The 72,089-nt window shown below is 38.3% G+C and overlaps 1 protein-coding gene across 2 annotated transcripts; it reads left to right on the top strand.

Moving 5' to 3' along the window:
- The first annotated feature begins 2,038 nt into the window (after positions 1 to 2,038).
- Positions 2,039 to 48,789, top strand: LOC104610987 (DEA(D/H)-box RNA helicase family protein). 2 transcript variants are annotated; one of them, XM_010277874.3, is made up of 15 exons: positions 2,039 to 2,167; positions 2,551 to 2,678; positions 6,114 to 6,259; positions 6,595 to 6,718; positions 6,882 to 6,951; positions 17,148 to 17,210; positions 29,941 to 30,015; positions 33,533 to 33,652; positions 42,803 to 42,844; positions 42,987 to 43,061; positions 43,569 to 43,715; positions 43,816 to 43,953; positions 47,522 to 47,633; positions 47,725 to 47,813; positions 48,499 to 48,789. In XM_010277874.3, the coding sequence occupies exons 3-15, from the start codon at positions 6,124 to 6,126 to the stop codon at positions 48,607 to 48,609; spliced, it is 1,302 nt and encodes a 433-aa protein (XP_010276176.1). In that variant the 5' UTR covers positions 2,039 to 2,167; positions 2,551 to 2,678; positions 6,114 to 6,123; the 3' UTR covers positions 48,610 to 48,789. The 2 variants fall into 2 exon arrangements, with proteins under 2 accessions (XP_010276176.1, XP_010276177.1); XM_010277875.3 differs by having other exon boundaries at positions 2,063 to 2,167; positions 2,591 to 2,678.
- The last annotated feature ends 23,300 nt before the right edge of the window (positions 48,790 to 72,089 follow it).

Below are 72,089 nucleotides of genomic sequence, written 5' to 3' on the forward strand. Positions count from 1 at the left end.
TTTAGGGGAGGTATTTTGGTATTTATTACAATGAAACTATAAGAGAGATTTTTATGATTGTAAGAAACATTGGGCGAGCTTTTTGTATTTTACCCAAAAGAAAAGTTAAAAACCAAAATAAAAAATTTTCTTCCCGGCCCTTTTGCACTTATCTATATTTTTAAACATCTCAATCGTTATATTTAAATATTAATATAATTTTTACATGTTTTCTTCAATTTTATATATTTTATTGTCTTATTTAATAAAATTTCTGTATAAGTTCACCATATTTTGATTAATTAATTAATTACTTGGTTGTCGAATAAATGAATCATGTTTGGGTTAATCCAAACTCATACTAAACCCGATCCATTTAACATCCCCACTCAAAATTTAAGCTCCCAATCAAAACATAAAATATGTTTGGAAGCATTTTTTTTTGTGACTGTTATAACATTGAATTAATTTCATTAAAATAAATTTTTGTTCTTTATTCTGCTTGTTGATGTATTAAATATGTTTGTGACTATAATCTCCAATGATTGTTTGCTAAATATTCAGTGACATTATGAACGATTGACGATAGAAATTGCAATATGTGATTCACCTTAATTGCTAAATTACTAATTAGCAAATGATGGTAAGGTACTAAGCTTTGTTCCCAAAAAAATTCATTGATGTAGCAATAATTATAGAGAAAATGAGCAACAATTAGGAAATCTTTGTTGCCAATTCATTTGATTTAACAACAACTCTAATCAAATGTTGTTAAAATTTATATTTTGGTCACGTCCATGTGCAACTTTTACTAAGTGTTTGTTGGCAAAGGTCAATTTTCTTGTAGTGTTACAATTGGCAATTTTGTGTGGTTCTTTCATGTAGGGGGTGTTCATATTAAATGTCAAATCGATCAAACCAACTTGACCCAATCTGAGTTGGTCGGGTTTTCAAAATCACTGGTTGGTTTCAATTTATATGAAAAAATAAACCAATAGCTTGGTTCGGTATATGAAAACGAAACTAAACCGAACTGAACCGATCCTATATTTTTAAGTAATTTTCAATTAGTTCCTACCCTATATGTTAAATGTTGATATATTTTATTTGTGTTTTGTTTGAGCTTTAAAAAAAATTGGTTATTTATGATAAAAACTAAAAATGTAAAACGTAAACCGTAAAACCAATACAAATATAATACAATGGTACAATGTTTAATTCAGTTTTGTATAAATTTAAGGGGTTTTTATAGTTCAATCCATCCCTAGGGTGGAGTAAAGATTTCTAGGGGTAGATTGAATCTTGCCCGTGGATTGATGCCAAATTCATTGGCAAGATGTAGTTTATAGGGGGGGGGGGGCTACTAGTAGACTATGAGGGGGCTACAATTTCAGATTTCTGAGATGGATTGTAGTCCACTTATCCCTAAATTTAAATATACATTGACAAAAAAAATCAGTTTTGCATAAAAAATTAATCGATTTAAATATACCTTTTGGTTTTGCATAAAAACCGACTAAACCGATAAATCAACCCAAATCGACCTTTCTTGTTTGGGTTGGTTTTGCTTTAGGGTCATTCAGTTGCGGTTTAGTCAATGAGTAAACCAACTAGGTCAGGTCAGTTGAAAAAATGACTCAAATCAACCCAACCCGACCCATGAACACCCCTACTTTTATGTTACTAAGGGCAAATTTCTTTTCTTTGTTTACATATTGTCTTATAGAGTATCCTAATTATCTTGACAATTGTCAAAAACTTCCTTGCCATTAACGTTCATTTAATGGAAAGATAAAAAAATTATTTTACCCATTACTCTCCTTCAAAAAATTATTCCTTTTCATTAACGTTTATTTTTTGAGAAAATTTCCGATAGATACCCTATAGTTTAGACTGAGTACCAATTTAATACCCGAACTTTAAAAAATAACAATCTAATACCCGAACTTTCATTTTGTGAATTTAATACCCGGCGTAACTCACCGTCAATCAGTCCAGGGGCCTAATTGGCCTTTAATTAATTCGAGGGTAAAATTGCCTTTTTCGAATAGTTTGTCAGAGCCGTTAATCCATACCGAAAACCCTCGATCTTCTATTCTTCTTCCTATTTTCTTTCGAACCTAAGTCCAGTCACCAGCCCACCACCGAAGCCTCCATCTCCGCCGACTGCAAGTACCGTCTACGCCAGGTAGTCTCTCCCCTCCTCCTCTTTCTTCTTCCTCCCGCCGGTGGACTCTGTTCACAGCGTCCCTCCAACGCCGCCGACCAGTGTTCTCTGCTTTTTTTTTTTCTTCTTCTTCATCACTTTGGCGGCTGTGGCGGTGCTCTGTTCACCGCGCGATAGGCTCTCGCCCTCTCCTGGTCTTCTTCCCTCTTTCCTTCTCCTCCTCCTCCCACCACCTGAACCCTGAAAAATGTGAATCGACTAAATCACTAAATTCTTTCTACATTATGCAACATTTACATTAATTCTTTGCGGTTTATTTTATTAAAATTTTTAACATTTAATTTTTTTAATTAATGAACTTGAAATTAATTAATAATTCATAGTTTTGTAACTTCTGTTTACAGGTTTGCTCAAATTGAAATTCCAATTTGATATTTGCTTCAGGCTTGGAATTTGATCTTTGCTTAAAGCTTTCAGTCCACCAAATTCGGCCAAGATACAATACAGTCCACATAGTTGTTCAGTCTTGCAGGTTAGCTTAAGTCCTCTTGAAAGCTTGAAATAGAAATTTAAATTTTAAACTTGAATAAATTGATTTCATATCTTGAATTTAGGTGATATTGATACTCAAATAGCTGAAAATTGGAATTGAATTTAGAACAGTGATAGTGATAGTGATAGTGTGATACTAAAATAGCTGAAAATTGAAATCAATTTTAGTAAAATCAATTGAAAATTGCATTATAATATTTGAATTGATATTCTTGAAATGCCTTTGTGATGGTAATTTCAGTTAGATTTTGAAATAAAATAAAATTTGTCAACTTTTTTAAATTAAAAATTTAAAATTGTAGGAAAATGGAACATATTGTATTAAACATTGAAAGTTTGAAGTGTTATTTCTATTTTGGATTAGTTTTCTTTTTTTGATGAATAATTTTGGATTCGTTTTCCCTCATATTTGGTATTTTTTTTGAATTTTATTTATTATTATATATATTTCTATTTATTACATCAGCACAGTTTGACCTCCAATTCAACCCCGGTTGGACCTCTGACCCGTGAACCTCTGCCTTTACCAGGTCGATGGCCGGTCTGGTTCTCTGAACATTGGAACTGACTCTAACCCAATCTGAGCCAACAAATTTATTATATTCGGGTCCATCGGGTTAGACCCGATGGACCCAAGAACTAATGGTTCAATTATGGATCTAAAAGTACAAATCCTATAGACCCAATGGACCCAAGAACTATCGGTTCCATTATGGATCTAAAATTACAAATCCCATAGGGTCTGATTCGGTTCTGGGACTTTGACATTTCTTGTTGGTTTGGACCAATTCTACCCTGTCTTGACCCATTGATAGCCCCATGAATTGAAATCCCATTCCTGTTGGGATCAAACCCCCTCAAACCCTTCTCTTTACCTGATTCCTACTTTCCAATCCTCTCTCTCCCTTTTCTCTCATCATTCCCTCCTTGGATGGCTAAAGTTTGAGAACCAAACTAAACTGAAACTCCAATGAGGTAAGTCACGCCAGTTATCAAAGCAACGGTATCAAACTCGAGCAGAGGTATGGGAAGCACTTATAAGTTTAAGAAGGGTGGAAACACTGGACATGAAAGAAGAGGAAGTTGAAGGAGATTCAAGAACAATTATTGGGTAGATAAGTGGCAAACAAGAGGTAGCTTGGAACTACAGACATGTTATAAGAGAGCTACAAAGTATAATAGAGGAGCTACAAGCAAAAATGAAATGGGTTTTACAGGCTGCAAATGGACTGGCAGACAAATTATCAAAGCAACGGTATCAAGGGATCAATTATATCGGGGCCAAGTTGGTTAAGGTCTGATGTATTTTCTTTGTATGGAGGTTAGCTGATGCTAACCTTCCTATACAGGTCTTTTTTATTTTTTCGTCAATAACTGCAGATTCATTAAATTAGAAAATTATGTGTACAAAGTAAAATACAAAGATTGAGAGATAAACTCTCTTATCTCTGCCCAAATGTTAAATTTATACAATTGCACTCAAAACAAATTTTCTCTTCCCACCCCTTGCTTTGCCAACACATCTACAAAAGAGTTTGCATTTCTCTTAACCCATTATGCTCTTACTTCCATATCCTTGATCAACCAATTGAACTTTTTCTTCTCACTGTTGGAGTTCCACAGCTTCATTTCTCCACTTGTTAACCACCCCACTACTAGCTTTTGCGTGTTAAAGAATAAATAATACCTATTCAGGGACCTCTTCTAATAGCTTAAGCTTTTAGGCTAATAGTTCCTTGATATGGTATCTGAGCCTATTTGACCAAGTGGTCTAGTGTTCGATCATTGTTGCCTCCATTATAATTAAGGGCCTGTTTGGTTCACATTTGGAATCGGAACCAGAAACAGAATGGGAATCCTTCGGAGTTGGAATCGGAGTGGTCTATTCCCATAGTCCGTTTGGTTCAGACAAGAATGGGAATGAGAATTCGAATAAGCAGGAATAGGATTTCATTCCCAAGGGAGGGGTAGGGAATGACCATTCCCTCAAATGGGGGAATGCCATTCCAGTTGGAATGGGAATGGGATTCCAATTCCGCCCAACCAAAAAGTTGGAATCGAATAGCCCTTCCAATTCCGTTTCCAGACCCCTATTCCCCGTGAACCAAACGGGTCCTAATTAAATTTCAGCACAAGGTATGGGTGGGCCTGTGCTTGTTCACGCTTCAAGTCTAGTGGACTTATGTGTTAGGGGGTGTATTAAAGAATAAATAATTCACATTCAGGGACCTCTCCTAACAGCTTAAGATTTTTGGTTGAGCAGTTCCTTGGGATTGAGTTGTTGTACTCACTATTATATATTATTAATAAAATACAATACTGTTAGTCATAAAAAGGGACATCATTCAATCTATTTCCCTCTTTCAAGTCATTGACTGGAAGTAATGTTTTTGAACTCGGTCTGTATTCATCTTTCTAAAATCTCACCCTAATGCCAACTTCCAATGCTATTTACCTAATAATGCTTTGTTAAAACCCAATATTCTTCTTAATTCTTATTGGTCTACACACTTTATCCCACTTAATCAAGCAATTGTTCTCTTTGCTACCTCCATTCATAAGAATTTACACTTTCCAGTTGTTCCACAACAACTGACAAAGGTTAGGACCGTACCTAGTCTACCCCTCCCAAGACCCCAGACAGCTGGGAGCAACATTGGTTAATGGCCTTTTAGAAAGGAGATGTTGAAATGTAAAGTATTGAATAAATAGATTCATGATTCAGTCTCCAATCTCCATTGAATGAAGAATTGTCAAAATGAAAATTGGAGACTTTGCAGCAAAGCATGGATACTTGGTTGCACTCTTGACTGTAGAATAAGGTGGAGTTGCTCTATGTTCTTACATACACTAGTTGAGTGGCACGTGCAAGAGGAGAGAGAGCAGAAAGGAAGAGAAAGAGAGAGAGATGAGTCGGGTGTGGAGGGAGGGAAATTAATGGAGAAAGAGAATGGGAATAGGAAAACAGATGGATTAGATTTTTCCCATGCTGTCTGGAGTCTGGACATGAAGCCAAGGCAAGTATCAGCTTTATATGGTCAAGATGAATGAACAGGGTCAGAAATAGGGCATAGAGGAGGAGGAGGGAGAGATTAATAGGGTCAGATAGATGAAAATAAAGAGGGGGGGATCTAAATGGATTAGATTTTTCCCATGGTGGTGAGGCAAAGCCATGGCTGTTATTTTATTTTATTTATTTATTTTTTGATAAGCAAAGCCATGGTAAGTATTGCCTTATATAGTAAAGATCAGTGAAAAGGGCCTGAAATGGGTGTTCACCCTCTCTCTCTTTTGTACCTTCTCAAGGTTTGTTGCTTCTATAAACTTTGTTCTTGAAAAGGTTCTAATTTTGTCCCTAATAGGCTAATACTTCTATATTCTGCTAATCTTGGTTCCACTTTTTATTTGGTTTCAGTAATTCTGAAATGGAGGAAAGCAACGAAGAAGTAAAGACATTCAAGGGTCTGGGTGTATGTGATGAACTGGTGGAGGCCTGTGAAAAATTGGGTTGGAGAACCCCTTCAAAGATCCAGGCTGAGGCAATTCCTCATGCTCTTGAAGGTTTGTCAAATGATTTTGGTTTTCTGCCCTCGTTATTTATTTGTATACATTTTTATCTTATTTTTTGCATTTTCCATGGGTTATGTAGCTGTTAAATTTTTTCTTCCTTTTTTTAACAAGTTTCCTTTCTGTTCTTTTGATGGGTTTTGGTTAGTATATTAAATTGGTATTAATGCATTGAATGGAAAGAAAGTGCATTGTGTTTGAATTCTTGTGTGAATAGCCAATTTAACTTTGTAGGCTTTTTTATATCATTCAACAATCAACCCATCTAATGTGTTTGTTAATTTTATTCTAATTTGTGAATTCTGTGTTTGATTGGTTCTGTGTATTAGGAAAAGACTTGATTGGGCTTGCACAAACAGGTTCTGGTAAAACTGGAGCTTTTGCTCTCCCCATTGTCCAAGCCTTACTACAGGCTCCACAAGCATTCTTTGCCTGTGTGCTCTCCCCAACAAGGTTTGTTCTGCAGTCAGCTTTGATTCCTCATAGAAATCTTGTCCCTTTGAGTTTGGTGTTTTTGATTAACAAATAGTCTTGTTTTTTTTTTTTTTTTTTGATAATTACAACAAATAGCCTTGTTGTTATCTTAATTTGAATTTTCCTCTTCTTTTTACTCCAGGGAACTTGCAATTCAGATTGCTGAACAGTTTGAAGCTTTGGGATCTGGCATAGGTCTAAAGTGTGCAGTGGTTAGTCTTGTTTTCTTTCTTTTGTGCATGAACTTTGAAGTGATGAGCTTGACTCTTACATTATTCATTGCAGTTCAAACTACAGAGCATATGATTTTGGTTCCTCAACTTTTAGACTCATTTATTTAATTAATTATATTGTTACCTATTATGTTTTAGCTTTAACATGGTAGGAATGTGGCTTTACAAGCCTTTACTTATCAATGACAAGGACTTAAGGATATTGGCTAGGGTGTGGGTGGTTGGGACCATGGTTTGAAGTTTCAATTTTGTTAGGAATTTAAGCATATGCAATAGTTAAATTCTAGTTTCACTTAGATACCCCTCATAATTTCAAGAGTCAAATTGATGAGAATCTTGCAGTAATATCCCAGCAAATAGTTACATATTTAATATGCAATCATATAAAAGAAAACAGAACAAAAAGAACTTGGAATGGTAAACAGTTTATGCAGTGAAGTGGTGGAAGTTGGCGAGACAGACAGAGAAGCTTGGTGAGAGACTGAAGGTTCTAAATGCGAGTCTGCTTGGAAGATTCATTGGCCTGGATTTGGATGAAGAGAAGGTGGAAGCTTGGGTGGGATTTGAATTGGGGAAGGAAAGGGTTGTGGGTGCTAAAAAACTGAATGGAGGCTTGTTTTTGTTTATTCCATGACAGAAATCATGCAGAGTATATGCTGGAGACAGAAGAGAGAAAGAACAGGGACTGCGATTTAAGATGAAGTTGGTGGTTTCCAGCAGCAGGGATGATTCAAAAAGGGAGAAGGAAAGCGATGTGGATTGGGTATTCCACTCCATGTGTGGTGTACCTTGACTTTTAAAGCAATCAGCGATTTGTGCAGTAAGTTCTTGAGCTTTGATGATGGAAACAGGAAGTGGGAAAAAATGACGTGGCAAGAATACTTGTGGAGATAGAACACATTTCAGATCTCCCAGTTTCTGTGGTGCTTTACTACGCAGGTGAAGAATACAAGCTGGGGATTTTTGCGGAAGGTGAAGAATATGCGTTCTTTAGGGCCGGAAAAGGAGGCAATAGGTGAGGTGAAGATTGGGATGTGGAAGAGAAAGGGAAGAGGGGAATAGAGCTCCAGGATCAAAGGCTTAAGATGAAGGGGAAGGTGAAAGGTCAGTCGGAGGTTGAAGACGATGGAGAAGGAAGACAAAAGGGTAGGGAAGTAATTTCGGGAGGGTTGTGCTTTAGTGGGACACATGGAAGCTGGAGGCAAGAAACAATTGAATTCAGGGGTTTCTAAGGTGGGAAGGCCAGACGTGAGTGGCAATGGTTGGTCTTCGGCCTCCTTAGCAAGTGGATTTGGAGGTTCTCGGCTGAAAGGGAGGCCTGGTGGAGATCCCTCATAGCAGATAAGTATGGGGTGGAGTGGGGTAACTGGAGAGCTAGGGATCCTCCCCTAAGTTGGGGTAGTTCCCCTTGGAAAGCTATCATGAAAAATTTTTCTGTGTTCATGGAAGGGATTTCTGTCAAGATTGGTAAAGGGGATAGAACAAAATTCTGGAAGGACCCCTGGTGTTTGGATGGGACTCTAGCTGAGCCTTTTCCTCTACTTTTTCAGTGTGCTTCTAACCAAGAAGCTTCTGTGGCTGAGTACTGCTGTTCGACTGGTGGGTCTCTTACTTGGACTCTTTAGGAGGGATCTATTTGATTGGGAATTAAGAGAGATTGTGGATCTGATGGCTCTTCTTCAGAAGCAGAAGATTGATCTGCAGTTGGAAGACAAATGGTGTTGGAAATGGAATTCGGATGGTGAATTTACTGTCAAATCCCTTGCCTCTAAAATTTGCTATTTGGGTCTCACTGGTTTTCCTGCTTCACAGATCTGGAATCCTATAAGTCCATCAAAAGCCAACTTTCTGATTTGGACGATGGCCCTTGACAAATGTCTTTCCAGAGTTAATCTGGTGAGGCGGGGCATCCAGATTATGGATCTTTCCTGTATTCTTTGTGGGCACCATGCTGATCAACAGATCATTTGTGTATTCATTGTCCATTTTCCTCTCAGATTTGGGGACACTTTCTCAAAGCCTTGGATTTCAGTTGGGTAATGCCTAGATCGGTTAAGGAGCTTCTCTGTTGTTGGAATGTGAAAGGCCTTAGCAAGAAAGAGAGCCTGGTGTGGAGGACTATTCCTGCTGCTGTCTTATGGTCCATTTGGGCTGAAAGGAATAGTAGAATTTTCTGTAATAAAGCTAAAAGTCCTGAAGATATCATTCAGAGAGCTGTGGGCAAGCTGATTTCTTGGGTGTTTGTATCTGAGGAATTCAAAAGTCTGAAATTGTCTTCTTTTCCTTGCTCTAGTTCCTGGTGGAGAATGTAACTGCTGTGGTTTTCAGGCTGCCCTTTTGGGTCTGAACCCAGCTTGTATGTGCTTTTGATTTGAATAAAATTACCTTACCTTTTCCAAAAAAAATGCTAAGTTCAAAGTTAGAGATGCTCGAAGGAAAAATTTAAGAACTTTAAAAAGAAAAAGTTTTAAGTTTTCAAAGTTTGGAAGAAGGGCCTGTTTCAAAGATCGAAGAAGGAAAACTGAGGAGTGGGTTTGGAAAAATGTTAGAGATGACTGCAGAGAAGGAAAATGTGCTTTCGATGCCAGAGATCTCTCGAAGCTACAAATTTGAGCATTGAAGCTTTGTTGGCTGTGAGTTGCCGCACGTGGCTGGTGATTCAAGTCCGACAGTGTGGGTTTTTCTATGGCAGACAAGGAGGAGGGTGACCTGACCAGCAGTTAGGTACGTCTATAAACTTAAGTTTTGGCTCTATTTGGGTTGTGCTTCAAGGAGCGTTTCAGGGAGGGGAGGGAATTGGGATTCAGTAACTCTGTTGGCTGTAGGTTTAGAAGGGAGGAAAAAGGAAAATAGGACAGATTTGGTAGGAAAAGTGTAGGGAGATGTAAGGGGAGAAGGGACTGATAAAGAGGGAGTTGGGGAGATAGGTGAGAGGTTTGAGAAAGTTCGGACGGAAGTAAGTTGTGACCCTAAGGATGTTGGTAAGGAAGGAGAGAATGGTGCAGTAAGAGGCTGTGAGGACTTTTCAAGAGCTGAAGTGGTTGTAGGAGGTTGGGAGTTGATTTGGATCGGAAAAAGGAGTTTCGAAAATTCAGATGTTCTTGGGGAGAGTTGGAGGTGGTACCCTTGAGTTGCAAATAAATTTCATTCCAGTGCCATTCTTTTGCCGGTATCTCGCTTGGGGTAAGTTGGTCAACCGGGTAATTGACCGACTTTCCTATGTTCTCGCGTCGCTATAATGGGTTCCTTGGAAAGCGAATTTTTCAGAGAGTATCGGTTACTTGGGTAACTAATACTCTCTTGGAGGGTGGGTAAGCTTACCCACCTGCCAAAAATGTTAATCCTCTCTCCTCTCTTTGCTCTGGTAAGTGAAAGCGTGTGAGAACATTGACACCAATGTTACCCGGTGTTGGCTTGATGACTTTTAGGAGGTGCAAATTTTTTTCTCAATGATATCAAACTCCTCTAGGGCTGCAAGTCAGGCCAGGTTAGGTCGGGTTGAGGCCAACCCTAGCCCAACCCTAAGTTCTAAACCCCCAACCCTAACCCTAACCCTAACCCAACCTGACCTACCCAACCCTAACCCTAACCCTAACCCTAACTAAATTCCTTCAACCCTAATCCAACCCAACCTTCTTCCCGTCCCTTATAATCTCATAGAGCTTCTTAACCTCAGATCTTAACTCAACTTTCACTACATATATTAATCCTATGTTTTATTAGTATTTGTTTGTTGATATTTTTATTGGTTCTTCAAGTACAAAATTCAGAAAAAAAGTGTTTGAAAAGACCATAGTTTATTATGAGTTATGACTTCATCTTTTATGGGTAGCAAGCTATGGGTGGCAAACAACAGAGAGGAGATAAAGAATAAAATATTCAAAAAACATAAAATATGTTATTAAGGTTTTAGTATTTCCAATTAGGATTAACCGAAGTGATTATCTTAAAGGAAATAAATGATAGTATGTGGTAGGGGTTATACAACTATCATGCATCTAAACAAATCAATGTATGATATATCATATATATAATATTTATATATGACATGTACTAGAGTTGGGTTCAGGTTGTGTTGGGTTGCCCGAGGGGTCAACCCTAACCCAACCTGAAGTAAAGTCGGGTTCATAAATTTCAACCCTAACCCTAACCTGAGCATCGACCCGATCCAACCCAACCCAGCCCCAAGTTGCAGCCTTACACTCCTCTGTGTTGGCTCGATGACTTTGAGGTGGAGTTTGGTAGAGGATGGTAGACAAAGGGCACTGATTTGACTTAGGGGGAGTTGAAGAGTCAAGGGAGTGATTCTGTGGAGGTTGAAGATTGGGGATTTTTTGGGAATGAAGAGAAATTGTGGTGATAAGCTGGTTGGGTTTTCTAATGCTTGTTTAAGGAGGGGGGCTAAAAGAAAGGAATGGTCTGTCAAGAGTTGATTATGGGGGTAAGTCTCTACAGTACAAAACCAATGTAGGGGGGGAGTCAAGAGGTTGGGAGGGGGAGGCTTGAAAAAGGAAAGCAAGGGGTGATTGTGGAATTGAGGAGGAATGGTGTTTGTGTGGGGCCCATTTTCCCAAGAAGTCAAGGTTGAAAGATGGGTGGGGTGAGTTAAAGGTTTTTAAGAGGGATTATTTTGGGAATTTCAACTTGGGTCTCAAAAGGTTGGGCATTTCAATTTTTTTTTTTGGGTGGGGGAGGTTTTGTCAAAAGGCAAAGTCTGTTAAGGGGGAGTGGGTTTGGGTTGTTACGGGGTTTGAGGGTGGAGAAATTCCAAACTTGAGTTTGAAGCATGTTGAGTTGGTGGAAGGTGGTTGTCTTGAGCAGTTGTCAGAGAATTGTGCTTCAGGAGCTTTTGCAGGTGAAGATGTTGGAGAAGGCTCAAATGAAGTCTCATGTGAGGTCATCTGGCATGGTCTGGGTGGTGCTGTTTAGACTAGAGATTGATCTTCGGTTGATTCTTTGGGCCATTCTTAGGTTCTTGAGTTCTCGGGGCTTGATTTTAATTCAGTTTCTTCTCAAGCTGCGGTTCCACAACATTGTGAAGTCTCATGAGGGGATCTTGAGCCTAATCCTGCTGGTACAGAGGAGATTAACTTGCCATCTCATTGGAGTTCAAATAATGTTGAAGTTGAAGAAGTGATTATAGGAAAGGTTGTAGTTGATTTGGGTAGAAAGAAGGATTTGTCGACTTCAGAGGTCCAAGGTGAAGGATTGGTGGTTGTGAAGAAACCCAGAGGTCCAAGTAAATTGCATCGGGTGCCGTGAAGGTCTTCTCGCATTTGAAAGTGGGGTGGTTGGGGCTGGTCCTAGCAATAAATACAAAAGAGTTTATAAGAGGAGAGGCGCAAGCATGAAAGTCAGTAATCGGAAGGTTCTTGGTGGGGTTACTGATGATAGCCTGAGGGTTGCTGTGGTGCATTTGCATGAAGAGGAGGTGGAGAGTTTGGGATTTTTTAAAAGAAATGAAAAAGAAAAGGATATTGAATGTGAAGATATTAGGAAAGATGATCAGATGAATGAATTGCTGGAAGGAGAATGGGAAGGATGTCTGGATGTGAAGAATCTTGTGGATAGGGATGTGAAGATTGGTAAGGCTTTGGGTTTATTTTCTTGGGTGGAGAGGTGTTCACTAGAAATGTTTTTGAAGAACCTGAGAAAAGTAGGGAGGAGAGGCATAAGAAGAACAATTTGAGGGAAGGGGGAGAGGCGTGGGATGAAGCAGGAAGAGGATCTTGTCGGGAAGGAATGATCGAATCTTTGGGGGCTTTGTTGGAGTTGTTTTTTCTGTTTTTGAGATGTTAAGAGTTGTCATGTATTGCTGTTTTTGTGAGGTTTTGATGCTTGGGGTCCTTTTAGGTTAAGTGGGTTGTTTTTGGTTGGCTGGGTTTGTTCTTTCTTCTGTTGGTTTATTGCTTATCACCTTCCTATTGTACTTCCATTTTTGCTATTAATGAATTTTCTTTTTATTACCAAATAAATTTTACTTGTAGTTTCCTCCCTTCATCTGGCTTCAATATCCTCAAGCCATCAGTCTGAAATACTCTTCAAGAAAGAGGGATGAGATAACATATTTAGCTCAAGTGGGGCTGTTTTGGAAATTGATCCAGGTATATGTAGAGAAGATGGGTCGAATGGCCCATAGCCCACAGTTGTTACTTATCTTTATATTTCCGTTCTATTTTTGTTAATGGGCTTTCTCTTATGGGCCTGTTAAACTCTTTTTTTTTTTATTTTGTTTAATTAGCTGGCCGCCCAATTAAGGGCCTACTTGTAATTTCAGAAATTAGTGATTAATTCTTAATGAAAGGTTAGGGAAAGGAGGGGCAGTACGAACAACTCTTCTTCTCAGCCTTCTCACAACCAAACTCTTCTTCTCCTTCTTGTCTTCTCCTTCTTGCTGCTGCTATCTCCTTTGATTTCTTCCTTCTTTTAATCAGTTTTCTTTTTCTTTGGGACTGTTTTTCTTCTGTATACCCTGTGTACTGACAATGGGGTGCAAATAAGGCTTGAGAGTTGGGAATTAATAAACAAATTGAATTTCCTCATGCTAGTAGAGATTGATTGGTTGGGGTTGGTTGTCTCATGTGTGAATCTAATAACTTTAAAATCCCCTCCCACCACCCATGGCTCATCCCACAAACCTTTAATGGCATACAATGTCTCCCAAATTTCTTCACTTCCTCTTTAAGTGTTTGGTCCATAGACATTTATGAGGATCCGTTCAAGACTCTCTTCCCCTTTGAGTTTCACTAAATACCTCCTAATCAATTCTTCAACACCTTTAAACACCTTATTATAATACAGTGTAATTATTCTCCCCGATGCACCCCATGATGGTGCTATAATCCAGTTTATATTTCTTATTGAGTTATTGTCTAAATTCTCCAAACCCACCTAATGTCTTGGACAGTCACTTCTGATTCCTGAAGTTGGAAGAGTTCTGAGGGGAAGTTGGAAGCAGACGGTGGAGGATTAAATACTGTAAGAAGATTCAAAACTCAGAAGATTAAGAGAAGTCAACAACAGATACCAGTTCAAAGGTTTTCGCAAGAATAAAAGGAGGTTTGTTTGGCCTTGTACCTAACAAGAAAGTAAGGAAAAACAAAAGCAGTCAGAAGAAACCAGGAAGATTGTAGTAAAAAAACTAACAATTAGTTTGGAATCCATTATGGGTCTGGTTTGTAGCTATGGGTCTTGGGCGGGGGTTCTGTTTTGTTTTGGGTGCTGTATAGTTTTCTTGTCTGGGTTTCTTTGCCATGTCATGTTGGTGCTTTTTGCTTGTTTTGGGGTTAGGTTGTCGGGGTGATTGGATTTTTGGGGGATTGGCATACAAAGGTGTTAAGCTTTAGTTGGTTGTACTTTGGGTTTTTCATTTCTGTCAGGTGACTGCTTATCACCTTTCCTTGTATCCTGTTTTTTCCTGTTTTAATAAACTTTTATTTATCTTAAAAAAAAGTCACTTCAGATTCCTGAATTCATTGTAATGCATGGTTTTTGCCTCTTGAGGGACTCCTTTATTGATCTTCCCTTATTTTCACTGCCCAATCCTCTAAAGTTCCAATTGATTATCTTCACTCTGCCTCTTCAGTAAACCCAAAACTTAGCTGCACTTTGTTCACCTGCCCCTTTGCCCAAGGTCTCCTCCTCGTACATACTCACTGAAGGTTCTTTACTTCATTTCTTTTCCTTTTTCTACTTTTGTTTCTCTAGACTTCTCTTCCAATTGGTCCTTAGATTGTTCTAATTCTAGACCCATATTCATCATCCAAGCCTTGTCCCAACTATAAGGGTACTGTTAGAAACAATTAAAATAAGAGTGACCCATTGGGCATTAAGTGAAAACTTTGCCCTTGTTTGAAGATTTCACTATCGATGAAATTGTAAGGGAATGGAGGTGTATTGCTAATATGTTCACCTCAAGGTTCTTTATTTTCACTTTTTCTTTCCCTTCCCTTTCCTTTCCTTTTTTTCATTTTTTTTTTCTTTCTGCCTTTTCTATATGAGGCGTGCATGAGTGCATATGCCACTAGCATGCCTCATGCAAAAGGCATATGAGGCGTGTGTCTCATGGACCTAACATGTACGCCTTAGGGGCATCAGTGTCTCTCACATATGCCTTAGGCATTTTATGCTTCCTTAACGGGAGGGGAATGAGGATGAATAAGGAGGAGGAGGAAGAAGGAGAGGAAAGAGGACCTCTCTCTCTCTCTTTATTCAATGTCTTGTTTTAAGAAGAATGAAGATGCATAACACCATCTGAAAGGGGGGGGGGGGGTGGGGGACTGGAGGGAGTTCCCAACCAAGGGGGTCCAGGGTCTCCAGCCCCGCCCAAGCTTTCTTTGCTTTCTCTTTCCTCTTGATCACTTTCCCTGTTTTTTCTTTATTTCATTTTCTTTCTTTCTTTCTTTTTTTCCCTTCCCTTTCCTTCCTTTTTTTCTTTTTTTTTTTTTCTTTCTGCCTTTTCTATATTAGGTGTGCATGAGACGCATCAGTGTGTAGTGTGTACGCCTCTAGCCTGCCTCATGGACCTGAGACGTAGTTCCCTTCCCTTTCCTTCCTTTTTTTTCTTTTTTTTTTTTTCTTTCTGCCTTTTCTACATGAGGTGTGCATAGATGCACCAGTGTGTAGTGTGTACGCCTCTAGCCTGCCTCATGTATGAGGTGTGTGCCTCATGGACCTGAGGCATACGCCTCAGAGGTATCGGTGCCATTGGCATATGCCTTAGGGCATTTTGGGCGTGCCTTGCTTGGAAGTGAGGCTCTAGGCATATACCTCCTATGCTTTTTAAAAGACTGGTCATGGGAGCACCCATTAGGTCATGGGAACTCACTAAGGGCAGAACGTTTTGCATTATATCAAGGATCTAATTTAGAACGAGTGAATGCCACTATAGGGATTTCTTGGTGGAAGGAGACACATCCATTGTGTTTAGCTACCTACTTAAAAACAGCCCAGTTCCAGTGTCAACAATTGTCAAGAAATGTATGGAAGGTGGGACAGTTTGCCAGACATAAAGCTGTATATAGTAATCTAAGGGGTATATGCGGTTTAGGTAGCAACGGCTGCCTAAGGGCTTTGGTTTTATTTTGGATCCTAAAACCTTGTAGGCTTAGCAGTTTCACTATATCAATGAAGCTTTTGTTTCCAATAAAAAAAGAAAATAAATTTTACTGAAATTTATTAAAAGATTGTGCTGGTGGGGGAGTTAAGACAGTTTACCTCCCCTTGTCTTATAATTAAAGCTTCATAGTCTTAATAAAATTTGCCGTTATTGATAAAAAAATTGTCCAATAGGATAGATCTTGTTTTAGATGTTTGGAGCCCCAATGTCAGGACTGTTGGCCTTTGGTTTTTATTTTGGATCCTAACACCTTGTAGACTTAACAGTTCTCACTATATCAATGAAGCATTTGTTTCCAATAAAAAAGAAAATAAATTTTACTGAAATTTATTAAAAGATTGTGCTGGTGGGGGAGTTAAGACAGTTTACCTCCTCTTATCTTATAATTAAAGCTTCATAGTCTTAATAAAATTTGCCGTTATTGATAAAAAAAGTTGTCCAATAGGATAGATCTTGTTTTAGATGTTTGAAGCCCCAATGTCAGGACTGTTGGCCTTTGGTTTTTATTTTGGATCCTAACACCTTGTAGACTTAACAGTTCTCACTATATCAATGGAGCTTTTGTTTCCAGTAAAAAAGAAAATAAATTTTACTGAAATTTTTTAAAAGATTGTGCAATTGGATAGATCTTGTTTTAGATGTTTGGAGCCCCAATATCAGGACTTTTGGCCTTTTGTATTGTTACTCTAGGTAGTGAGTTTGTATCTTAGGCATCCCTCTTCATGTGTGGTGCAAGGAAATGCTAGAATCCCTTTAAAGTGTTGTAGGTGGTATCCTAGAATTTGGTTGGAAATCATTGTCTTGTATTTTTTTGGGAGCAACTCCCTTTTTTTGTTCATGCTTACATGGTGGTTTGGATATTAGGGTTTGTGACCCATTCTCCTTTATTTTTTGTTGGATCCTCTGGTTCCATTTTGTACACAATTTGTATACCTTTCTATTTAATTGACACTTGTCTTGATAGTGATCAGATAATTATTTATTTGTCTATAAAAAATAAAAAAATTGACTGATCAAAAAAAACAAAAAATGCTAAGCTGCAATGCAATGCCTGCAGGTTGTTGGAGGGGTAGATATGATGCAACAAGCTGTCGCCCTTGCTAAGAGGCCTCATATTGTTGTAAGTGCTTATGGAACCAATATGTTGTATTTTTCTAGCATGGTTTGGTCCAAATTATTACTGAAAATATACTGCTAGATGCATCAAATTTTTATGTTGATTTCTATGTTTTTGCTAGGCTGTTTTAATGCAATCATGAAGAAGTTTGATAATTTTATACTGCAAATCATTTTATTCTTTCAGCAATTCCATCCAAAAATTGCATCAAATATAGACTTTTGGGTTCATGTATTTATTTAGCTTTTTGATTGGTAACCATATCAAAGAGGTTTTAACAATGATTCAATAAAGTACTGATGAAAACAAAATCATTTCCCAACTCTTTGGGGTTAGCTACATGAATGTTGTTTCACCATTATGCTTGATTTGGTACCATTATGGGCCCTCAAATCGTTTTCACTACCTCAACCAACAATTTCCTTTTTGGTCTGCCTCTAGGCTTTCTAAGCCCTTCAACTTGCAACACACAGCTTCTTATTGCTTAGAGCTGTCAATGGGTTGGTTCTGGTTTGGGACAGTGTGTATGAGCCCCTCTGATTATTAACTGATTTTGTATGATAGACATCCCAGGCCCAGAACCAAGCCAATTATTAATTGAGATAGTTGGGTCTGACCTAATTAGACTTGACATCTATAATTAGCTATGATAATAACAACTTAAAACTAACTTTTTGATAATATATAGCAAGGATCAAGGTATCCGTATTGAGTATCGTATCAATAAGTTTGCATATGAACATAGATACATATATGTTAAATGCATGGTTATGGTGGAAAGGTATAGATACACTTGGATAAATTCGAGACAGTGTGTATGAGCCCCTCTGATTATTAACTGGTTTTGTATGATAGACATCCCAGGTCCAGAACCAAGCCAATTATTAATCGAGATAATTGGGTCTGACCTGGTTAGACTTGACATCTATAATTAGCTATGATGATAACAACTTAAAACTTCCTTTTTGATAATACATAGCAAGGGTCAAGGTATCCGTATTGAGTATTGTATCAATAAGTTTGCATACGAACATAGATACAGATATGTTAAATGCATGGTTATGGTGGAAAGATATAGATACACTTGGATAAATTAGGGAAGTTGCTTTAAATCCCACTAATACGTTAATAACATTAAATTTAAGGTTGAAATAGCCAAAAATAAGGTATAAATACGTAAGACATGCATATATTAATGGTACAAATGATGAAATACATCACAATTAGTATAGTGGGATACATATTATAATACAATTTTATTGATAAATACATTATTAAATCTCCAAGGAGGGAAGATGGTTGGTGAGAATAGTTAACAAGGAGGTGGAGATAGATAAAGGGTTAGAAATAGAAGGGAGGGGTAATAAAGGAAAAGAGCTTCCCTCATTTATTAATCTCTTGTTCCTTTGTGACTTGTATTTGGGACTTTGTCTGTTCTCTCTTTGGCTGCACCCCCCCCCCCCAACACACACACACAATGTGGTAAGCCTATTTAACTCTGACTTCTTGTGGCAATAGAAAAAAGGGGAAGGATTATGTGGAGGACAGAAAAATCAGTTTTAGTGTGGACTATTTGGGATAGAAACCAAAGGTTCTTCAACGAAAAAAGCTGAACCCAAGAAGAGCTGATTGAGGCTATAACAGTTAGAACTGCACATTAGATAAGAGGTGTGGGAGACCATGAAGTGGTTGGTGAAGCCCAGATGGCTTTTGTAGAGGGGAGACGGATACTGGATGGGGTCCTAGTGGCTAGTGAGTGCATTGATTCCCGTTTGAGGAGTGGGAGACCAGGTCTGATATGTAAGATTGACTTTGAGAAGGCGTATGATCATGTGGAGTGGGGCTTCTTAGAAGAAATTCAAAGCTTGATGGGGTTTGGGGAGAAATGGAGGGCTTGGGTATTTACATGCATTTCCACTATCTCCTTTTCAGTACTGCTGAATGGAATTTCCTCAGAGTTCTTTCAGGCTTCGAGGGGTTTGAGGCAAGGAGATCATGTGTCTCCTTTGCTGTTTGTCATGGTGATGGAGATTCTGAACTTACCTCTTTAGAAAAGTGGTGAAATGGGCTTAATTGAGAGCTTCAAGGTAGGAGGAGATGGACCTTGCATCACTCGTCTGCAATATGAAGATGATACTCTAATCTTTTTGGACGCAAAGGTGGATCAGCTGCTGAATCTAAGGGCAATGCTAGCAACCTTTGAATTGCTATCAGGTCTGAAAATCAATCTGTCAAAGAGCACAGTAATTGCAGTTGGAGAAGTGGGGAGGGATTTGCTGATGGAATGTGGTGATGTCTTGGAATGCAGGACTGGAGAACTTCCTTTCACTTTTTTGGAATTGCCAGTTGGGGGTGCAGTGAATCTGTGGAAACCACTTTTTTGGAGAGAATAGAGAGAAGGCTGGATGGGTGGAAAGCCAAATATCTATCCATGGGGGGGGGAGAGTGACTCTAAATCAGAAGTGTTTTTTATCTAGCCTCCCAACATACTACTTGTCCCTACTAAAGGTTCCACCTAAGGTTGTTGAAAGGACTGAGAGACTCCAGAGGGATTTTCTCTGGGAGGGTGTAGGTGGAAGAGGGGGATAAGGTGTGTTTACCAAAGGAGAAAGGCAGGCTTGGGATAAGGAGAGTGGGAACTTTTAACAGAGCATTATTGGGAAAAGTGGTTGTGGAGGTTTTTCCTAGGAAGAGAGGAGAAGTCACTGTGGAGGTTTGTGGCTGGGAAATATGGGGTGGTGAGACTTGGCTGGGAAATGAGGGGGGCGAGAGCCTCATATGGAAAGATGATGCAATAAAATGTCTTGAACAATTGGTCGGTTGCTTTATGGTGTTTGTAAAATTGAAGAATGTTAATGATGGGTTTATATGGGTCTCGACTAATGTGTATGGCCCGAATTCTTATAGGGAAAGACATCTGATGTGCGATGAGTTAGTGGACATTAGGGGTTTGTGGGATGGATCTTGGTGTTTAGGTGGGGACTTTAATGCGATCAGGTTTGTAGACAAGACATCGAGATCAATAACTCAAGGCAAAGGATTACAACTAATATGAGGAAATTTAGTATGTTCATTGATTCCTTTGAGCATAGAGAAATTTCCTTAGGCAAACTAGATTCACTTGGTCCAATCTTCAAGAAAATAACTTCTTAATTGGATAGATTTCTGGTGGCTCTTGATTGGGAAGTTCATGGATTGGATTATTGGGCAAATCTATGCTTAGAATTACTTATGATCACTAGCTTATTTGTTTATTCCAAGAAGGTAATGTGGGTAGCCCTTCTCCCAAGGTTCAAAATTTCGATACGTATCGGGCCATATTGGCCAAATGCCCCTACAGGGGGTGTTTCAGGGTCTGAGTCTGACCTGGTTCAGGGGGTAGACAGGCCTTAAACTAACCCCTCTGAACCAGTTTGAAAGAAAAACTAAAAAAAAAAATAAATAAAAGGCGAGCCAAGATAGGGCGTATTGGCCTGTATTGATATTTTGAACCTTACGATTTGAAAAATATGTGGCTTACACTTCCCAATCTAGGGTTTGTACAGAAGGTGAAGGAATGATGTGGTGAGCAACAACAACAAATTAAATGGGAAGCACAGAGATTCTTTAGGAAATTGCAAGATGAAGGCAAAAATCAAAGAGTGGAACAGAATGGACTTTGGGAGATTGGAGGAAAGAAAAGAAAATTTGATCAATCAAATAGAGGAAATTGATAGGAAGGAAGAAGGAGCCCATTAAATGAGGATTTTAGGAGGAAAGGACTGACCCTAAAGAGAGACTTGTAAGAAGCTTTATTAAGGGAAGAAATAAGTTGGAGGCAGAAGTCTAGGGTTAGATGAATTAAGGAGGGTGATGGAAACACTGGTTTTTTCAGGCTATTTCCATGGGTAGGAGGAAGAATTTTGTTTCATTGTTGGAGATGGAGGGTAGAATAATTACAAATTAAGAGGATGCTGCAAAAGCCTCCGTGGATTATTTTAAATTGATTTATAGAAGGCCTTTGAATGGAAGATGGTTTGTAGAAGATTTAGACTGGCCTGTTTCAGATAGATCTCAAAATGAGTTTCTAACAAAGAGGTTTGGTGTGGAAGAAATCAAGGAGGTAATGTTTTCCATGGATAGATCTAAGGCTCCACCTTGATGGCTTTACAATGGCTTTCTATCAAGATTGTTACGATGTCATAAAAGATGATCTGTTCAAAGCCTTAAAAGAATTTAACAAACGTGGGATTATAAATCTGGGTATTAACTCTACCTTTATTGTTTTGATACCGAAGAAGATTGATGCTAGTCATCCAAAAGATTTCAGACCAATCTGTTTGGTTACTAGCATTTATAAAATCATTGCAAAGGTTTTGTCTTCATGGATTAAGTAAGTGTTTCGTTTGATTATCACACAATTTCAAGGGGCTCTTGTTTAGGAAAAGCAGTTCATGGGTCAGATTCTTATAGCCACTGAATGTGTGGAGGTGCAAAAAAGATCAGGGAGAAAGGGAGTTGCCATAAAGCTAGATTTGGAGAAAGTATACGATCTTGTGGATTGGGAGTTTTTACTTACCATCATGAGAAATTGCAGATTTGGGAAATTGTGGTATAAATGGGTTGAGGGGTGTTTGCAAACTTTTTACTTCTCAGTGATTGTTAATTGTATTGTGAGGGACTTTTTTAGGGCAATGATGGTACTCAGACAAGGTGATCCTTTATCCCCCTTACTTTTTACTTTGGTTGCAGATGTGTTAAGTAGACTGATTTCGATTGCTAATAGAATGCAATTGATTAATAGGTGCAGTGTGTGAATGAGATAGGGTGGTTTTAACCCATTTACAATTTGCAGATGACATATTTTTAGTTTTATTTATTTATTTCTTTTGTGATGCGGGAGGATAGACAATGGTTTGAGAATTTTAAGTTTATGGTGAAACTGTTTGAAAGAATGCCTAACTTGAAGGTCAACTAGGGAAAGGTAGTTAGCAAGAATAAATTTAGAAGAAGAGTTGGGATCCATGGCAGCAGCCTTAGGTTTTGAGTGTGGTGAATGGCCTTTGAAGTATCTAGGTTTACTGTTTACCTTGGTAGCAATCCTAGTTCTAGTAGTTTCAGAATCTTATTCAAATCTTTCAAGCTATCATTGATCTTCTCTAACCCCAGGACTGCATTCTTCTCAAAAAGTTTGGTCTGCAACTGTCCATCTTTTTTATCATATTCCCCTATGTCTCCAGTTTCCCTTGAACTATCAAGAATTTTCTACCCTTAAATTAAAACCATTCTCTTCTGAAACCACTTCATTTTTCTCCTGACCAAAGCTTTGCTCCTCCAATTCTTTAAACACCCTCTTAGCAGACTCTTCTTCCCTAGAAGAACACAGTCCTTGTGTTTTGCTAACCTGCACATCTCTGTACAGGTTACCAAGTAACCTGCACATCTCAGTAATTGCCTCTTTTTGCTTGGTCATTTTCTTCTCCTTTTTCATAATTTTCTTCCCTGTCATCTTCTAAAGGTTTCATTCTGTACTTCCTTTCCCTTTTATAAATGTGGGTAAGTGAACCTTCCTGCCCTCTCCTCTCTTCCCCCTTTAACTTCCTTTCTTCATTTTTTTTTGGTCAGCAAAAGTAAATTTATTATTATTAAATTAAACTGGAAAGTTGGAATTATTAATACAACTTGATTGATCATAGTGTCAATCTCAATCCCTTCATAACCCAAGTTACAAGGATGCCATAACAGTTGTTGCCTCATAACCCCTTCTTTTGCCAAGGAGTAAGGAGTCAGCTAACTTCTTTATTTTTCACCCACCCCTCCCTCCAAAGACCTATTTGGGCAAATCCAACCCCCTTTGGGGTTCCCTAGTAACTTGTTCAACTTTCCTAATCACCTTCCCTATTGAATCATGATATTCTTCTGCATCCCTAAGACCCGACCTACCTTGTAAAACTTTAAAATCACCTCAACTACTCTTCTCTTGCCCCTTCACTATCTAGAACCCCCAAAAGACCCAACAAACTTTCTACCACAGAAAAATACTTTCTTGCCACATCCAACTCCTCTTTTTTGCACTTCCATAGATGAACCATCAATAATCCTGACATGATATGGGCAGGGAAGCAAGATATATGCAGTACTTCAAGCAAACAACAATAAACACAGCAATACTAAGCTGAAAACGACAAAAAAACTATATTTTTATAGATTTTAGAACTGACCTGAAATAGAACTCCTGGAACTGTTTTGTTATAGTAGTAATAGAATCAAGCTAGCCTCTTGCACGGACACATATAGATATAGTAATGACATCAACCTCCCAGTTCTTGAAAACCCTTTCTGGGGGCTGATCTAGAGCTCAAACTAAAGAGAAAAAAACGAAAAAACCTCCATAGAAACAATTCTTTTCTCTTTTACAAGACTTCATGGCTTGTTGGGGAAGCCAACTAAAATATTTACTCAGAAACTCCTAGAATGACCCACCTCCACAAACAGCCCCTTAAAAATAACTTCAAAACAACTCTCTGGATAACTTTAGTTACAAAAGAACCCAGGGGATCAAATCCCAATAGTGGTGTATCCAAACCTTCCCTGACCAGAATCTAAATTGTAAAATAATGAAATACTCCTAGACCTACATCGCCTACAAAGCTACCCAAAACAACTCTTTGGATCCTACTACGAACAAATTCAGAACATATTTACATCACTTATTGTTCCTTTTCTTTATTCTTCTGTTCTTTTTTGGTCTCATCATGCTCACTAGGCTAAAAAGAGTTGACTCTGTCCGAGCAACAGTTTTAGCAGCCTTGCACATGTCTTCGTTCAGCTTCATAAGTTCCTCTTCACTAATTTAAGAGTTCTCAATTCTTGGCTTTCCCTTCACTTGACCGGTAACCTAAAATAGGCCCTATTTTGAGTGTTGGTGATTTACACATCTTCCACATCTATTTGCTCGAATTCATTAAAATTATTGGCCATCTGTACTTCTACTTGATCAACTTTTGTTACTAGTTCTAGATATCCATGATTGCTACTTCAAAGATGGGTGAAATGGACAAACTAGCAAGTAGTTCAATTTCATATGTATTGTCCTTAAACTGTCTCAACTTTCACATAGGCCAACCTTTTAATCCTTCAGCTTGTGGTTAGTCCCAATAGGAAACCATTCGGACCAAAATAGACCATGACTAGATCACTCTCATAAAACTCCGTCATCTTATGATGCTTGTCCTTCTTTCTGTCTTTTGGTTGCTTTTTTTTCTCAGCTTCTGTTGAACATTTTCTTGAACCTCTTCTATGGATTCAGCTAAAGTCTTAGTATCATCATTCACTTACCGCAACTCTATTATAGGAACCAGGTCCCCAACACCTTGAGGTGATTGACTATACACAACCTCAAAAGGAGTCTTCCTTGTAAATCTGTTCATCAAATAATTAAAGGCAAACTCAACTTGTGGTGGGATAAGATCCCATTGCTTCAAATAGTCGCCAACAACTCCTCAACAAGTTTCCTAAGCTTCAGTTAACCACTTTGGTTTGCCCATCTCTTTGTGAATGAAATGTACTATTGTTCTATAGGGTAGTACCCATACACTTTCATAAAGTGTAACTAGATGTGTAGCAACAAAAGTCTGAATAACTTGTTTAAAAAACAAGCTCAGTCGATGTGAAGCATCAAAAGTCTCTTGGTAACCAATAAAGTGAGCCATTTTAGAGAATGATTAACCACAGTAAAAATAGTCATTACCCCTAGTTGTTCTTAGTAGTCCTGACACAAAATCGATAGTAATATCAGTCCATGGGGCTTTTGGGATAGGGAAAGGAAGATACAAACTTGTATCCTGATAATGCCTCTTAAATGTTTGGCACTTGTGACACTTATCAACATAGTATAACATATCTTTTTGCACCATTGGCCAAAAGTCTAGTTTGGAGATCATTTCAAGTGTCTTCTTGCCACCAAAATGTCCCTTACAATGCAAATCAACAATAAGTAGCTCAATCAAAGACCCTATTGGAATATATAACCTATTGCGTGTGAATAAGTAGCTGATCATTCTTATTTATCAAAAAAAAAAAGTGGCCATCATTCCACAGACTTGGGTCGAGTATCCTTATCACTTGTTGAGTAGCTTAGACAAATAGAGCCATAATAGGATCATCATGGTGCTATTCTTTGATGGAGCTGAATCCGATAATATTAGTAGACATGGTGGTCACAAAATGAACTCTCCTACTAAGTTCATTGACTACTCGATTTTGCTGCCCAGCAGGCATTTGATTCAAAACAAAGTTATACTCTTGTAGAAAATCAACCTATTTAGCAATGTTCCCTTTAGTTTTTGTTGTGAGTTAAGATGCTTCAAAGCTTCATGGTCTGAATACAACACACAGTCTAGTTGAATGATGTGGTGTGTTCAAATCTTTAAGGCATGTATAATGGCATAAATCTAAACACTATAAGTAGAATTGCTTTCTAGCATCTTTGAGTTTTTCACTAATGTATCTATGTAATTCCTTAATTTCTCAATTATTAATAAAATCTATTGTTATTGATAAAAAAAAAGTTTCTCACTAATGTAAACAATTGGACAACCTTCTTGACTAAAGACAACCCTAACCCCAACATGTGATGCATCACATTCAACTTCGAAAAGCTTATTGAAATTTGTTAAAGCTGGGGCTTTTGTCATCCTCTTGCGGATAGGGACGTCAAGGTTGGTAAGGCGCTGGGATTATTTTTTAGGTGCAAAAGCTTTCGCTAGAAGAGCCCTTGAAGATTTTGAAAGAAGAAATAGTGAGGAGAATCGAAAGATGATCACTTTGCGTGAAGGAGAAAAGAGATAGGGATGAGTAGTTTGGCTTAAGGTGGAGTTTCCTGGAGTGTGCCTTTGCTCTTTTGGTTTTAGGAAGTTCATCTTCTTTCTTTCTTTTTTTTTTGATCAGTAACAGTGAAATTTTATTAATGATAAAAGCAAGATTACAAAGGGATGGAGCTAAAAAGTCTTAACTCCAGTTACCCAAGAAACTTTCTGATCTTGTAGTGATTACAAAACAGCCCAGAATAGTGTCTCTATTTACCCCTTGCCTAGCTAGACCATCAGCCAATGCATTTGCACTTCTCTTAACCCAATTGCATTGAATTTCCATGTCCTTGGTTAACCACTTATACTTCCTCTTTTCATTGCTGTATTTCTACATCATAGCACTGTCCTCTGTTAGCCATTTCACTACCATTTCAGAATCACCTTCTATAACCACCTTTTTGATTTTTATTTCCTTGACCCTTTGAATCCCTTCAATAGTTTCAAGAATCTCAGCCCTCAATGAGTCTCCTACCCCAATCAGCCCAGAGTACATGGCTAACAAGTTTCCTGTTCCATCCCTTATCACACCTCCAATTCCAGAAGGCCCTGAGTTGCCTATGCTGCTGCCATCAAAATTCAGTTTGGTGAATCCAATAGGTGGAGGAGTCCAGCAAGCTTTTTGATAACTTTCTACATATGCCTGAATCTGCAATCTCCTTCCAATTCCTTAACAGCTCATCAACTGAGAAAACTTTGAACAGCTCCAATGTTCTCAACCATTGTATCATTCTAATGTGTATGATCTCCATAATTTCTTCCACACCTCTCTCTTTACTTGAGATGATCCTTGATTTCCTCTCCTCCCACACTGTCCAACAGACTACAGCTCTACCACACCTCCACATGATTTTATCCCTTTTAGTTGGCTAATTAGGCATGGAAGAAAACAAGCTTGGAACATTGAACGGGGGAGTCCACCTGCGTCCTAACAAAGAAGCAAACCATACCCAAAAAGCTTTAATAAACCGACAAGAAATTAGTAAGTGATATCCGGACTCACCGTCAGACTTACAGAGAACACACCAGTGAGGAGACAAGCAGCTGTTGGGTCTTTTCTTTTGGAGTAGATCCCCTGTATTAAATCTTCCTAGCAAGTCTTCCCAACAAAAACTCCCAACCTTAGGAGATATAAGTCGACACCACACTTCTTTAACAGGGAAGGAAAAGCCAGTGGGATGAAAGGGTAACAGTGCTTTGAAAAAGGAGGCACAAGTATAGGAACCCGAGGGAGTGAGTGTCCAGATTCTGCTATCTGCTTTAGATGGCTCAATAAAGACCCCTTCAAGGATAGATAGTAAGGCTATAGTACAGGCAAACTCTGTGTCCCTAACAACTCTTCTCAACCTTGGATTCCAACCGATCCTAGAGGGTGAATTGGAAGGAACAATAAAGGAAGAAATTGGTTCGTTCTTGAGGGAAGACAAAGAAAAAAGGCCTAGAAATTGATCTTTCAGAGGGGTTTCCCCAACCCAAACTTGTTCCCAGAATTTGACAAGGTTACCAGAATGCAAGTCATACCTGATCCATGGAGAGAATAAAGGCAGGATGGCTTGAATGACTCTCCAAGGGGAAGCTCTTGTAGCCCTTGCTAGAATTCCTGAATCCCATCCATTATCTGCTAGTCTATGTATACTTCCCACCACCTTAACCCACAACCTATCTTTCTCTAGTGAGAATCTCCATAACCATTTTCCTAGTAGTGCCAGATTCCTAGTCCCAATATTACCAATACCCAACCCTCCTCTTTAGCTCTACAGACCACCTCCCATTTGACCCTATGGTCCCTCTTCTCCTCCCTCGGCTCCCACAGAAAATCCCTCATTAGCTTCTCCAACCTATTGACCACCTTCACCGGTATCCTCAAAATTGACAGAAAATATACAGGAAGGTTAGCCAACATAGACCTAATTAAGGTGATTCTCCCTCCAAGGGACAAATAATTCCTTTTCCAGTTAGCCAGCCTCTTTTCAAATCTCTCCACAACAGGGGCCCAAAAATCATCTCTCTGAGGATTATCTCCCAAAGGTAAGCCCAGGTAGTTTAATGGCCAATTAGACACTGCACATCCCAAAATATCTGCATACTCCCCCATCTCCCCTTCCCCCATGTTGACTCCAACTATACAACTTTTTTCAAAATTCACCCTAAGATTTGACATCTGTTCGAAGAGCTGTTTAGAGAGTTTCAAATTTTTAGTCCAATTGACATCCCCACCTTTGCAAAAGGGGGATAGAGGGTCTCCTTGTCTGATCCCCCTCAAAGCTGGGAAATAGTCCACCACTGTCCCGTTCACCAAGATAGAATAATGACAATCCTTAATGTATCCAATAACCCAATTGCACCAGATGTCTCCAAACCCAAAGTTCATCAACTCCAATAAAAAGGACCAATCAACCATATCATAAGCCTTTTCCAGATCTAGTTTGCAGACCACTCCTCTTCTCCTGGATCTCTTGTAACCCTCTAAACTCTCATTTGCTACCGGTATCTGATCTGTTATTTGTCTCCCCCTCACAAATGCTCCTTGATTGTTCAAGATGATAGATGGTAGCACCTTTTTGATTCTAATTGACAGCACTGGTCTTGTTGTTTAGTTTGGGTTGGGGTTTTGTTGGCAATGAGTGAGTTATTTTTGATGTTGGACTCTCCTTATTCTCTTGAGTGATTTCTTATCAGCTATCACCTTTCTCTTGTATTCACCTTTTTCTTTTAATAATTTTTTTCTTTTATTATAAAAAAAGCTTTTCGTAGCTGTAGGAGTCTAAGTAAACTCACCTCCTTTCAAGCACTCAATAATGGGTACCACAATTGTGTTGAAGTTCTTTATAAATAAATGATAAAATGTTGCAAGCCCATGAAAGCTATGAATTTAGTTAAGGTCTTTAGTGTTAATCACTCTTGAATAGCTTGAACCTTTTCTTGTTCCATTCCAATGCCCTTTATTGAAACAACATACCCCAAATACACCAACTGATTTGTCAAGAGTACACTTTTTCAAGTTTCTCTCAAGTGTTCCAAATGGATGTCATGAATTTCAAAACAATCCCCCAAAGATAACTTCAGTTACAAAAACACCAAATGGACCAATACCAATAGTGGTGTCCCCAGAACCTAAATTATAAACATAACTATTTGGGATCTTACTACAAAAGCAAACAAATTCAAAACATATTTACATCATTTATTTTTATTTTTCTTTGTTCTATTCTTTTTTGGGCTTATCACAACTGAATCATCTACAGCAACTTCCCCTTCCACAGCAGAGTTCACTATTTTCCACAGATGAATTATCAGGTTCTGCCTGCCATCCTCAATTAACAATTATACTATAATGCCTCTAGATTCATCCTTCCTCAAGATCCAATGGGCTACTCTAATACTGATTGAGTCGGAGGTGATCTAACGGGACTGGAATTTAATCTAATAGTTTATGGTATTCCTTCTCTTTCCAAATTCCCCACAGGGCTACTGCAAAGTACATCTATTACTGCCTGAAGCTGTTTTTCAATCATATGATAAAACTCCTATATATGCAAATCCATACATGTGGATTGTGGAGTCATGTACATCTTTGAAAATCATTTTAATTGGTCAGCTACAAGAAAGCAATATTTTACAATAACAAGCTTGAATTCCCTACAGGATTGTTTTTAAGAATTTTGTGCTTTTAACAGCCTGAAGGAGCAAGTTAATCTCATGAATGAAATATTCAGTTTCTAATGGATGTTTTTCAATTTAAATATTTGTTGTACCTTGTTACTTCGAAATGACGTTGTAGTTTATCCTTCTTTTGTGTCTAGTTTTATTTATTTATTTTGTCAACGTATTGCTGTGTGATTTATCAAGAAAAAAGTTGGCGTGATTTTCTTTTCTCTCTTTTATAGGTGGGAACTCCTGGGCGTCTTGTGGATCATCTGTCCAACACAAAGGGTTTTAGCCTTCGCACATTAAAGTACTTGGTATATTTATCCTTGCATTTGTATATTGGTTTCAAATACTATTTGTTTTGATACTTGTTTGGTTATGATCATTAGTTAATAGTTTTTTGCAGTAACTTCAATGCTGGTTAGCTTTGATCAAATGAAAGAACATTATGAGTATGCTAATTTTTGTTGTAATTTTCTCATTCATTGAGTCCATTTTTTTTTAAATAATTAGGATCAACTAAAATGATGCAAGTAGAAATCTGTGGGTTAGTAAAAGATACTGATAATGCCCATGTCTCATATTCTCATTAAGTCCATCCTTATTTTAAATTTTGAATGTGTATTATTGTATTTAACGGGCAACATGGGAGATCAGCCAAACTCTTTTTGACTGATGAATGCTAATGGAATTCTAGTTCTCTTGTTATGTACTTGGTAGACTTCTATATTTTGATTTGCTTGGAAGTGCTTAGAAGCTCAATGTAGTTGGTAATTTATCTATAAGACTTAATTCTTGACTGCTTGCAAGTATTTTTTAAGGTTGAGGGATTGAGAAAGCTTAGATGTTGCTTGTTGCTGGACCTTCTTTCAGATGTTTTCCTTGATCAATTGGGTTTTGATACAAGAGTGAGATGCCTTAATTCACATTGGTGTTTCTCCCATGTTTCATTCTTTAAGGCCCTTGACCTCTCACTACATCCCATATAGAAATGGTTGAAGGTGACAGTCCTCTGTTCAGTTTGTTAATTAGCAATTACTATTGCTTGTCATTGACCTTGTCAGTGATAGATGCCCTTTGAGTTGTCATCATAATGGAATGATGGCGTGATTAGAGGTTGGTACTGATGAGAAAAAAGTAAAAAAAAAAAGTAACGTGCTAACAGATCACTACAATCTTTCGGAGAATAATTGAGCAAAGGTTATGGCATGACACAAGTTTATCAGAGAACTAATTTGGGTTTATGCGAAGGAGATCAACCATGGAAGCTATCTTTCTTTAGAGATCATTGATAGAAAAGTTTTGAGGGAATAAGAGAGATCTTCACATAGTGCTTAATTGATCAAGAGAAAGCACATGATAAGAGTCCCTAGAAAGATAATATGGTGGGTTTTGGAAAATAAAGGGAGTTCTAAATGAGTATGTTGACCTAATTGAAGATATGTATAGGGTTACAGCAGAAGGTGGGCCTTGGTGCAACGGTTGGGTTGCTCCATTCTACCTGGGTAACCAGGGTTCAAGTCTTGGAAACAACCTCTTTGTGTATTTCTGCAGGGGTAAGGCTGTGTACTTCTGACCCTCCCCAGATCCTGCATTGGCTGGAGTCTTGTGCACTGTGCTGCCCTGTGCCCTCTTTATAAGGGTGCAACAGCCAATGTTAGAACACGTGGGAGAGACACCAGATCCTAAAGTTACAGTGGGTCTTTCCCAAGGCTTAGCACTTAGTCCTTACTTATTTTCACTAATCATGGATGAAAACGGGAAAGGCTATGGGGTACAGTAATCTAATAATTGAAGGGGATTCCAAGGTTATATTAGGACTGCTGGGAAGCAATGAAGAGGGACCATGGAAACATGGATCTGAATTCAGAGAAGCTAAAGAGACAATAAAGGAATTGGGAGCAACATACAGTGAACACCTAGGACTACTAATGATCTAGCAGATTGACTTGCAAAATAGGAAGTGACAAGGATACAATGTATTGGGGAATTGTAATTTATTTGATACTGAATGTTACACAGCTGGTCCCATTTATATTTATGGACAACAACCTTAGAAGCAAGAGGTTTTAAAATAAATTGGATTAAAGAGAAAATATACTATATAAATTTAATAATAATAGGAGTGCAAATCAGCGTACACATCATTGTCATCATCATCTAACCCTGCCCAACTATATAGGGTTTGACTATATGATTCCTATTTCACCATTCCATTCTATTAAGTGACATATCCATCGTTAAATTATGAGTGCTTAAATAATTTCTTGTTACTTCCACCGGAGTTCTTTTTGGTCTGCCCTTAGCTATTCTATTTCCAACTTGTTACAAATCACTTTTCCTATCAAGTGCTGTAGATGGTCTTCTATGCGTGTTATGAGTGCTTAAATAATTTCTTGTTACTTCCACCAGAGTTCTTTTTGGTCTGCCCTTAGCTTCTATTTCCAACTTGTTACAAATCACTTTTCCTATCAAGTGCTGTAGATGGTCTTCTATGCGTGTGATACTTTCTCTCATTAGTCACCTATTGGAGCTACTTCTATGTTGCTTCATATGACTTCATTTCCATGTTAACATTAGCATTTCCGTACACTTATTTTAGACATGCTGCTTCTTAACTGCCCAGCACTTTGCTCCATACAAACATAGCTGGCCTTACAACTACTTTATACAACTTTCATTTTGGCCGAAGTGGTATTTTCCTATCACACAAGACTCCGGATACACCCCTTTGCTTGTTTTTTCAATTAATTCTATGTTATCAGCAAACATTGAGTATGTTTAGTTGACTCATCTATGTTTAGTGGAAAGCAGTTGTAAGGCCAGCAATTCTGTATGGAGCAGGGTAGTTTGTATTGTTATTTAGCTTTTATTGTCGGTATGTTGGCTGTTTTGGCCTACTTTTGGGTCTTTCTACCTTCCTTTAAATTTTACAGGTAGGAGGCTTTATAGTTCCATTTCCCCCCTTTTTTCCTGCAATTCAGTATAATTGTTCTGATCCAGATTCCAGAAAAAAATCCAAAATTGTTTATATGTTGGCTGTTTTGGCTTGCTTTTTGTCTTTCTGCCTTTCCTTATATTTTACAGGGAGGAGGTTTATATCTCTATTTCCTCCTTTTGTCCTGCAATTCAATCTAATTGTTATTGATCCGGATTATGGGAGAAAAAACTATATCCAAAGTAGGCTTTTCTAGGCAATGTAAGACTCCAAAAACCAAAGTTACATAAATACCCCGACATTGTAATATGACGGATATGATCTCTCTCTGAAAGTTTGAGTTTCCAGATGAGCATGAGAAATGCATAAATATTATAATAGTATGCTCCAGAGATGCTGGGCGTTTGTGAATGTGGCATGTTGTTGCCACTGTTTCTGCATCTTCTTCCATTTTAGATTCTATACCATTAGTTAGGACTTAGGACTAGCTTGTACTTTCTAGTTTTTGTTTTTTCATTCATTTTTATTTTTAAGTGAAAATGGAGATTTTTTTTAAGAACAAAGAAATTGGAATAAAAAGAAAAATTGCTATCTTTTCAGTTTAATGACTTTTTTGACTACATTGATTCCTTATTATGTTTGAAATTAATCAACTTGAAGTTAAAAAGAAAAGGTCTCTGATGGCTACAATTATATATCGATTAAAACTATCAGAGCTTGAAAGGAATTATCTAGCACTAAGCATAGATAGCAAGTTCATGTATGTGTTTCTGTTTTTATGTTTTCCTTGGATACAATAAATGGCATCTAGTTCCTGTTTATCAAACCTAGGAAACATGGTTTTCCACTGCATTGCTTTCAATTAGCTTTGTGGTTTGCCTATATTCTTGCAGGTCCTGGATGAGGCAGACAGACTGTTAAATGAGGACTTTGAGAAGCCAATTGATGAAATATTGAAAGCTATCCCTCGGGAACGAAAAACATATTTATTTTCAGCCACTATGACGAAAAAGGTTAGTTCACTCTAGCATGTCTACAGTTCTACATAAGTATATGCCTTTTGAATACTCCTATATTGTTGGGTTGGGATAATGGTTTAAAATGTCTAAATGTTTTTTTTTTTTTTAATATTACCACAATATATTTCCATTTCCAATGGTACTGGTACATACCAACGTGAGATATTAGAGGAATCTATCTTGATTTATTGCTTACTATATTTTATTGATAAGAAAATCTTTTATATTTTTCTCAGTAAGTTTTAATTTGTTAATCAAATCAGTATTAGGTTTTAATTACATGTACATATATATCTTCTAAATAATTTGTTTTAACATGATTCTTTTCTTAAAATTTACTATTTTTTCAAGTTTATCATTATAGATGTCTCTTCCCTTATTTTTCTTTATGAAATCTCTCTTAACTATACATATTTTAATAAATAAAATATATTTGATGTTTTAATATTTTTAAAATTTTAGGATAAACAATATAATAGTGTAAGAAGCATATTCATATTTAAATTATTTCTTTTATATTAAATAAAATATTATGGAATAACATTTACAGCTAAAATAACAAAATAGGTGCTACAAAGCAATTTTTTGATTTCTTGAATTTATTTGAAGTGGGGGAAGTACGCATTTTGAAATGGTGTAATCACTTAAAAAGCATAATTTTTATTCCTTTGTAACGATATAGTTATTTAATAGAGTATGCCCTTTTATAGTTTAAAAAAATATTAACAGATATTTTCTTGGATGAATATTTACAAAAGTTATAAAATGCTTACAAATAAATCTACGGAAAATTTCCGATATTTCTGACATATTGCTTATTTTTGAGTAATCAAAATTCCAACAAAACTGACTTTTTAAAACTTGGATGGAACTGTTTAAGCTGCTCATTAATCAACTTTCTTTCTGAAATCTCTCTCGTGATTTCATATCCTGTTTCCTCACCATCCACACTTTCCAAACCAGAGAGGCCATGTTTCGTATTTATCTCGGGGAACAGGGTTGTATTTTTCAGAGGGATGAAGTCATGCCCCGATTGGTAGTTATGCAGATTCATGATTAAGACTTAAATACAATATTGTTTTTTTTTTTTTTTTTAATTCAATCTTGTAAATTGGATGGTTTTTGAAAATAATCATCTCAAAGTGATGAAATCTGCTGCAATGCAACTGCAAAGATCATCTCTTGGGCTAGCACGTCTAACATTACAGCTGACTCATTATTTTGTAACTAACAACTTTTGTAGTTTTGTGAATTCAGTCACACATACACACATATTTTGATAGGAAGAGGTGACTTTTCATTAATGTATATTAAACAATACAGAGGTACTTTCCCCAAGGGTGAAGAATCTGACCCCACAAAAGAATACAAGATTATAACTCAGCCTAAAACAATTCACCCCTAGATACCCCATGCTTGGCCAATGTATCAGCCAAACCATTTGCTGATCTTCTCACTTATCGAACAGTTACACCGCTCTCTAGATAGGCTCCCTTTCTCTCTCATGGTTTACCTGTGTGTCCAAATCCCTGTACTCCCTTTTACTAACCACCTTACCACCATTTTTGGGTCCCCCTCCACTTCCACTTTCTGAAAGCCCGGCTGTCTTGCCAATCCCAGGCCTTGTAGGAATGCTAACACTTAAGCTGTGAGAGAAGCACCATCTCCTATAAGCCCAGAGTATATAATCACAACTTTCACTTATTCTAGTAGTCCCCAGATTTGTTTTTGAAGATAAATAAAAAATTTTGTTAAAACAAAAAAGAACAAGATACAAGGAAAGGTGATAAAGAATCACCTGAAAGAACACACCCAAAGTAGGAAAAACCCTCCCAACAAATCAAAAACATCAAAAACCAATCCCAAAGCAAGCAAAAAGAATCAACATGAAGACAACAAAACAGGCCACAAGCAAAAACCATACAAAACCCAAATCAAACAGAACCCCCACCCGACACCCATAGTGGAAAACCAGACCCACAATGAATTCCGAACTACTTCATTTTTTGACTACAATCTTCTTCATGTTGTCTTCTGGCTGCGCTTCTGTGTTTCCTTACTTTCTTGTTAGGTCCAAGGCCAAAGAAAACCTCCTCTTATTCTTGCAAAAACCTTTGAAACTGGAACCTGCTGTTGGCTTCTCTTAATCTTCTGAGTTTTGAATCTTCTTACTGTATTTAATGTTCCAGCAACTTCTTCCATCTTCCCCTCAGAATTCTGACCCCTATCTAAAACAAACTCCTCTCCCCCCCCCAAAACCTCTTCCTTTTCCTTGCTGTTATTCTCACTGCCTCTGTCTAACTTTTCCAACCCTTGATTTGAGAAGTTACTTGACTTGCCATCAACCACTGTATCAATTTTAATTTCGTTCTCCCCATTCCTTTTTTTTTTTTAATTTTTTGATTGGAAACGGTAGCTTCATTAAATAACTTTAATTTTGTTCTCCCCATTCCTTTCCTCCATAGACCTGAAGGCTTCCTTCACAAACTCCTCCCCTCCTAGGACAAATAGACCTAGAATTTTGCTAACTTCCACTTATTCACAACTTTTTCAATGCCATAACTAACCTCCACCTTATGTGTCTCATCTATCAACGGATCATCCTCACTTTCCTCCCTTGAGTCCAATTTCAGTGCCCTCTATTTTCTTCTGTTGTACAAGAGAAAGGGGGAGAGAAGAGGAGAGATGAGAGGACTAAGAGCCCAAAAGAATACTGCAGGCGTGCAGTATGTTATTATTTATACTAGGGCGACTGTACAACTTAAAAATAAGAAAGAAATTACAAAAGTACCCCTGCGGTACCATACATATATAAAATAACATCTGTTAACACTCTCCCTCAAGTTGGAGCATAGATATCAATCATGCCCAACTTGTCACAAAGATCATGATGTCTTGAGTGGTGTAGTCCTTTTGTAAAGATGTCTGCAAGTTGGTTCTCAGAGCTGACATAGGGAGTACGCACATCGCCTGTGATGACTTTCTCTCTGATAAAATGCTTGTCGACTTCGATGTGTTTTGTTCTATCATGTAGCATTGGGTTAGTAACAATGTTTATGGCTGCTTTGTTATCACATAATAGGGTCATAGGCTTGTCCACTAGGAAACCCAACTCACCCAACAGATTCTTTATCCACATACTTTCAGCCACTCCGTGAGCCATTGCACGATATTTAGCTTCAGCACTAGATCTAGCCACCACACTTTGCTTTTTACTTCTCCAGGTAACAAGGTTTCCTCCTATAAAGGTGTAGTAGCCACTAATAGACTTTCTGTCATTTTGAGATCCAGCCCAATCTGCACCAGTATACACTTCAACTTTTAAATGCCCATGTCTTTGAAATAACAAGCCAGCACTAGGAAACCTTTTAAGATATCGGAGGATTCTTTCTGCTGCTTCAAGATGAGTGGACCTAGGTGCATGCATGAACTGGCTAAGGACACCAACAGCATACGCAATGTCTGGGCGGGTCATAGAGACATATAACAATCTTCCTACAAGTCTTTGAAACTGTTTCACATCCTTGATAGGTTCACCTTGGCTGTCACCTAATTTATGGTTGGGATCAATGGGAGAATCAATTGGCTTCACTTCCATCTTTCCAGTGTCCTGAAGTAAATCTAGGACATATTTCCTTTGGGAAATGAAGATGCCCCTTTTTGAGCGGGCAACTTCAATTCCAAGGAAGTATCTAGGAGGCCTTAGATCATTTACTTCAAACTGTGTGGCAAGGAAACCCTTCAACCTCTGGATTTCATCCTTCCAGTCACCAATAACAATTATATCATCAACATATACTATTAAAGCAACAATTTTACCTTCTCCTCTTTTTACAAACAGTGTGTGATCTGATTGACATTGCTTGTATCCTTTCTGCTGAACCGCAACATGAAATCTGCTGAACCAAGCTCTTGGTGATTGTTTCAGCTCGTATTAAGACTTTTTCAACTTGCACACCTTCTGTTCATTGCCTTGAGCTTGGAAACCAGGGGGTTGTATCATGTAAACTTCCTCTTCAAGATCACCATTCAAGAATGCATTCTTGATATCAAGCTGATGTAGATCCCAATCAAGGTTAGCAACAAGAGAGAATAGGACTCTAATGGAGTTCATCTTGGCAATAAGAGCAAAAGTTTCTACATAATCAACTCTGTACACTTGTGTAAACCCCTTTGCCACTAAACGAGCTTTATACCTCTCCACCGTGGCATCAGCCCTATGTTTGACGGTGAACACCCATTTACATCCAACTGGATCCTTTCCCTTAGGAAGATCTACAAGTTCCTATATGCCATTTTTATGAAGGGCATTAATTTCTTCCTTCATGGCATCTATCCGTTCAGGTACTGAAAGAGTTTTTGCCACATTCTTGGGGATAGGGACACTGTCAATAGAAGTAAGAAAAGCACGAAAAGAGGGTGAAATGTTCTCATAAGAAACAAAGTTGGAAATGGGGTGTTTAGTGGTGTGCAATCTAACACCTTTCCTGTGAGGAATAGGAAGGTCAAGGTCATTAGCAATAGGGGTATCAATTGCAATGGAATCAGGAACATCATTAGGAGCCAAGTTACCTGAGTGAGTATGATCCGCCCCGAGGAGTTTGATGGCACTAGAGGTACAACTTCTAGATTCTCCATAGCTCTTGAATTTGGTTGGCCTTTGCGACGACGGAAGAAGACACGAAAAGGCGGAGGATTAGGAAGAGGAGGGAGTTGAACCAGTTTCTCCTCATGTCTACTCTCCCCCTGAGGAGAAACAGAAAAGAAAGGCTCATCCTCAAAGAAAGAGACATCCATGGAAACATAAAATTTCCGAGAAACATGATCAAAACAATGGTATCCCTTCTAAGTGAAGGAGTACCCCAGGAATATGCAAGGAGTAGCACGAGAATCCAATTTCCCACGAGTGGGAGACAGATTTTGGACAAAGCACCAACAACCAAATACACGAGGAGGAATGGGAAGAAGGGGGGCCTTAGGGAAGAGAAGCTGATGTGGGGCTTTGTACTCTAACCACCGAGAGGGCATACAGCTAATGAGGTAGGTAGAACAAAGAACAGCCTCAAGCCAAAAACGCTTGGGGACATTCATATGGAGTAGTAAACCCCGAGCCACTTCAAGGAGATGTCGGTTCCGTGAGATCACTATGATAACTCTTTCGCATTATCTGATTGAAAGATTTGGATTTTAGTTTGAAATTGAGTGAAGACCATCCGCTGAAAATCTTGGATAATTTTTTGTACTTCCTCCCTGGTTCGCATGGGATATACCCAAGTATATCTAGAATAATCATCAACGAGGGTAATAAAATACTTGTAACCACTCTCAGATGGTAAAGTAACAGGGCCCCACACATCAGAATGAACAGTGTGAAATGGAAATTCAGATTTATTATTTTTTGGAAGAAAATGAGTTCTACAATGTTTACTCAATTGACACGTTTGACAAGAGAAATTTGAAACGGACACTGACTTAAATAGTTCTGGAAACACAACTTTTAAAGACTCAAAAGACAAATGACCAAGGCGACAATGCCATAAATAAACATGACTCTTACAGGACTGGCTCATAGACTCTGTAACATGAAGACCAACTTTATTCTCCAGCATGTAAAGTCCATCAACCATACGTCCTCTACCAATTGTCCTCCCCGAGTTTAGATCCTGGATCACATAGTAAGAAGGGAAAAAGGTCATTGAGCAGTTTAAGGAATTAGTAACACTAGTAACAGAGAACAAATTAATGGGAAATTTTGGAACATGTAGAACATTAGAGAGGGTAAGTCCAAAGGGATGAGAGATGGTTCCTTGACCAGCTATGGAAGCATATGATCCATCAGCTAGTCTCACCTTGTCTCTTCTAGAAAGAAGGTGATAGGTTTGAAAGTAAGAAGACATACCAGTCATGTGTTTTGACGCTCCAGAATCAATGATCCAGGGAGAGTCAAGGGTATGAGAAGCAACATGGAAAGCTGTGGCAGAGTTACCTAATGTAGATGCGAATGAGGTTGAGGGAAGAGCATCCATTTGACGAATAGCTCTACCATAGAGCTCTAAATGGTCACGAAAGGAATTCATAATATCCTCCCTTCGGTTAGATCCAGAGGAATGTGTTTGAGTCACAGTATGGATGGGGGGCTGATTCTCTCGAGTAGCCATGTTGGCCATAGTGTGTTTCTTTGTACCTTGCTGTCTTGACCTTTTATTCACATTTGAACTTTGCTTCTTATTCAGATCTTGAGTTCATTTCGGTTTCCCATGAAGATCCCAGCATGTATCTCTAGTGTGTCGAGGTTTCTGGCAATGAGTACACCACAATTTTTCTTTATCTTCCGTTTTTTTCTGGAGATCTCCTTTCTTGGAAGAATTTCCCACACTGGTAGAGACACCCCCTTTTGCTTCCAATACAACTGCATCTCCACCAGGGTTGTTCATCAAATTCCTTCTGCGCTCTTCAGATTCTACAAGAGCATAAATTTCCTGAACTGATGGAAGATCCTTAGAACTGAGAATCTAGACTCTGATAGATTCGTACATAGGGTTCAAACCATGTAAGAAGGCAAACACTCTCTGCTGGGAGACAAGTTTCTTGTACAGTTTTGCATCCTCGTCACATTTCCAGTCCACACTCTGATAATGGTCCAACTCCTTCCAGATAGAAGTCAAACCAGAATAATATACCGGTAGACACCTCTCCCCCTGTTTACAAGTAGGCGACTCTGCCTGTAGTTGATAGATCCTTGCATAGTGTCACAGTTCTGAGTATGTTGATTTTGCTTGTTCCCATATCTCATTTGCCGTTTCAGCCCACATGAAATTCTTCCTTATTTGAGGTTGCATAGAGACTAAGAGCCAAGACATAACCATGCTGTTCTCCTGATTCCATCTATCATATTCAGCACTCCCAGAGTGTGGTTCTTTAATTCTCCCATTAATATAACCTATCTTCCCCCTTGCAGTGATGTACAGCTTGATCCCTCTTGACCACTCTAAATAATTTAAACCATCAAGAGGGACAACAGCCATGGGAAAGGATAGGTCTACACCCCCACTCATTACATTCAGCATTGAGGAAACTTCAGATGTAGCAGAATCTTCACCACTCATGATTTCAGATTTAAAAACAACACCCCCCAAAAAAAAGGAACACAGCCACAAAGAGTTATTATAGAAGGTACCAGCCACTTCCAGACCTTCAGTCCACCAAAAAAACTGCTGTTGCAGCACACAAACAAGGTCCTTATGACCTATGGTTTCACAGGGTTCCAAAAAACAAAACTGATGTTGCAGCACATAAACAGGTCCTTATGACCTACGGTTGCACAGGGATCAAACAACCCCACAACAGAAAGTAAAGGAAGAGGTGAAGCTCACCACACATCTAATCGGTAGACCTGGAAGCCGAACAGCAGATGGACACAACTGGAAGATGAAGAGACAGACTGCTCGACTTCACCTTTCAAGCCTGGACGACCTGCTCTGATACCATGTTGTACAAGAGAAAGGGAGAGAGAAGAGGAGAGACGAGAGGACTCAGAGCCCAAAAGAATACTGCAGGCATGCAGTATGTTATTATTTATACCAGGGCGACCGTACAATTTAAAAATAAGAAAGAAATTACAAAAGTACCCCTGCGGTACCATACATGTATAAAATAACATCTGTTAACATCTTCCAAGGGAAAAGTTCTGTATCTTTTCCTTTTATATGTTCTTACTCCATCTCCACTCCTGTTTCCTACCCCCTCACTTCCCCTTCCCTCATTCCCTTCTCATCTCTCTCCTTCCTTCTCCACTAAACCATAACCCCCTTTCCTTCCTCTTCCCCAATTGTGTCTTGATTGCTCTCCCCCTCTTCCCCAATTGTGTCTCCATCTCATTCCCTCATAGCCCTCATCACCTCTTCACCTTTTCCTTCTTCCGTTGCCACTCTTTGCTCTTCTATATCTCCACTTTTCAATTCTTTCGTGACCTCTTCGTTACCACCAGAGCCTTCTTGTAAACCTTCATTGTCCTCTACTTTTTTATGTTGGTGAAAATTACCTTCAGAATCCTCTTGGACTTCTTCGCTTCCTCGCATCTCTTTTCTTCCTTGTCGAAATTTTCTGCAATCAATAACTCCTTATTTTTAGGGAACAACTCTACTTTTCTCCAAATGAATCCTTGGGCGTCATTAATTTTCTCTTCTATGATCTCCTTCTCTATTGATCCCTCTTCATTTGTTATATTTCCTGCTTGATCACTTAATCCTTCGGTGCCTCCTGTTGTCCCTTGCATCAAACTTGAAAAACCAGGGCTAATGTCTTTGTAACCAGTAGTTTTAACGAAGGCTCACCGGGATTATCTGACGAGTTGCTAAAAGACCTCACAATTCCGCCTGGTTTGGGCTGCTCCTCCTTGAAACCCAACCTTCTCTCTTTACCTGTAATATCACAAAACCTATTAGAATTCGGTTCAACCGGAGCACCCGAAGTTGAAGAGAACACACTCTTCCATTTCTCAAAATTCATTTCCCCTTTTTTCAAAATCATTTTATATTTCCATCTTTTCCGAGGAATGACAGCTTCCTTCAAAGTTTTATTTAAATTTTTGACAAGCTGTAGGGGTCCAAATCTCCTGAATAGTAAACCTTTTTTGTTGAGGAAGTCACCACTGCATTCCACTTTCTTATAAACAAATCTAAGGATTTTTGCCAATGTGCAACCCTGAAAGAGATGTTATCAATAAGCTCACTTTACCCGCTCTTGAAAGATGTGGTTATTTCTTTCCTCCAATGATGCCCAAACTATTGCTGCTCTTGCATCTCTCCACATTGACCTACCCCCGTTTTGATTGTCTGAAGAAGATTGCATCAAAGAATCCTACAACACAAGAGAGGGGTGTCCACCTGTAAGCTGCAACCAAATAGAGAAGAAAACAAATCCCAAATGCCTGATGCAAATGAACAAGAGATTGTAAATTCACATTACAGTGACTGGATTGGGATTTTCTCCCATTTATACCTCAGTAATACTTTGCCTTTCCTCAAAAAAGAAAAGAAAAAATCTTGTTAATTTTGCAGTTATGAAAGTGGTGAGTTACTTATCAAAGATGAAAACTAAATGTAATTAGACAAAAATTTGAACATGTTTCTTTCATGATTACAGGTGCGCAAGCTCCAAAGAGCATGTTTGAGGAATCCTGTGAAGGTGGGTGGAACAGTGTTGTCCATTGGTATTCATTGATGAATCTCAATGTTTTGCATATTATATTCATGTCAGTTCCTATGTGTAATATTTAACTCACAGTTTTGTTGGAATGTGTAACTAATGTTAGTTCTATTGCATTCAGATAGAGGTGGCATCTAAATATTCCACTGTTGATACTTTGAAGCAGCAATACCGTTTTATTCCCCATAAGTATAAGGTAGTTTCCTTCCCAATGTTGATTCTGTATAAAATGTAAAATGTACAGTCTGAATATTATATTTATAGACAGAACTAAGGGTGTCTAGCATAGATAATGGATGGGCAGCAATACCCACAGTGCATGTAGTTGTGAGTTATCTTATAGGTAAAACTCAAATGTATATCGGAAGGTTTCGCTAGTTGACATCACTTTCTTTTATGTTTACTGTTTATTGTTTTTTTTTTTTTTTACAGTGATCTGATACATCTTATGTTTGGATGATTGGGAATAAATCTGGGAAATAATCACAATATCCCAAGTGGGGTATTCCAAGTGATAGGTCCTAAAATTGATTGTATGTTTCCAAATAATACATATACTTAGCATGCTATATCAAACATTTGGGGCCCATTGTGGGTTGCATGAATCTTGTCTTTAAGAATTATTTAAATTATTAATAGATGTGTCAGTTCTTATCATTTTTATTCATAAATATGATATATTCTTTTTTGCCTATGTTTGTAGGAGTGCTATCTTGTATATATTCTTACTGAGATGTCTGGAAGTACATCAATGGTCTTTACCCGTACATGTGATTCCACTAGGCTTCTGGCATTGCTTCTTCGAAACCTTGGATTAAGGGCCATCCCTATTAGTGGTCAAATGAGTCAGGTATTTGCTTCCCTTTGTTGATGTACATTCCCACTCATGGTGCTCTTAATATTTAGTTATATCATGCCCATGAATTTCCTTGTGGAAATACACTCTACAGGCAAAGAGACTTGGAGCATTAAACAAGTTCAAGGCTGGTGAATGCAACATACTCATATGCACAGATGTGGCAAGTAGAGGGCTTGATATTCCTAGTGTTGATATGGTTATCAACTATGATATCCCCACCAATTCCAAGGTTAGGTTCCTACTTCTCCTTTGGACCCTGGCCTTGTTGCCGTCTGTGGCAGACAGGCGTAACAAATGAGAACAATCAATGGTATTAGATGTAGGTTTTGGCATGACAATAGTTATCAAGGTTGCAAGGTAAGACCAGATTATTGTGTGTTTAGGCAGGTGCCCGGATTATTGTGTGATTCATATTAGATGTGCCGAACATCAATTACTTATTTTTTGTATCGAAAAATACTAAAAGGAAGACATTAATAATGACATTTGTATATGAGGACACATTACATAACAAATTCTTTTAGGTAATACTTCTTTCCTAAATGTCCGTACTTCTTACATAATATAATTAAATTCCAGTAGACAAAGTAGCAAATCATATTTTAAATCATGAATTTCCATATGACAAGAATTAAATGAAATAAGCAAATTAACAAGTTAATAGAATACTGAATCCAAGCAGACAACTATAACAACACATTGAGGCCAAGCAAATTAAAAAAGTAACTGTACATTGAATACAGGCATGCAAATATTACAGCAAGAAGCCAAGCAAATAAGCAACGAAAGAAAATACTAATATAATGGTTCTGAGCATGTACTTCAGAAGGCTTCAAGCATGTCAAATTTCAAGGCATAATATAATGCTATGCTACCCTCTAAAAATTATTTTCACATCTAGACATTGCCTTCATAACCTTGGTCATGACAAACATTTTAGGCACTAAGGGTGTCAATTTCTGTTCCAACCCACTTGAACCATCAAACCCATCCACTTATATCCACCCATTTAAGATGTGGATTGAATGTGGGTTGTCATCCATTGGGTCAAACAAAAATGGTTGGGTTATGTTGGGCCATGGGTCTCCATTTGGGTCAACTGCATAGAAGAGCTAAGTATGTCACTTTCTCATAAATTTTATTCTCTCTTCCCCCCAATTTCTTTACTCTTTCCTATTCTCTCTTCTTTACTCTCTCTTCTATCTCTCCCATCCAATATGTCTCCTCTGCTGCCTCATCTCTCCTCTAACCTCTCTTCTCTCTTTATTCTTTATTGTCTCCCTCTAGACTCTTTCTCTTGGTTCTCTCATATATCTCTGCTCTATATCCTTTCTCTCTGTCTTTTTTAATGAAGTCCATTTTTTGTATTTGGGTTGAACTATGGTTTAAAATGTCCATAAATTTCCTAACATTTCCAAAACATATTTTCATTTCCCTGCATAGCAAGACGAAATTTTACTGGAATAGACATGTTACTTAGAGCTGTAAAGTGAGTTGAGCCGCCCGTAGGCTGGCACAGGCTTGCACAATTTGGGTCATGCTAGGCCTGGCCCTAAAATGGGCTTGGGTTTTGAGGCCCACAGACCAGCATGGCATGACCACACACACACACGCATATATATATGTATGTATATATAATATATAATAAGTATTATTCATAAAAAAAATATATAATAAGTATTATAATAATATATATATATATAATTTTTTTTCTATATATAAACAATTGTATACATCAATATTCATGTGGAATAGAAATTTAACTTTTTTTGCAATTTATTGATTATCTTTTAATTTATTTTAAATTTTACATTATTTTTTTCAGTTTTTTCTAAAACAAATCGTGCTACCCACAGCCTGGCCCAGCCTAGCACGGCATAGGCCCACATGGGCTTGTGCCGTGGTTTGGGCCAAGTAGGCACAACCTGCAAAAGTGGGCCATGTTGGCCTGGCACAGTCCACGTTACTACATATATTTTCTCTTGAGCTCATTCCAACATGTGGTTTAGAATCTTCAAGGTGTACCGGACAACTTCACCACGTATTGTTTTAATACAATTTTAGTTTTTTATCTTTGTTTAATGATTTGTAACAAGAAAATAATTTAAAAGGATCTGCTCATGCTTCTTTTATCATTTCATAAAGTATATTTTTTTTTATATATATTTTTAAATGTTTCCACCATGTCTATAATGTTTATGATATTTCCAACATATTTCCAATATTTGGATGGTCCACATTTCCACCGATACTGACATTTTAAACCCTGAACCAATCAAGTAGGGACATATGGCATTACCGGAGAAACCCACAGATATTTTTTTTTCTTTAATAAGGGTGAGGTTACATGGTTTTAAATATTTAAATGGGTCAGGATCAATGGTTTAGGTCATGTTGCAACCTATGTACATATTAAAAATATGAGTTATTTAATGGATGTGGGTGGTTGATGGATGCATTGGTCTTCAACCTGCATCCACCCAACCTAATCCATCCATTTGCCAGTTGGGCTGCAACTTGAGCTGGGTTAGCCTGAACCCAGCCCAAAAAGTTGGGTTGGGTTGGGTTAGGGTTGAGCCTTGACCAACCTGAACCCGGCCTGACTTCATTTTTGCATGTATAAATACTATATAAATATGTATTTATGCATGTAAGCATGGTTTTCGAACCGCCGTTGACCCGGACGGTTGGACCGTTTGGCCCGGGAACCATCCAGGAAACTGGCTCCATTTTACCCCAAACCCTTTTCCTGAAAAAAAACCGTTGAATCAGTCAACGACCCGTTGACCTGGGCAGTCAAACCGTCGACCCGTTCAATTGTTTTTCCGTTTTGGCCGTTTTTTATTTTTATTTTTATTGTCAGAATGGGCTGTCCGTTTGAACTGGACGGTCGAACCGTCAACTAGGCAACCAGTGGCCAGAAAGGTTCTGTTTCTGGGTCATTTTTTAAACCATGCATGTAAGTACTTGCGTATGTATTATTATGCAACTATGCATCCACAAATGTTTATATCTACATATTTATGTATTTATTCACTGCAAGTATTTATGTATTTATGTATATACATATTCTATACATGTATGCGTGTATATTGTATATACGTATTCTATACATGTATGTGTGTATGTTCTTTTACACATAATAATGCTAATATTGAATTAACATGGACCCTTGGAACCTAGACATTTGACAAAAGGAAGTAGAGAGGTTAGGCCTACCTGAGACTATTCCGATCCTAACCTAACCTGGAGTTTTAGGGTTGGGGCCTTGGGGGTCAACAACTCGGTTTGGGGTTGACCTCAACCTGACCTAACCTGGCCCAGTCTGCACCCCTATTTTCCACCCCTACTGGTGACAACCAATTTCTGATAATGGAAGGATACTCCTTTACTCATCAAGAACTGTATGTTTTTAAAGACAACAGCATCCAAGCAGGGTTCTGCCTTTTAATTATGAATGAGTTCAAATCACCACCCAAATATGTTTATTTAATTTATGCATTAATCTGTTAATCTTGGACTGGTGCTGTAACAACATTTGAACCTTTTTTGCAGTCTTTTACTTGGGTTATGTTTGGATAAGCTTCAAGATTTGTGCTTCTAAAGCCCCAAAGCACAAAACCCCAGTTTTTGGCTTTATGCTTGGGGTTTAAAAATGCCTTGGCTTCGGAAAATGCTCAAAACATTTTTTACTTCAATTTTATTTTTCAGAGCCCAAAGCACAAGAACAAAATATTATCCAAAGAGAGCCTTAGAAAATCTTTGACAGTTCACTGACAAGAAAAAATGGTATACAGGACTACATTCATAGAGTGGGAAGAACTGCTCGTGCAGGACGATCTGGGCTTGCAATCTCATTAGTAGATCAGTATTCATTGGAATGGTATCTCCTGATAGAGAAGCTTATTGGTAGGTTATACTTGGTAATACTTTTACTGCCTGGGAAAATACTAACATAATGGAAGACATACCAAAGTATATAACATTATTTGTGTTTCAGGCAAAAAGCTTCCAGAGTTTCCTGCTCAAGAAGAGGAAGTTCTATTACTGCTGGAACGTGTGGCTGAGGCAAAGAGAATCTCTCAAATGGTAGTATTACTATTATTGTTGTAGCTGTTGCATAATCATCAACCATTTACATTATTGTTATGAATGGTTCTGTTAGGAAAACATGATTGAGCTTTTCTCTCTGCTTATGGTCCATAGTAGTGAATTATGAGGATGATCAAGGTCCATTATTGGATGGACTTGATTAGGATGATGCTCTGAGTCAAATATTTGGATGTCATCTAATCTTCATCCTTTGTGGCTTTTAATGAGACAGGAGATGAGCAATTCCAGCAAAGATTCTTAGATAGGATATCTCAGTTGTAGGGTGGTCATAATTACTGGGGAAAAATGTATCCTTTTTGAGCCCCAATCCCATTAATGTCCTAGATTTTCTGGACTATTGCCAACAACAATACGTATGATTTTAGTGATCATTGTGGAACCCGTGTGGTCATGCCATCATGATAAAGCTGGGCTGAGTTGTTGTGTTGTTACTGTTACTACAACATGATGCTGCACAGCATTTCTGAAAGGAACTGATATAGACTAAACAAATAAAGTTTTCAGGACAAAAATTTAAAGCAAGGAGTTCACTTGAGTTTTTAATGCTAATTTATCTTTCTTATAGAGATCTGGAGCCCATAGTTCTCTGTGGCTCAAAAACCCTCTTGTTTTTGCTTCACATTTATTTTCATAACATGGTCCTTTTCATTTATTTCTGTAGAAAATCAAAGAGGAGGGACACAAAAGGAAAAGAAGAGGGGATGATGTCGAGGAAGAAGATAGATTTACTCTAAAAAATGCGAAATCATTAAAGAAGTCAAAGAAGCGGTGATCACTAACATCCTCGGCAATTTTGGTAAATTTTATATTTTTGTTCTTTATCATTGGAATTCCTACTTTATTTTGTTTGTAATATTTTCAAGTACAATGGAGACACTTACCAAAATATAGTATAATGTAAGCACTGTACTGTGGTGTTGAATGAAATCCAACATCTGCCATTGGTCTTCGAGGTCTTGATTGCAAGGAATACTGTAGTGACAGTTAAATTTTTGCTTGTAACTTGCACAAGGAGTTAACTTCTTGTGTAGCAGTTCGAAGTTGATATAGGGGATGGTGATGACATAGCTAGGTAAAGGCTTAATATTGATACCCTTGTAATTTAGCGGATCTAGAGTGTTAGAAATTGGTTGGCTTCATCTTCAAGTGTGAACTTGAGTATCCATTCGTTGGATATGGTGGCCAAAGCAGTCTGTTTGAACTGGACAGTCGAACTGTTGACCTGGAAACTGGCGGTCAAAGCAGTTTCGGTTCTGGGTCAGTTTTTTAAACATTTGTTTAAGGTATCGGTATACTTTATAGACAAAAGAGTTTTTTAAACATTCCTTTTCTTTTTTGGTTTTTTGTCAGGGTCCTATCACGTTATCTTTTAATGTTTCAAAACTTTCAAATCCCCAAACTCCCATTTCGGTGACCCCAAAATACAATACAAATACATTCGATATCAATACTTTGATCTTTGCCTATTTGAATACTCATCAACTGGATATAGGATGTATCATAATAATACTTTGGATACTCATCAACCAGGAAGAAGATGCTTCAATATCTCAAACATATTGTCAATCATGGTACTATCTTGTCAATTCAAAGCTGGGTTTGAGAGAAACTTCTTAAGGAATTTCACAAAATCTGTTTATCTGTTAATTTTTAACAAGCCAAACAAAGCGTTGGTTGCAAGTATGCAACCTGATTGGACTTGGTAAGGCCTGGCCAAAGAGTCTAGCATGAAACAATGGAAAATCTTCAATCGGGTACCTGATGCACCTCCTTTCTTTGATTCTTTAGACAGGACACCCCACCTAAATGATCGTCATTTACAAGGAGGGTGTTGTATATATTTTGGTCAAAAATCTTGATTTTTTGAATAAACAAAATATTGTGTTAATGTCCCCCCGCATTAAACCCAAATAAAGAAGCCTTGTCTCAGAAAATGCTTTTTTTTTTAACCCTATTGTGTCAGCAAATGCTGATTTAACACGTGTTTAAATACTTCTATAATAACTTGGTATTCATTTGGTTGCTACCTTGCTACCCTTTCTTTTGGAAAATCCTATTTACAATGCCGGAACCAAGCATATCTAATTAGTATTCCATTTTACTCAACAGAAGGTTGCTACTATATGTTTAGTTGTTTAGTTCCCACACGCTCAATATTAGATAGCTGATGTCCTTACAAAGTTGTTGCCATCTCATTTTGTTTTTCTTCTGAATAATCTCATTCTACTTCAACCCATTTCGCTTGAGGGGGTTGTCAGAGATAAGTGCACATAGTTACCCTTTATGGACATCTTAAAGTGTAATAAAAAATCACATAATAATTTAAGGTTTTCCTTTGCATTTTACAATGACCATAGATTTAGATCGAGTTGTATCCTGTTTTATTTTTTATAGAAAATAGAAGGTAAACTAATAAAGATTTCTTTTAATGATTGACTATCACAAATTCTTGGAAAAGAAAAAATGAATAAAAAATAAAAAAAAGCCTAGCATAATTTCATACTTAAACCAAGGTTCAAAGTATCGATACGTATCGGCCCATATCGACTGATATGTATCGTGCTGATGGCTTACCGATATGCTCCTCCAGGGATTGTATTGGGTCAGCCATCGGTTCAAAGGGTAGCCTGGCCTTAAACTGACTCCTCTGAACCGGTTTCAAAAAAAATAAATAAAACTTTAAAAAAATGTACCGACACAAGCTGATACACCTTATCGGCGTATTGGCCCATGTCGATATTTAGAACCTTGACTTAAACATTACACTGATTATTAATACTTGACTGCCACAAATTATCAAAAAACCTTTTATTGCTCTAGATAGCCAGCCCAAGAGGTGGGGTGAATTGGATATTTAAAAACTTTTCCCTCTTTTTGACATAAAGCCTTCTAATGAGTATGAGTGCAAGAACATATAGGCTCCGTTTGGTTGGTGGGATGGGGATGAGATTCCCTTTTCTCTTATTTGTTTTGAGGGAAACAGAGGGATGAGATGAGCAAAATGTGGGATGCCAGATCCAAAAATCATGGAATCGGGGTTGCACCAAAACAGTGCGACCCCGATGGAAAAACTCGAGAAACCATTGTTACCACTTACCATTGACGACAAACAGGGAAGGGATGGGCTGAGAAAAACGAACCAGTGACGATGAATAGAGGAGGGAGAGAAATAGTGTGACTCCGTCTTCCTCCCTTTCTCAGCGATCGCTCATCTTCCTCACCTTCTTCTTCCTATTCTTCCTGTCTTCCCACTCCTATCTCTCTCTCTCATTCCCTCATTTTCCCTCTCTCGCTCTGTCGCTTTGATCGCTGCTGCTTTCTCAACCCTACTTTCTTTACTTCAGATCCCAAATTCATCCTCTATTATAGAGAAAGTGTGAAGAAGGAGGGGACCACTGTGCAGTGGTCAATTGAGCACCGGCGGAGGACCTCTTCGGAGCTTCAGTTATGGAGTTCTCTATCTCTCCCTCCATTTTCCTCTTCTCTCTTCTCCCTCCTAACAGTGTTTTCCTATTATTTTCCCATATATAAAACCAAACAATGGAAAGATAAATTTTTACACTTTCCCATCCCACCCAAATCTTCCTACAAACCAAACATAGCCATAAAGAATATTTATACAAGTTTGACCAATTCCGACCTACATCCTCTACTTAGGACCCTTCTAAGATTTTCACTAAATCAAACCGATTGATCTTCCCAAGTGCCAATCAACCTTCACAACCCAGGACTTAGGACTTAGGACTGCCAGGTGCCTACTAAACCTGAATAGATTTTCTTAGTACTATTTTTACCAATAGTGGTGTGAAACTCTTGAAACACCTTAAATTACAAATGGTAACAATAAAGGCACATATACAAATACAATGCCTCTCAATAAACAGATATATAGACAAGTACACAACAAATTAGTATCAAATGTAAGAAATGCAACATAATATGGGTCAACTCAAAAAGAGATAAATCCTTGTGAGAAACATATAAGCCACAATGACTACTCATTCTTTTTTTTTAACATAAACCGATTTAAGCTCAAAGAACTTGTCTCTTTTGAAAACTCTTGCTCAAAGCTGATGCTCTCAGTATAGTAGATACTTCTCTTGATCTTGGCTCTTAAAAACATCATTTTATAAGATGTTGAAAATAAGTGATCCTTAGAGAGACATTGGAGAGAATCATATTGATTTAGAAAATGTTTTAGAACAATCTTTTAATGAATGGAACGTTCTCCAAAAGAAGAAACTAGCCGTTGAGCTTTCAAATAGTCATTTCTGATTGCAAGCAAACGACTGATAACTTATATTGGTCGACTACCACTCATAGGAGGAAACTTATTTTATCTAGTAGTCAACCAATCCCTTATATTAGTCAACTAACAAGTTGTGTCATTTCTCGACTGTTAAAGGTAGTCGATTCATTAGAATGTTGTAGTAGACTCATAAATAGTGATAGTGTATTTTATGCCTCGGCTATCAAAGGTAGTTAACTCATGAACCACACATGATTTGATTCCAAATGACCACACATTGTAGCCAATGTCATCTTTGGAAAGATTTATCGTAGATGATAATTGCCTAGTGTTTCTATTCATGCCTTACTTCATCAAGCATTTGTTAATCATTTTTATTTCAGTGGAAACAGTTGTAAACTTAGCAAAAACCATTTTTATTCTTAACGAGTTTGTTATCATCAAAACACATAGGGCCAACACTTTCCCTTCTCAAATCATTACAAATAGATTGCCATAAATCCATACTTAAACCATTACAAATTGTTAGGCAATTTTCACAAATCCTTACTATTACAAATTGATATAATGCATATCTACTTATTTCACATTTAAATTACCCTATTAATTGGTCTCTAAAATTTCAACACAGGTCACCCAAGTAAAATGGAAAGATTCTTACTATTGAGCTATGTTGCTATAATTCGTTGAAACTACACGTGCTTTAAGTTAATATTTAATTGGCCACTGAAAATAGAAAAGTTTGCTAATTTAAGCCATATTTTAATCCTTCTACCATTTTCCTTTCTTAGGTATATCTTAATAATTTATACTTCACTTGTACTATTGAGATACATTTAGTTTTATTGGTGTATTTTTAGGATTTTTCTTTTGAATTTCCCTAGTGCTTCTGTTTGTATCTTAATTTCTTTCATGATATCCATGTATTCCCTAAATGTATCTCGATGTGTTTCTAAAAATTGCCATCCCAATTCTATATATAATTTATGTATATATAAATATTATTTTATATTTTTATTAATAAAAGATGTTGAAATTTGAGATTTGAGCCTAAAAGGGTTATTTTTGGAAATAATGGTGGGCGCAAAATACCTTTGGCTCATTTGGGCACATAGATCTTGAAAAATTACCTGAAATTGATATAAAAATCACCCTAATTAGACAACCAAGTGCAAAGTTATATATATATATATAACAAAATAAGAAAATAGACATATCAAATAAAAGTTGTTCGGCCCTTTAAGAAAGATTTGGGGTGGGACCCAATGTATTTGGCCCGTTAGCCCAAGGAAACATAGTGGGCCATAGGTTTAAGCTTCAAACTTTTGAGAGAAAATCCTAAATTCAAATCTGTGATTCAGTGAACAAATTGGCCAAATCTTGGATTTGGATATAGTGAATCCAATTTAAAAAGAAACCAGCACATAATGGGGGTTGATTGATCAACCAAATTTAGAAACCATGGTCGTACAAATAAGTTGAACGTTGCATAGGCCCAACCCCTTTGCTAAGTGGCGCTTGGCCCTAAGTAATTGGGAGACAAATCTAACGCATTATCCTAATTTGCGTTTAAATGGGGTCATAGATTGATCACCGAACTATCAATCTAGTGGGCCCACATTAATTACACTAGCTGGCCGAATTCAAATTCCTAGTTAGATCTGTCTAAGGGAAAACATTATAAATAGATAAAGGAACAAGAGCAAGCTCTCTCCTTCTTTGGTTCTCCCTCTTTGGTTCTCCCTCTTCGGTTCCCTCCAACAGCTCCCAAGTTCTATTTCAATTTTTCTTGTTGCAGGAAGGAAGAACTAGAACTTTGGCTCTTCAACCGTTGAAGCTTCAAAATTGTTGTAGTCCCATGTCACGTGAATCAAAGAATTTGGTCATTTTAGTTGCTACAAATCAAAGAAGCTCCCATCAAATTACTGCAAACAATAAATCTTCTATCAAATTATTGCAACCAAGAAGATATATTTATCAAATCATTACAGCCAATGGACCTCTTACAACCAAAGTCGTCAAGCTTTACTGGTTGCATCTGTGACAAGCTACAAATACAAGCTCAAGTTGTGTTCATGACAAGAGAATCAGAGGGTGTTCTTAAAAAAAAAGAATGAAAAAAAGGAGTTTGTATCCCACTTACATTTCTACAAAAAAAAAAAAAGAATTCTTTGAATCTATTTGCATTTTTTTGTGCTCCAAATTTATGCACAAAATTTTTGTCAACAAATTTCTGGCATGCCAGGTGGGACATCTCTTTCCTCTTATCTCTCAAGTCGACACATCAAGTTTTTACAAGCGGTTTGGACACATGGCTTCAAAGAAAACCGTTTCAAGTGTTGTCAGGAACAAGAAAAACACCACATATAGCTAGTTCATCTAGTTCAAGTACATTTCTAGCCTCCAACTACGAGAGGACAAGCACCTGCCTTATGATTAGGTCCAGGGATTCACAATTGGTTGCAGCTCTTGCCTTTTATGGAACTGAAGGGGTCAATTCAAAAGTCAAAAATGCCAAAAAGGGACCTTCAAGGTTGCTGACGATAAAGGATGCTAGTACAAAAGGGGTAGCCCCGATGAAAGAGTTCGACATAACAACTCCACTTGAGAATCCAAGTGGAGGAATGCCCATGTCTAACACAGAAACTACTACCGGCTCAAGGTCCAACTCCCATCCCAATTCCCCTAAGACCGGATGGTCTAATTACATGTAGACTCGCTCCTACACTTCATAGCACTCGTGGAAGAGAAGGACCTTCAAATTGCTTCTCTCATGAACCGAATGGAACAAATGCAAACAACAACATCTAGCTAGGGGCCTTCACACCCACCAAGGCTCACCTTGTAAGTAGACCCTCCCTGAGCGGAGTTGCCAGAATGTACTAATATATGGGACACCCAGCATGCTTCGATTGCCTCCCCCTCAGTACAACAACTCTAAAACATGATGTCTGACACAATACGTGTTTAGTATGGGGGTGTTCCATAGTCATCATCGATGTATACTAATAAGTCATACACTGAGCACATTGATCATATGCCTATGCCATTAGGGTACCAACCCTTGAAGTTTCAACAATTTGATGGAAAAGGTAACCCCAAACAACATATTGTACACTTCATGGAGACATGCAACAGTGATGGGACCTACAACGATTTGATGCTAACACAATTTGTGCAATCTTTATGAGGGAGCACATTTGATTGATACACTAACCTCCCTTCCGGGTCAAATGACAGTGGGGACCAATTAGAAAGAGAGTTCTTGGATCACTTCTATAGTACTTGACATACTATAAGCATGTATGAACTCACTACCACAAAACAAAATAAAGGTGAACCAATTGTTGACTATATTGACAGGTGGAGAAGTCTCAAACTTAACAATTGAGACAAGCTCACTGAGGCGTCAAACATAGAGAGAGGTAAAAGCATTTAATCCAAAGGAAGTTTTAACAACTTCAGTGGCCCCTCTTTGGGCTTCTGGGAGAAAAAGGGGTAAGGAAGAGATAAAGTCAATCACTCATCAAAGTGTACCTGTTCCTGAACTCTGATGTGCCAGGGATGCTAGATGGTCTACTAGCCCAAAAGTTAATATGCTTCTTGATTGCAAGCACCCAAAAGAAGAGGGGCAGACTGACCACCCCAAGTATTGCCGCTACCATTGGATAATCAATCACCTAGTCAAAAAGTGTCTTGTTCTCAAAGACAAAATAATGCAGTTAGCTAAATTAGGAATGATTGAACCGGATATAAATGAGGATACAATAGCTACCAACATGACAATTGTCACATTTGGGTCCACTGATCCTAAGTCTCCCTTGGGAACTTACCAGTCATTAGTCGTACTGCCATATAAAATCATGTTTGGTACTTTTGACCCCGTCATAAGTGATCCCACATCAGGGGCACTATTAAGCTAAATACAAGTGCAAGTTCTTAGTTATGAAGAAATTCCTTCCCCTGTTCTACCATATCACTCTTAGATGATGAGGGTTGGATTTTCGTCACTCGATAAAAGCGTCGTGTTACACGTCTACCCAATCTACTTTGTGAGCAACCTAAGCAAGTCAGAAGGATTCGATCAAATATACCACCCAAGAATAAGAAAGTGAGGGGAAAAGGCATCTTTGCTCAACTAGCATGCGAGGTAACAAATAAAAGTTTGCAACAAACCCCTCGCTTCCCAATCACTCTTCAAGAGTATATGCCAAGAAGTTTCTTTTCTAGTGAGTATGCAGAGGTGCATACAGTAACATGTTATGCGATGCTTAAGGAAGATGTGTCTCCAAAAGAGAATGAATCACCAAAGTTGGGATGAAGTAAATATAGCAAAATTATGGATATTGATGAGGTCTTCGACCAACTTAATGAAATTCCAACACAATTTAGTTTACAAGCAACACTACAATTGGTAGAAAGGGTTCGACGTGCTCTTAGTTGTATCCTAACGAATCCTAATTATCATAAAGAAAAGATCTTCATTTAAAAGGAACCTGCCTCATGCATGACCACCATTACCTTTTCAAATGAAGATTTTCAACAAGGACCTCATCCTCATAATAGGCCCTTGTATGTCATAGGGTATGTTCAAGATCAAAAGATACATCAGGTACTCCTTGACTGTGGATCAGCTGTTAATATCATGCCCATTCAAACAATAAAATAAATAGGCATCTCTCGTGATGAGCTAACCAGGAGAAGGCTCATGATTCAAGGTTTCAATCAAGGAGGACAATGGGTCGTTGGCATGATCCGCCTTAAACTTACCATTGGAGACTTGACATCTTCAATGCCTTTTCATGTCATTGATGCTAGAACCCCATACCACCTACTCTTAGGATGCCCTTGGCTACATGAGGCATGGGTGGTTCCTTCTACATTACACTAGTGCTTTAAGTACTATCAAGATGGCATCCAAAAGTGTGTCATTGTAGAAGATAAGCCATTCACAAGTTTTGAATTGTATTTTGTAGATGCCAAGTTATATTCAAAGGTTGAGGTGAATTCAGAGGCATTACCACTCTTTGTTCTCTTGTCTAATAGACCAACAAGTCCTAAAGGCATTAACCCACGCCGACCATTCCTAAAGGCCTTCCCTACATCAGTGGTCAAGGAAAAAGGATATCAATCCAATGGTGCCCTAGAAAAGGTAACTTTGGTACTTCATTATGTACCAAAATCTCGTAGAAAAGAGGGACAACCTCGATTTGCAATCGCTCATAAGAATATTGGTTCTATAATTTTGGAGAAAAATCTAGAGGTCTTAAAAGGCACCTTGGTCCTCCCAGTGCCTACATTGGAGAACCCTAGGACTATCAGTTCACCTCCTAGGGGTTTACAAAGGAGTCAACGCCATCATGAGGTGAAAGTAAATCTACCCAGGTCGAGAAACGTCCATAGGGATTATTTGATCTTAAAGTATGTAAACTTTTTGAGAATGTTGTATATGAAAAAGGAAAACCAAAGAAAATGGGTTAAGTTATTAATGAGCACATGACATCATTGTCAAAGACCCAATGTAAACTGCTTGAAAATGGACACACCATAACCCAAGAGCTGGGCTAGGATTCACATCGAAAAACTCCTTGCAAAAGAAAGCCAACACTTGTCATATTATCATTAATTAGAGGAAAAACCCAAGAATCCTATCAACAAGCAAGTATTAGCATTTGACAGAATAGAAACATCAAACCCCCATACCTCAACGTTTAAGCGATTGGGGGAATTAAGAAATAATCCAAGGGAGAAGAATGATCTAGAGGTAGAAAAAGGGAGAGATGAACCTCGCAATTTTGTCCCTTTGTGCATGAAGCATCAGACATCATTGGAGATAACCCTTGGTGATGCCCTAACAGTTATGCAATGGGTAGTGATACTCACAAATCAAGCATCAACTTATCATGGAGAGGAAGAACAATCCAAAGAGGAAGAAAGTGACTCTTACAACCATGTGACAGTGAAACAACTCATAGATGATGACTCCTCTTCCCCTGATTCTAAAGTCAAACAAACAGCGCTTGCTTATGAGAAAGAGGGGCAGATAATTGTAGATGAGTTGAAAGAGCTAAATCTTGGACAAGAAGATAATCCCCAACCTATTTATGTAGGTGCACTCTTAAGCCTCGAAGATGAATCTCAATATCTTGAGCTACTTAAAGATTTTAATGATGTGTTTGCTTAGACCTATAAAGAGATGCTAGGGATAGACCCTAAGGTAGAAGTTCATCACCTCTCAGTGAAATGCAATGTTCATCCCGTAAAATAAGTATAATGTCATTTTCATTCCAAATTTATACCACATATTGAAGTTGAGATTAATAAGCTCATTGAGGCTGGATTTATTCAAGAGGTGAAATTATCCCACATGGATATCCAATATTGTCCCGGTAAGAAAGAAAAATGGGCAAATAAGAGTTTGTGTCGATTTTTGGGACCTTAACAATGCTTGTCCAAAAGATGATTTTCCCTACCCATTACTAAGCTGATGGTTGATGCCACCACTGGGTATGAAGCAATGTCCCTTTATGGATGGCTCATTGGGTTACAACCAAATTAGGATGGCCCCTAAAGATGAACTCATTGCACTATTTATTGTTATAAATTCATGCCCTTTGGGATGGAAAATGATAGCACGTTGAGTGTTATGTTGATGATTTGGTCATGAAGTCAAGAAAGAGAGCTAAACATTTAAATAACTTACATAGAATCTTCAATATGTTATGGCGGTATCAACTAAAGATGAATCCCCTAAAGTGTGATTTCGAAGTGGCATTTGGGGAGTTTCTTGGATTCATCATACGTTATTGTGGCATTGAAATTGAACAATCTAAAATTGATTCCACTCAAAATATTCCTGAACCTAAGAACCTACGAGAACTAAAAAGTCTTCAAGGTCGCCTTGCCTACACTTAGGGGTTTATTTCTAACTTGGCTAGAAGATGTATTCCATTCAATAGGTTAATTAAGAAGGGGGTGCCCTTTGTCTAGGATGAGGCATATGGGAATGCTCTCAAAAGCATAAAAAATTATCTCCTTGAACCTCCAGTTTTGACAGCTCCAATCCTAGGGAAACCTCTAAATTATCTACATCACCGCCCAAGAGCAATCATTAGGTGCTTTACTTGCTCAAGCAAATGAATAAGGCAAGGAAAATGCTCTGTATTATTTGAGTCTAACATTAGTGGGGGAAGAACTGAGTTATTCCTCAATTAAAAAGACATGTCTTGCTTTGATATTTTCAATGAAAAAGTTGCACTATTACATGCTAGAACATACAATCCACTTGATCTCGCGAGTTGACCCACTTAAATACATTGTGTCTAAGCCAGTACTTATTGGTAGGCTAGAAAAGTGGGCTCTATTATTGTCCAAGTTTGAAGTTGAATACATCCCATGAAAGTTGATTAAGGGTTCAAGCACTCACTGATTTTCTAGCCAATCACCCACCATAGCAAACTAGGAATTGCCTAAAGACCTCCCAAATGAAGAAGTCTTCTCCATTGAGCTTGCATTTCCTTTGGAGTTGTTCTTTGACGATGCTACTCAAAAGGATGGGGCTGGAGCAGGCGTGATGTTTGTCTTCCCAGAACGGGTTTATGTTTGTCTTCTCCAAGTTTGTCTCTTTCACCTTGACATGTTTATGTTCAAAAAATGTAGCAGAATATCAGACCCTAATTATTGGTTTAAAGATGGGTTTAGATATGGGAATCTATCATCTAGTTGTGTATAGAGATTCAAAATTGGTCATAAACCAACTTTTAGGGGAATACGATGTGTGTAAGTTGGATTAGTCCCATACTTTCGCTATGCGACTAAGCTCATGAAACACTCCGATTACATAAGCATTGAGCATATACCCAGAAGTGAGAATAAGCAAGTAGATGCTCTAGCTAACCTTTCTACAACACTCTTACTATCTGAAAGAGACTCAGTATTAGTGCCCATTTGCAACAGTTGGGTCATACCTCCGGTTACCACCAATGAAGAAGAAAGTGAAAGCAATGCCATCTAAGTCTCTCCTAGTGAAGGTGAGGATTTGAAGCAAACTATAATCAATTACCTACAAGATGGAAAGCTTCATGAAAATCCAAAACTTTGAATAGAGGTATGAAGATGAGCACCTGAATTTGTTTACCTAAATGATAAGTTATATCAAAGATCTTTTAATGAAATCCTTTTAAGAGGTCTATGTAAGATGATATACCAATTGCACTAGAAGTTGCCCATGTGGAGATCTATGGAGCTCACCAATCTGGACCTAAACTCTATGATTGGATCAAAAGAATGGGATATTATTAGCCAACCATGGTAATAGAGTTGATGGAATATGCAAAACGTTGCTAGCCATGCTAGTTTCACGGTGAGTTTATTTGACAACCACTTGAGCCTTTCCACCCCACGATTTCTTCTTGGCCCTTCAGTACTTGTTGAGACTGACTATTTCTTAAAGTGGATTGGAGCCATAGCACTTAAAGAAGTCAAGAAGGAAATAGTCGTGGAGTTCATTAGAAATTACATTGACTATTGCTATGGGGTTTTGTGCTACATTGTGATCAACAATGGGAAGCCATTTGGCAACCATTTAATGGACCAATTTTGTGAGAAATTTGGTACTAAAGAAAGGTGCTTCAGTATGTACAATGCAGCTACAAATGGCTTGGTTGAGGCCTTTAATAAAACCCTATGTAAATTATTGAAGAAGCATTAAAGGCCTATCGTACTTCCTACCGTACAACCACATAGGCAAGCCCTTACTCACTAGTTTATGGGGTTGAGGTGGTGCTCCCACTTTAGGTACAAATTCCCTCATTGCGCATAAAAATCCAAGAAGGTCTTGTAAACAATGAGAACACATGGCTTAGGCTTGTAGAGCTCAACATCTTGGATGACAAAAGGTTAGAGGCATAACAACGCTTAGAATGCTACCAATCATAAATGGCTCAAGCTTTTAATAAAAGGGTCCTACCTCACTCGTTCCAAAAGGGAGATTTAGTACTTGCCATCTGTTGGCCAATCATTTTGTCACATCGCTCTAGGAAAAAATTTAACCTCAAGGGGGATGGCCCATGTTATGCAGGAGAGAAGAATGGAAGAAGAGAGAAGAGAGAACTGAGAGCCAAAAGTATTGCTGGCGGTGCCAGATTTTGATATATATACTAGGGCGACAAAACATAAAAAATAAAAGGAGGAAATTACAAGAGTACCCTTGTGGTACTATACTTAGATAAATAACAATCTTTTAACACCCCCCTCAAGTTGGGACATAGATGTCAATCATGTCCAACTTGTCACATAAATCATGATGCCGTGAGTGGTGTAACCCTTTTGTAAAGATGTCTACAAGTTGATCTTCAGAGCTAACATAAGGAGTACACACTTCCCCTGTGACGACATTTTCTCTAATAAAATGTTTTTCGACTTCGATGTGTTTAGTTCTATCATGCAATACTGGATTAGCAGCAATGTTTATGGCTGGTTTGTTATCACAGAATAGTGTCACAGGTCCGTCAACTAGAAAACCCAACTCACTCAACAAATTTTCAACTACATAATTTCAGCCATTCCATGAGACATTGCCCGGTATTCAGCTTCAACACTAGATCTAGCTACCACATTCTGCTTTTTGCTTCTCCAGGTAACTAAATTACCTCCTATGAAGGTACAATAGCCACTAGTTGACTTTCTATCATTCAGGGGTCCTACCCAATCTGCATCAGTATACACTTCAACTTTCAAATGTCCATGCTTTTGGAACAACAAGCCTACACCTGGGAACTTCTTAAGATATCTAAGAACTCTTTCTGTTGCTTCAAGATGGGTAGTCTTAGGGGCATGCATGAACTGGCTAATAACACCCACTGCATAAGTTATGTCTGGTCGAGTCATAGAAAGATATAACAGTCTTCCTACAAGTTTCTGGGACAGTTTCACATCCTTGATGGGTTCACCCTGACAATCACCTAGTTTGTGGTTAGGATCAATAGGGGAATCAACTAGCTTCACTCCTAGTTTTCCTATATCCTGGAGTAGATCTAGGACACTACTTTCTTTGGGAAATGAAGATACCCCTTTATGAGTGGGCCACTTCAATCCCAAAGAAGTACCTTAGAGAACCTAGATCTTTCACTTCAAACTGAGTAGCAAGAAAATTCTTGAACTTTTGAATTCCATCCTTCCAATCACCAGTGACAACTATATCATATACTATCAGTGCTGCAATCTTCCCTTCCCCTCACTTCACAAACAAGGTGTGATCAGACTAACACTGCTTGTGTCCTCTTTGTTGTACTGCTACATGAAACCTACTGAACCATACTCTTGGTGATTGTTTCAGTCCATATAATGGTTTCTTTAGCCTGCACACTTTTTTCTCATTACCTTAAGCCTGAAAACCAAGGGGTTGTACCATGTATACTTCCTCTTCAAGGTCACCATTCAGGAAGGCATTCTTGATGTCAAGCTGATGTAGATCCCAATCAAGATTCGCAACTAGGGAGAAAAGGACTCTAATGGAGTTCATCTTAGCAACAAGTGCAAAAGTTTCTGCATAATCTACTCCATACACTTGTGTAAACCCCTTTGCCACTAAACGAGCTTTATACCATTCCATGGTGCCATCAGCCCTGTGTTTAACCGTTAAAACCCATTTACATCCAACCGGATCTTTCCCCTCAGGAAGATCTACAGGTTCCCATGTGCCATTTTTATGTAACGCATTAATTTCTTCCTTCATAGCATCTATTCATTCAGGTACTGAAAGAGCTTCTACCACATTTTTAGGGATAGGACACTGTCAATGGAAGAGAGAAAGGGTTGAAAGGAGGGTGAAATGTTTTCATAGGAAACAAAGTGGGAAATTTGGTGTTTAGTGGTGCAAGATCCAACACCTTTCCGATGAGTAATAGGAACATCAATAGGAACCAATGTACCTGAATGGGTATGATCCGCTCTCGGAGAATCTGATGGCATTGGTGGTACAACTTCTAGGTGCCCCACAGCTCTTGAACACAGTTGGCCTTTGTGACAATGAAAGAAGACACGGAAGGGAGGAGGATCAGGAAGAGGAGGGAGCTGAACTAGTTTCTCCTCTCAAAGAAAGAGACATCCATAGAGACATAAAATTTCTAAGAGACAAGATCAAGGCACCGATATCCCTTATGAGTGAAGGAGCATCCCAAGTAAATTCAAGGAATGGCATGAGGATCTAATTTGCCACGAGTGGGTGACATATTTTGAACAAAACAACGACACCCAAACACACGAGGAGGAATAGGAAGAAGGGGAGCCTTAGGAAAAAGAAGCTGATGTGGGGCTTTGCAGTCTAACCAACGAGAGGGCATGTGATTGATGAGATAGGTAGCACAAAGGACAGCCTCAAGCCAAAAACATTTCGGGACATTCATATGGAATCCTCCGAGCCACTTCAAGAAGGTGTTGGTTCTTTCTTTCAGCAACACCATTTTGTTGTGGTGTTCAGGAGCAAGGGCTACGGTGAAGTGAGCTATGTGAAGCAAAAAATTCCGTAAGATCACTATGAAAATATTCTTTGGCATTGTCTGATTGAAAATTTTGGATTTTAGTTTGAAATTGGGTGAAAATCATCTACTGAAAATCTTGGATAATTTTAGGTACTTCATCCCTATTTTGCATGGGATAATCCCATGTATATCTGGAGTAATCATCAATAAGGGTAAAAAAATACTTGTAGCCACTCTCAGATGGTAAAGTAACAGGGCCCCAAACATCAGAATGAATAATGTGGAAAGGAAATTCAGATTTATTATTCTTTGAAGAGAAATGAGTTCTACATTGCTTACTTAATTGACAAGTAAATTTTGACACTGACACTGACTTAAACAATTCTGGAAACACAATTTTTAAAGAATCAAAAGATAAATGATCAAGACAACTGTGCCATAAATAGACCTGACTCTTACAAGACTGACTCTTAGACTTTGTGACTTGAAGACCATCCTTATTCTCTAGCATGTAAAGCCCATCCACCATACATCCTCTACCAATCATCTTCCCTGAGGCCAAATCTTGAATCACACAATGATAAGGGAAAAAAGTTCACTGAGCAGTTTAAGGAATTAGTAATACAACTAACAAAGAACAAATTAATGGGAAATTTTATGACATGTAAAACATTAGACAGAGTAAGGCCAAAAGGAAGAGAAATGGTTCATTGACCAGCTATGGTAGAGTATGATCTATCGGCTAGTCTTACATTGTCTCTTCCAGAAAGGAGGTGATAGGTTTGAAAGTAAGAGGACTTACTAATCATGTGTTTAGACGCTCCAAAATCAATGATCCAAGGAGTGTCAGGGGTATGAGATGCTACATGGAAAGTTGTGGTAGAGTTACCTGATGTAGACGCAAATGAAGTTGAGGGAGGAGCATCCATCTGACGAATTGCTCTACCATAAAGCTCTAAATTATCGCAGAAGGGGTTTATAATATCCTTCCTTGGGTTAGATCTAGAGACATGTGTCTGAGTCATAGTAGTGATGGGGGGCTGACTATCCTTTGTAGCCATATTTTCTATAGTGTGTTTTCTTGTACCTTGCTGTCCTGACTTTTTATTCATATTTGAACCTTGATTCTTATTCAGATCTTGAGCCCATTTCGGCTTCCCATGAAGATCCCAGCATGTGTCTCGGGTGTGTTGGGGTTGCTGGCAATGAGTACACCTCAATTTGTCCTTGTCATCCACCTTTTTCTAAAAATCCCCCTTCTTAAAGGTATTTCCCTCACTAGTAGTAACGCTTCCTTTCGCTGTCAACACAACTGCATCCCCTCCAAAATAGTTCATCGAATTTCTTCTACTTTCTTCTGATTGTACAAGAGCATAAACTTCCTGGACGGATAGAAGATCCTTGCTACTTAGGATCTATACTCTAATAGATTCATATGTAGGGTTCAAACCATGTAGGAAAGCAAACACTCTCTGTTGGGAAACAAGTTTTTTGTACAATTTTGCATCTTCATCACACTTCCAGTCCACACTTTGATAATGGTCTAACTCGTTCCTAACAGAGGTCAAGTCTAAGTAGTACACAAATAGACACCTCTCCCCCTGTTTACAAGTGGACGATTCTACCTGTAACGGTTAGATTTTTGCATAGTGACGCAGTTCAGAATATGTTGATTTTGCTTGTTCTCATATCTCATTTGTCGTTTCAGTCCTCATAAAATTCCTTCTTATTTGAAGTTGCATAGACACGAAAAGCCAGGGCATGAGCATGCTGTTTTTCTAGTTCTATCTATCATATTCACTCCCAGAATTGGGTTCTTTGATTCTCCCATTTATATAACCTATCTTTCCCCTTGCAATGATGTATAGCTTGATCCATCTTGACCACTTAAAATAATTTAAGCCATCGAGAGGAATAACAACCATGGGAAAGGATAGGTCCACACCCCTGCTCATTCCATTCGGCATTGAGGAAACATTGGATGTAGCAGAATTTTCACCACTCATGATTTCAGATTAAAAAAAAAAACACTCTTAAAGGGGGTACATAGCCTTAAAAAAATTCTAACACTGAGGGAGAAAGACCCTTTTTTCTTCAAAAACACACCTCTTTTCTGTAAAACATAGGTGTTGTTATAGCACTAATCGGTCATCCCTTGACCTACAAAATCAACATAGGTGTTGCCATAGTGCATACATGTCATCTCTTGACCTACGCATCAATAGGAAAGCTGTTACAGCAAGTATAGGTCACTTTCTGACCTTCAGTTCACCATAGAAGTTGTTGCAGCACACAAAAGCTGTTACAGCAAGTACATGCCACTTTTTGTCCTTCAGTTCACCATAAAGGTTGTTGTTGCAGCACACAAAAGGTCTTGACGACCTACAATTTTATAGGGATCATCCGACCCCACAAAAAAGGAAAGAAAGAGGTGTTGATCACCTCACATCCAATCAATAGACCTAGTACAGGTTCTGCCCTGGCTCACGACAAGAACAAAAAAGGAGAGGGAGAAAAATTACTTTAGTGCGTGAGATCTTCAATCAGCCGAATAGTAGATGAGGGTGACAGATCTAGAAATCTGGTGCAAAGAAAACTGTTCACTCGACTTCTCCTTTTAGATCTGATAGTCCCGCTTTGATATCATGTTATGCAGGAGAGAAGAATGGAAGAAGAGAGAAGAGTGAAAGAGAAGAAGAGAGAAGAGAAAACTGAGAGCCAAAAGTGCTACTGGCGGTGCCAGCTTTTGATATATATACTAGGGTGATAGAACATAAAAAATAAAAGGAGGAAATTACAAGAGTACCCCTGCAGTACTATACTTAGATAAATAACAGTCTTTTAACAACCCACATGTGGTCCAAGAAGTCTAGAGTAATGGTGCTTACTTACTTATTACTCCTAATGGACTACGATTGGAATCTATCAATGGGAAATACCTAAAAAATTATTATCAATGAAGATTTATGGAATTGCTCCTAGACATGAGCCTAAACTATCCACTAGGTGCTCTTAGATATGAACTACGTCATGACTTAATCTCTCCAAGGGTACATAGGCAACCTGAAAAGGTGTAGTTGCAAAATAAGTTATTTGTATAACTCCTAGCCTGTACAAGTATAAACTGTGAACAATTAAATAAAAAAACATTTATGTAGTAATCCTAGCCCACACGAGTATAAACTGTGAATGGCTAAATCAAAACAAAAAAAAGAGGGATAAAGAAATTGGTGAATGAAAATCCTACATCGCAAGAACATCATAGACGATTCAAAAGAAGTTAGATTAATAAAACATCAAGATATCTCTCAAATGTATCATAAAAAAGTTTGCAAAGATTCAATCAATTATCCTAGCCTACTCTAGGCAATTAAAGTTAATCCAGTCGAACACTCCGAGGTCTAAAGCCTTCATCTTAAGTGGCTCTTGAAAGGCTCTGCAAGCCGCAAGCTTCTCTGTAGGAATCATGGTCATTTCTTTGAGTTCTTGCTCCTTCAACTTAATTGCAAATAAATCTGTAATGGAATTTGCGTCTTGACTCTGCAAATTGTGTAAGGTAGATTCCAACTCTTTTAATCCATCCTCTTGGTGGGTCAAATCTTCTAACGGCTCACATCGACATTTCTTGAGGGTTTCTTCTCAGGTGCTAGCATCACTTAACTTCATCTGAATCTCAGTTTGTATTACTAATTGGTTTGCAATGCATTTGGTGATCGATTCCATCCTAGAAGTCTTCTCTTCAAGGGAAATTCCCCCTTCAATGGCTTGTTGGTGGACTAGGTAATTATCAATGTGTTTTAGGAAAACTTTCAACCTGCCTCTAAAAAGGGATAGGGTCCACATGGAATTGTTTCTTCGCAACTTGGGAAACTATTGGTAGCCTCTTGTCAATCCAAGTCCTCATCATACCATGAGGCTCCTTGAATATTGACTCAATGAAATTGGTCAAATATTGTTTCAATGCATAACGCATGATCTTGTTGACATCCTCATCATCAATAGAAGCAAAAGAATCATCCCCCATGCCAGTCTCCGCTTAGTGATTACCAACAACTACCTGTGGAATCACCTTCTCTAGAGTTGCAATTCTCTTGCCTACAAAATAGGTTAACAAAGAAAGCATACATTAAATAGATATAACTAAGTAATAATTAATCGAAAAAAAAGGAGAGGGAAAGGGGAATTGTATCTTGTTGACCTATAGGCACAGATTGGCCATGGTGAGAAAAAGAACTACCATCATTAGAATCCATCAAGATAGGGATGCGTGTCCCTCTTGAAAGTAAATTTTGTGACCCCCTAGGCTTAGTGGCCAACATTTTCCTCGCATCTTTTACAGGGGGTGTCGATGATGAGATTTTATTCAACTTATTGCACTTAGAGGCAGAGTCATTTTTATGCTAGCACTTTAAAGGGGCTGAAGGTGGAACAACATTTATCCTTGATTGAGCATCATCCACTTTTTCCTCTTCCCTTGTCTTCACTTTTTTTTATCATGAGCATTTCTCATGACAAGCTTGTGCTCTTGGGCCCTGGTGAGGTCAACACGATAAAAGTTTGTCTCATTAGCTAGCAAGAATTTCGATCCTAAGTTGTTGTAAAACTGGAAAAACCTCACTATACCACTAGCCTGAATAGGTTGTTGTGGTTGAACATTAGGGTCTCTAAGATGTGGTGGCACAATGAATTTAAACCTAGTGTCCTTTTTCAAAAGAGACCTCCAACAATGATAAGCTTTGACTGCATCAGGATTGACTTGCTGGTAGTTGGGAGATCCAGGTGTGGTTTGATAAAATCCAAATTGGCAAGCAAATGGTGTGGCTATACAATTTAGATTTCACCATGGAATTTCTCCCCCATTATAGAAATTCTGGACGTGTACTGATCAAAAACTCTAATTCTTCAAAAGGAAGATTTATGTCACACCTCTCCCTACTGTTTGCAAATGAAGGGACGTTGACGTCCAATTGTCAATAAAAGTCCTGAAAAGTCCTAACCTTGTGATGAGCTTCTTTACCAGGGTGCTCTGAATGCATAAATGCATTGCTAGTACCATGAGGGGTAATCATAGGAACAGATTGTTGGGAGTCAAACCTATGATACTTTCTTAAAATATAGGCTATGTATATAAGAAATGTGCTGGAACGATATGTGCACACTAGCCTAATCGCTAACAAGAAAGATAAGTTGATGAGAGGCCTTGATAAATGGAGGCTAGTACATGTGGGGCAAGACTGTAATGAACACCTTGAGCCATCTTTGAAGCTGCTTTATACACTATGAGACAAATCAAATTCTTACTACATGAGGGAAGGAGAAAAGGACATATCCATAATGATAAATAGGCAATCGAGAATGTTTATCTTTCAATAATAAGACCACACTCAAAAGCTAAGCATTCAAAGGGTGTCTTCTCATTCTTCGTCCTATGAAAATGGATACATTTCTTTGGCTCATTCAAAGGTAAGGGAAGGCTGGACCGATCTTTATTACACCGTGAACCCAAAAGGCAATTCAATTCTTGATGAGAGGGGGGTTCAGGAACCCTTTCTAATCCCATGAACCAACACTCAAGCCATTCATCTTGGCTCACCTTCTCATTGTTACATTTCCCTAACTCTTGAATTGTCTTGGTAGCACTGCCTCAATGCTTAGCGATGCCTCCTTCATCAACCAAGGATAGGCTTTATAGAGTTGCTTACAACTCTTTGCAAGGTGCCTATTGCATTTTTTATCAATCCATGTCAACTCTTCAACGCATGGATTAATTTCTTCAATGAATTTGCCATAAATGAGGAGTCTAACAATCTGTTTTAGGTCCCATAAAAGTGTTTGTGTCCCTACACCAAGATTCACATAGGGCATGATATATTCTAATGGGTCTATCATAATCATAAGTAGATGCCAAAACAGAGGGATAATTCCCAGCCATCTCTAGCTCTGTACGATATTCCCAAAGTATAACACGACCCCAATACCAAAAACCACTCATCCAATAAGACTCACCATTGGGACTCAAGTCAGAACCCCAACGAATTAGGTTGTCAACAATCTTTTGCGCAAAAGTCAGGGTCGGGACTAGTGAATGCACAGAGTTATGATGAGTGCTATCACATTGTGAAGGCATAATACATGCTCGGAGAGTACTTGGGCAAACACCATCCCTAAAAAACATAGCACCCTCTTGAATTGTTTGAAACTCGCTTTACACATTAACGACAGGAGTGCTTGAATCCCCTAAAAAACATATAGTGCCCTCAAAGTGAGGTGCAACAACACCACCGCTTAATATATCCACTAAGAAAGATTTCAAGTGGGACCCAATGTATTTGGCCAGTTAGCCCAAGGAAACATTAGTGGGTCATGGACTTAAGCTTCAATTTTTGGAGAGAAAATCCTAAATTCAAATCTGTCATTCAATGGATAGATTGGCCAAATCTTGGATTGGGATATAGTGAATCCCATTTAAAAGGAAACCATCACATAAGGGGGTTGATTGATCAACCAAATTTGGAAACCATGGTTAGACAAATAAGTTGAATGTTACATGGGCCCAACCCCATTTGAAGGGATCAGAGATCCATCGTATGGACACCCAAAGATTGCAGAATAAGGGGGCGAATTTCAAAAATTTTTCTCTCCCTTCAACTGGGAATCGCATTCCCTATTTAGAAAATCATATTTTCAATGATCATTCTTGAACCACAAAATGAACCAGATCTGAACCAAAAGGAGTAGGAGAGAATTATACCTGATACGGAGAAACAGTATCCCCCAACGAAGGTGTTCACGCCCAAGGAAGGATCCAAAGACTGCTCCCACTGAAGATGGCGCAGTGCAGGATGGAGCAGAATCAACCGTATTCTTCTCCAAGAATTCTGTCATTCGCAAGACACAGCAGGATGGCACGTGAGCACAACTTCCTATCAATTCTTTATCAAAGAACTGATGTCAAGATTGAATCTTGACTTCTCTCACAACTGGAGATCGAACAGGCAAACAGGGGCGGCAAGAACAGGGAGGCGGCAGGAAAGAATTTTGCAGGGATGCTTAATTCTTCGTTCTATAATTTCAGCACTCAAGAGGATGTGAATATCTCATTCTCTTTAAAGGTTGCCGCCCCCTCCTTCTTTTGTTAACCTAAAAGATCAGCTCCTAATCCAATTAGGAGTTGCTTATCCAATCAGATTTGGATCAACCCTCTCTTTAGGTGATAAGGATAAACCCTTATCTTATCTGGATATTAGATTAACATTCTCCTAATCTCATTAGGAGGTTTCTAGATCTGAATCACATTCAGATCTGGACTCTCTGAGTGGATAGGGTCAAGACCCTATCCTATCTACTAATCCATCTCAGAATTCACCCCATAATTAACTAATTAAATAGCCCAATTCGAAATGGGCTTTAGGCCCATTAAGCTTATGTGCTCACTTAACCTTCTTAACTGCTGCCCAGTTGGGCTTCCTTGTATGGCGTGGGACCCAAGCATTGATCTACACATCAGCCACATAGGTTCAGCCCAGCCTTTGTCACAAGGCCTGGCCGAATACATTGTTATGTACAGTGCACCCCCTGAAACCCATCAAATGGGCTCTATGGGCCCAACACTTACCCTAAGTGGTCCCTGGGCCAACCCACCTTGTAACGCATAGGGACTGTGGGCAGATGCAAGATTAGCCCATCAGGCATTACCCTCAATGGTCTTACACATAACCTCTCAGCCCATAATGATCATACACTGCCCGACAAGAGAGGACCTCTCCCTCGGCTGCAAGGAACTGTGTTGCACTCTCCACTTATATGGATCCCGGGAATTAAAACCTTCTGGCAAACATTTTAGAAACCATAATATATATACTTTTATATCTCATATAAAATATACTTTGCAAAACAAATCTCAACGATTGAAATTGGCTGCCGGCAGTCTTGGTTTCCATCAGTGAGAGTGCATCCCCGATCATTACCTTTGTCCGACAAAGGGGTTAATCCTGTCACTAAGATCACCGACTCAGATGAATTCTTAGACTGTCCCAACATACCCAGGTTTTGACCCCCACTAAGGATCTCACTGAATGGTATATCAAAGACAGCCCAATCCGACACTTAGTGCAGTATCATAATCGAGTCTAGGGGTCGGGTGTAACTTTTCAATTTTGCCCATCAATCTCCAAGGTCCAGGGCAATACTGGAAATCTGGTCCAGTTCATAGATTCAATTAATCCTACACTATATGTGCCTAGGGTCTCACCCTAGCAGCTGAGACAGGCCACCCCAACTGACTTGGTGGCACCACAGTGTCAGCCTTATCAGGATAGGTCTCCCTAGACCGACCCACTGGCTATGAACATTCTAAACTGACACGAGTCTCATTAAGTGTCCAGTTTAAGGGTATTACACAGAAACATACCAAGGGAACATGAATCAAATATGCACTTTTATTCATTTACAATAAACTCATAAAGCACATCATTCTGATTGAAGTTAAGGGCATACAAAACTGTCTAACACCTTTTCCAAGTG

This window comes from Nelumbo nucifera, chromosome 7, assembly GCF_055504915.1.
Source record: "Nelumbo nucifera cultivar China Antique chromosome 7, China Antique-T2T, whole genome shotgun sequence".
In the NCBI taxonomy this organism is placed as follows: Eukaryota; Viridiplantae; Streptophyta; class Magnoliopsida; order Proteales; family Nelumbonaceae; genus Nelumbo; species Nelumbo nucifera.

Excerpts from the sequence above, each read along its gene's own strand:
- LOC104610987 (XM_010277874.3), top strand. The coding sequence starts at position 6,124 with ATGGAGGAAAGCAACGAAGAAGTAAAGACATTCAAGGGTCTGGGTGTA. Across the intron at positions 6,952-17,147 it reads TAGGTCTAAAGTGTGCAGTG|GTTGTTGGAGGGGTAGATAT; the intron begins GTTAGTCTTGTT and ends CAATGCCTGCAG. Across the intron at positions 30,016-33,532 it reads TTCGCACATTAAAGTACTTG|GTCCTGGATGAGGCAGACAG; the intron begins GTATATTTATCC and ends ATATTCTTGCAG.